Genomic DNA, 72089 nt, shown 5'->3' with positions numbered 1-72089 from the left:
AGAAAATTTTGAGAAACATAAACCTATTAGTATGCCCAAAGGGTTTTTTAAAAACACTATTGAGATTTCCCACCAACCCTCTTCCAACTTTTGTAATCTCTTATCAAATATATGGTGATATATGCTCTACATAGCATGCACTTATTTTTATGTATACATGGATTATACTTTTACATATTTTTTCCATGCATAGAGAAATATCACATTCTTGCTTAAATTTATTTGTTTTCACAACAATTGAAAGGAAGTCTAATGACATACAATATAATTGAAATTGATTCCCAAATTATTATTAAACATAATAAATATTATATATAGGCTATAAGATAAAGTTTTTTAAAAATATTTTAAGATGCACCGCGTATTGTGCGGGACATCAGCTAGTTGTTCATCAAATGGAGTATCAATTTCAGAGATGGTACCAAGGTGAAGGGACCTGAGTCTTTGAACCAATATTGCCGTAAAGCAAATTTTACCACAGAAAGCAACAGTAATATCCCATGTTAATGTTAACATGGTGGTTGTGTGTGTCACATTTTCATTCTGGGAGAATCATAGAATATATGTGTCTATGTATATGGCTCTATGCGCACTGTAGTTTAAAATTTATTTAATTATCTTCTTCCGAATGTTATTAATTTACACATGTTAGCATATGCTCTACAAAAAATGATCCTCACTAAGCAAAATAATCATACCTATAACCACTTCCACTACACCCTAAAACCATCAGATGTGAATCGTAATTCCAAATTTTCCTTCCACCGCAAAAATAGATCTTTTTGAGCACTACTGCTACATCTTTTATTATCTCTTTCTTGTTTATTTTTAAAGCTCCTGCCAGATTAATTTTATGAATATCAGTTAAATTAATCTTTTAGGTAAGGTTAGTGGTAGAGAACTTTACATGATCGATCAACATTTCTTCTCTTGGTCAGCTCCTGATGATATTTCCCTCAAAACAAGTGGAACCTAAAGATACAGGTTAATGAATGCGCAAATAAGGTTAGAAAAGTAGGAATATGAAAATGCTGAGATTTTGTAACAAAGATCCGAATTTGCTTTGACATAAGACCTAAGTGGGTCCACGTGTGGTGTCATAAACACATGGCAATCAATTCTGTAATCAAGTCAAAAAAGAAAGTTCAATAATCTGACAAAAAGGTGTTCAAAAAAAAAAAAACTCTGACCAAAAGAAGAAAAGGTCAAAAAAGCCAGCAGTTTGGCTGTAGTGATTGACAATCAACGAGTTAGACTACCTTCACGATCTCGTCTTAAAATTTTCCATCGATATGCATGGCTAGCAAAGGAAGGAAGCTTCTTGCTCAGTTTGATTTATTTTTTCTGATTAGACTCATTCATACTGAGACAGATGTATTGGTACAAGGCCAAAAGCTTAGACATAAGGAGAGCGTAGTCTTAGCCAATAGGACATTCAGGTTGGCTTTTAAGAAACTAGGAATGAGTATGGAAACTAGACAAACCACAGATATTTTTACACAACTTCGTGGATATAACTGTAAACAACCCAGCCAAAGGTACTAAGACTGGACCTTTGTTATGTATCCAATATTTTGTTAGTTGCTTAGAAGGAACCAAGCCTCCTAATTTGATGACTATGATATCAAAAGAGTTCAAATCTTCACTTCAAAAAAAAAAAAAAAAAAAAAAAAAAGAGTCCAAATCTCCAAATTAGACTAGCAAACAGTTTGTTACTCTGAAAATCATGATTAATCTTTGTTCACTATTAATATTCTAGGCACTTCCAATCAAATAAAAGATTATACCAACTTGCTATAATTTATCAATGAAACCAATCACAATTCACCAATCTAAGTAATCCTAATCCAGACTAATTTATTTGAATAAATAAAACATATCTTTATCATCATTTATCCCATAAAAATTTAAATTAGGCATAAATTCTGTTCTCTTAGCTGATTCTAGCTAGTTTAGCTCTGGTTTTTTTTTTTTTTTTTTTTTTTTGTTGTAACTCAAACGCTTCTGATGGGACTGACAAAGTAAAACACGGACGAGATCTCCTCCACAGACGAACCTGACCGATTATCCGCATCACTGAGGAGGATGTTAAGACCATTCAATGCTGCCAATAATGTCCCGGACGGTTATAATTAAGACCAGCTGGACGAACCGTTGGAAACGTATTGAATCCCATTACTCAGCTGGAGACGTTATCAAGAAAGACATTTACACCACAACGGCTAGAATCCAGAGGGATATATAAAGCCCTCATAACACCAATGCAAGGTACATACATGGTCACAAGATATACTGAGCTATTTTTGGTTTTTATTGTTATAAATCTTCTTCCACACCAACTTTGGCATCGGAGGCATTGTGGCAAGCACCACACCGGTGACCATTTGAGTGAGCTCTTGCTTCCGTCGTGACGTAGGAGTGTGACCGGCCCTATCTGGACGAACTCATAACGACTGACGAACTTTTGCTTCATCAGTTTGGCGCTATCTATGGGAACAACATTCTCGTACTACGGTTGGAAAATGCAGTTCCTACCAACTTCGATATCCAGATGGAATCCAACCAGGATTCAACGGCCTTAGCTCAGCAAGTTCAAGCTCTTATGGCCACTGTCGAAGAACTCACCAGACAGAATCAGGAGATGGGACAAATGCTTCAGCAGGAGGAGAACCGATCAAGAGCTGTCCAAGAGGATGGAGGGGACAGCCACGGGATAAGTGACCGACGAAGGACCATTACTCCAGAGGAACAACATTCTGATCTCCTCCAGGAAATGAGAAAGGAGATGAATGAATTGAGAAATGCCATCAAGGAGAAGACGGATCGGAGCCTAGATAGAATGGTCAGGGCAACGGATTCTCCCTTTACCATGGCAATCTTAGAATGACCAGTACCAGCAAAGTTTCGGTTGCCTTAACTTGAGCCTTTTGATGAGCTTAAGGATCCCCAAGATCACCTTAATACCTTCAAGACGACACTGGGCCTTCAACAGCCCCCTGATGAAATAATGTGTCGTTCCTTTCCTACTACACTGAAGGGAGCTAGAAGAGAGTGGTTCACGAGACTGCCCACTTCGTCCATTGACAGCTTCGAGCAATTAAGTAGCGCCTTTCTGCACCATTTCGTCGGAGGGCAACGTCCTAAAAGACTAGCAGATCACCTACTCACTATTAAGCAAGGGGAGAGGGAGACCTTGTGGTCATACGTGAAACGCTTCACTCGAGAGACCCTAGAAGTGGACGATGCAGACGACAAGGTATAGCTGATGACATTTAAAGCAGGGCTAAGGTCTAGAGAATTCGTTGTCTCGCTGGCAAAGAATCTACCTCAGACGATGGCAAAGATGCTCTTGAAGGCCTAAAAGTACATGAATGCCGAGGACGCACTGGCAGCCATTGTGGACGAGGAAAGGCCGAGAAAGGAGGGAAGGAAGGAAGACGAATATAGGGGCAAAAGAGGGAGCACCCAGGTTGTCGAGGAAGTGACGTAGACAAACGAAAGGACGAAAAAGCTCCACGAACGGTAAAATTCACTCTTCTAATTATGCCTGTTGACAAAATTTTGACACAGATTCAGGATCAACATTACCTTCAGTGGCCGAGACCTTTACATTCGTCCCCTAACGTGCGTGACAAGAACAAATACTGCCGATTCCACAAGGATCATGGCCATTACACAGAGGATTGCTTAGACCTGAAAGGACCGATAGAGGAGTTGATACAGAAAGAAAAACTGTAGAAGTATGTGAAGAAGGGGGAGTCCAGCAGGTTCAGAGACGGCAACAAGAGCCAGCGCGAATCCTTGTCCAAGAATTAGATCCGTCCATCCCAACCATCGCAGGAGGTGATCGGGGAGATAAGTATGATAGCAAGAGGGCTATTCACGGGGGGATCATACGAGTCCCTCAAGAAAACATGCTAGAGACAAGTAAATAGCGTCCATATGGAACCCCTATTGAAGCAAAGACGGACAAACCAGGACATATTTTTCAACGAAGAGGATGCTCAGGGAGTAAGGCGGCCACATAATGACCCCTAGTTATAACGCTCACAATCAAAGGGTTCAACACCAAGAGGATCCTTGTAGACAATGGTAGCTCCACAGACATCATGTACTTCCCGTCCTTCCAACAGTTGAAACTAGATCCTAGGAGATTACGCCCATTTGACTCCCCCTTCGTCAACTTCAACGGGGACAGGGTATACCCCAAGGGCATAGTGCGCTAAAAGTCATAATAGGGACCTACCCGAAGCAGCTGACCCGTCAGTTGGACTTCTTGGTGGTAGATTGCCTCTCCTTATATAATGTAATCATTGGGAGACCCATGCTTAACAGGTGGAAGGTGGCTACATCCACCTACTACCTAAAGATGAAATTCCCAATTGAGGACGGTGTCGGCGAGGTGAAAGGGGATCAGGTCTTGGCTAGGGAATACTACCAGGCTGTATTGGCTGCGAAGGAAAACCACACGTGGACAATTGAGGAGGAAAAAGAAGACAAAGTAAAAGCTTTGGAAGCAGTGGAACTCATCGAGGGGGAGACTGCCAAGGTGACGAGGATAGGAACAACCTTAAGCCCCGAGATAAGGACGAAACTTGTTCAATTCCTCAAGGAAAACCTGGATGTCTTTGCATGGAGTCACGAGGATATGCCCGGCATATCATGCTAGGTAATCCAGCACAAGTTGAACGTGGATCCTGGGAAAAAGCCCATCCAACAAAGACAACGAGTCTTTGCCCCCGAAAAAAGTCAAGCGATCACTGACGAAGTTAACAAGTTGTTACAAGCAGGCTTCATTTAGGAGGTTTATTATCCCGAGTGGCTGGCCAACGACATGCTGGTGAAAAAAGAAAATAGGAAATGGAGAATGTGCGTGGATTTCACGGACCTAAACAAGGCTTTCCCAAAGGACAGTTTCCCCCTGCCTTGGATAGACCAGCTGGTAGATTCTACGGCCGGGCATAAGCTACTGACGTTTATGGATGCTTTTTCAGGATACAACCAGATAAAGATGGCTGAGGAAGATCAAGAAAAAACCGCTTTCATCAGCCAAAGGCTCTACTACTATAAGGTGATGCCTTTTGGACTGAAGAACGCAGAGGCAACATATCAAAGATTAGTAAACAAGATGTTCAGTAAGCAAATTGGTAGAAACATGGAGATGTATGTGGACGATATGCTCGTCAAGAGCAAAAAGGAATTGACGCACCTGAACGATCTGGAAGAGACGTTTGATACCCTTAGAATATATCAGATGAAGCTGAATCCTAGTAAGTGTGTTTTCAGGGTAGCCTTAGGAAAATTCTTGGGGTTCATGGTGTCCCAAAGAGGGATGAAAGCAAAACCGAAGAAGGTACAAGCAATACTGAACATGACATCGCTGAAGACCATCAAAGAAGTCCATCAAAGAAGTCCAAAAGCTCACAGGGAGGATTGCTGCACTCAATAGGTTCGTCTCTAAAGCAACGGACAAATGCTTACCCTTTTTTAGGACATTGAAGCAAACTTTTGCCTGGACTGACGAATGTGAAGCAGTGTTTCAAAAGCTTAAACGTTACCTGAGCAATCCGCCCCTCCTAAGTCCATCGAAGGAAGGAGAAAACCTTTATCTATACTTGGCGGCATCAGCCACGGCCATCAGCGCGGCTCTAATTCGAGAGGAAGATAAGAAGCAGCTTTCAGCGTACTACATCAGTCAAGCCCTCCAGGGAGCAGAAGCCAAGTATCCCAAGATTAAGAAGATTGCATTTGCTTTAATAGTGGCTTCATGGAAGCTGCGACTGTACTTCGAAGCACATCTTATCCTGGTAATGACGGACCAACCAATCAGGAAATCCATGAACAAACCTAAGGTAGCAGGGAGAATGGTCCAGTGGGCAATCGAACTCAACCAGTTCGACATCGAGTACCATTCCAAAACAGCCATCAAGGCGCAAGCTCTAGCAGATTTCATTGTCGAGTTCACCCTTCTAGAAGATGACGACCGTGGTGATGAGGCGGAACAATGGACAATCCAACTGATGGCTCATCAGCCCAAATGAGGGGGGAGTAGGGGTTATCATAAACACCCCTGATGGAGAAAAACTCAGATATGGAGTCCAACTAAAATTCTCGACAACCAACAATGAGGCCGAGTACGAAGGGATACTGATGGGATTGAGACTCGGGAAAGCACTTGGGGCTAAGAACCTACTCATCCAGAGCGACTCGAAATAGGCGATAGGGTAAATCAGGGAAGAGTATGAGGCAAAAGATGAGAGAATGTAGAAGTATCTCGAGCTTACGAAACATCTAGCTCGGGAGTTCGATAAGTTGGACTTCGTTCGGATCCCAAGAGACTAGAATATGGCAGCAGATGAGATAGCGAAGATGGCCTCGTCAGAAGAAAAACTGACGAACGGGGAATTACTCATGGAGATTCAGAAACGCCCCAGCATCGAAAAAGTCCCAATATTTTCCATCCAGAGCATAAATAGCTGGATGGCACCGATCGTGTCGTTTCTCCAAGATAAGCACCTCCCCTACGATGCCCTAGAGGCTAAGAGGATCAAAACGAGAGCGGCTAGGTTTACGATTTTGAATGACACCTTATACAAAAGGGGCTTCTCCATGTCCTACTTGAAGTGTGTCAACGAAGAAAAAGCCAAGTACATCCTTCGAGAAGTCCACGAAGGAATTTGTGGAGACCATGCTAGGCCTAGATCTCTGGTAAGCAAAGTTATTTGAACAAGTTATTCGAACAAGAGGTTCAGGAATGTCCAAAGGCTGCTGGTAAAGAAACTGACGACGATAACCTCCCCGTGGCCATTCGCACAATGGGGGATTGATATCATCGGCCCATTGCCCCTAGGAAAAGGACAGGTAAGGTTCCTGCTCGTTGCTATTGATTACTTCACAAAATGGGTCGAAGTAGAGGCAATAGGAACTATCACAGAGGCACGGATCCGTAGCTTCGTATGGAAGAATATAATTTGCAGGTTCGGGATTCCAAGAACGATTATATCAGATAATGGGCGTTAGTTCGACAGCCAGGGATTCAAAGACTTTTGCTCGGGGCTAGGTATCAGGAACCAATTCTTGTCCCCAGGACACCCACAGGCGAACGGACAGACGGAAGTGACTAACCGGACACTGCTCAAAATTATCAAAGCACGACTGGACGAGGCGAAGGGCACCTGGTCGGAAGAATTGCCCAATGTCTTGTGGGCCTACAGAACAACGGCAAGAACCCCAACGGGAGAGACGCCTTTCAAGCTCACTTATGGCACTGAGGCAGTAATCCTAGTCGAAGTGGGGATGGCCAGCGTCAGGCGAGAAGTATTCTGCAAGAATGACAACGACGACCAACTTCAAATTAATCTGGATTACCTGGATGAAATAAGAGACAAGGCCTCTAGCAAGACGATCTAGTACCAGCGGAAGATGACCGAGTACTACAACAAAAGGGTCAAGTTCAGACGACTTGAAATTGGCGACCTCGTCTTGCGCAAGGTCACCACAGCAACCAAAAATTCCGCCCAAGGAAAGCTCGGCCTTACATGGGAAGGACCTTACAGAGTCATCCACTACTCCCGGCAAGGCAGCTATCATTTGGAAACCCTAAACGGGCAGAGGTTCCCGCAACCCTGGAACATTGAGCACTTGAAGAAATACCATCAACAGATGTAACACAGAAATGTACTCATTCCTGAAAATTAATGAAATAAAGATTCAAATAATGTCTTCATACAGGTCTCGTCAGTAGTAAATCCCGGAGACCCAATATGGCAAAGTAATAAGATTCCGCCTAGACGGATGTACATTGCCAACGAAGACAAGAGATTGTCTCGGAAACCCAATATGGCTAAGCAATAAGATTCCGCCTAGACAGATGTACATTGCCTACGAAGCCAAGAGATTGTCTCAGAAATCTCTAAGAAACAGCTTAAGTAATAAGATTCCGCCTAGACGGATGTGCATTATTGATGAAGGCGAAAAAGAAAAGGAAAAAGCCTAAGTAATAAGATTCCGCCTAGACGGATGTGCATTACTAACGAAGGCGAAAAAGAAAAGGAAAAAGCCTAAGTAATAAGATTCCGCCTAGACGGATGTACATTACTAACGAAGGCAAAAAAGAAAAGGAAAAAGCCTAAGTAATAAGATTTCGCCTAGACGGATGTACATTACTAACGAAGGCGAAAAAGAAAAGGAAAAAGCCTAAGTAATAAGATTTCGCCTAGACGGATGTACATTACTGACAAAGGCGAAAAAGATTAAAAAAGAAGAAGCTAAAGTAATGAGATTCCGCCTAGACAGATGTGTGTTGCTGATTGAGCCAAAAGATAAGATCCAACCCTGACAGATACAAGTTACTAACGGGTCAAAGAGGTTGACAGGTCTTGAAGCACATATAGGTACAACATATGTAAGTAAATACGATGTTAGAAAAGCCCAAAAACCAAGGGCAACTACCTTTGTTTTTACATCTAAAAGCCCATAAACACTAGGCTAAAAATATTCTTATCAAAAAGCAAATTAAAAGTGTTCTGGAATTTGAGCCTAAAACACGTCAAGCATCTAAAAAAAAAAAAGAGAGAGAGGAAATCTTGAACAAGTAACAAGTTCAAACGTCCAGGATAGCATCGTCGTCAGCAGGGACACCAAGGGCATGAGCTTTGACCACTGGGACATCAACGGCAGGAGTGTCTCCAGGAGCGTCAGCAGTCGTTGCCTGAGCAGCCTCGTCAGCAGAAATCTCCTTGTCCACTTCCTCCATGTCCAGCATCTCCAAATCTATTCCAGAAGGGTGCTTAATACAATATCTCCTCAAAAGCTCGAACCCTTTGAAATACCAGCTGAAGAGAACGGAGTTGTACTCCTCAGTCTACTGGAAACCCTCAATAGCCCTGGAAGCGACGACCTTGATCTTCTCCTTGGCGGCTGCAAGCTACTCGTCCTTCTCCAAAACCAGCTACTGCTCGACCTTAAGCTCGTAACTCAATTTCTTGACCTCCTCCCTGGCATGATGAACATCCTCCATCAAAGCTATCAAATCCTTCTTCAGTTTCGAGTTCTCCATCTCCAGGACCTTAATCCGAGAGAGCGAGGACTCAACCTTAGCACCCTGAGCAAGGTACTTCGAGGAAAGATGAATGGTCTCCCCCAACACCTAAAAAAAAAAAAACGAGAAGGAAAAACACGAAGGAATTTAACCTTAGTACACCTATATAAAATAAAAAAGATAACTTAGCACGAGCAGGTTACCTGGACGAGCTTATGGAGATGAGGACCCATCAGCTCATTTGAAGGCAAACCCGAGAACACCTTCAAGTCCTCCGCGGTCACGACCCCATGAGCCCTGTCCGTCGCCAACCTCTCATCATCCCAGACAGTGGATGAACAAGCAGCGTCCTTCCCCCTATTAGACGTGCGAGGCCTTTTTGAAGCAGGGGTCGGGATCTCTTCAACCGAGGTGGCAGGAGAAGCCGTCCTCGTTGTCTCGGCGCCAGAAATAACTGGAGTAGTCGAAGCAATTGGAGTGAAGAAGGAAACCTTCCTCTTGACATGGACCACTTTTTTTCCAATATTGGACAGCAGTTCATCTTTCTTAGACTGCATCTTCTCATACATAGCTTTGTTAAATTTCGTTGTCATTTCTGTAAAGAAGGAAACACTTATAAAAAAGCAAAGGAACCGAATACAGATATAGGGACCAAGACTGACGAACTCAATGCTTACTCTTCTTTTTGTAACTCAAACACTTCTGATGGGACTAACGAAGTAAAACACGGACGAGATTGCCTCCATAGACAAACCTGACCGATTATCCGCATCACTGACGAGGATGTTAAGACCATTCAATGCTGCCAATAATGTCCCGGACGGTTACAAGACCAGCTGGACGAACCGTTGGAAACGTATTGAATTCCATTACTCAGCTAGAGATGTTATCAAGAAAGACATTAACACCATAACAGCTAAAATCCAAAGGGATATATAAAGCCCTCACAACACCAATGCAAGGTGCATACATAGTCATAAGATATATTGAGCTATTTTTGGTTTTTATTGTTATAAATCTTCTTCCACACTAACTTTGGCATCAAAGGCATTGTGGCAGGCACCACACCGGTGACCATTTGAGTGAGCTCTTGCTTCCGTTGTGACGTAGGAGTTTGACCGGCCCTATCTGAACGAACTCATAACGATTGACGAACTTTTGCTTCATCAAGACCCAAAAGAACGTACTAAAATTTTTTTTTATTTGTTTTCAATCATTCTAAAGGCCGATGCCATTCTCATTACTCAATAATTTTTTGTCAATTGAACTGGTGACTCTAAGCAAAGGTATACGACAAAGTCATTTTGCAAACTATGTGCTACAATAATCTGAGCAACATCAGCCTACAAGTCGTTAAAAGAAACACGTGCTAATGAGCCTATTTAAATGGACAAGCCATCTGAAGTGGTTTCACTTCCGCCATTAAAAGCTCCTCTAGAGCTCAAATTGATAATCACTATAAACCCTCTTGCAGGTCCAAATGTACGGTCAGCTTCTCTATCACTTTTAGCAGTTGCACTCCCTACCGCCTAAAACGTTCTTCATTGCCTTAAAAAAAAGAGCTCGAACCATGACCAATTTTGAACCTAATTTTCATATTTCCCAATTGAATATGACTCTTAATCGCCAAATCCCACCAAACCAAATCTTAGGTATTCAAGAGAGAGCGTTTATTTGGGCAAAAGGTAGAGCTCTTGGTGATGGTGCTGTTGCTGATGATGATTAGGGGTTTCAGTACTTTAATGGTGGCTGTGAAAGTGAGCTGGTTGGGTAGGCATGGATTGGTAGTGAGTGGTTCTGAAGAAATATTTAGGCTGGCTGATATGCATAAAGGGTGCATCTACTTTTTGAGTGAGCTTATTTGTAAAATTGTGATTTAGAACTATGTTTTATGTTAGTTTTATTCAAGGACGAAAAGTATTGTAATTGTTTTAATTTTGTTCCATGTATTTTGTGGGATTTTATTGTATTGGATTTAGTATCAAGTTGGTGAAGAATCGAGCATGAATTGAACAACCAGTGGATTTCGCGAGAAGCTCGTGAGAAGCTAACTCACATAAGAGTCACGTGAGAAGCACATGTTGGAAGCTGAAAAGTCATGTTTGTATTTTGTGAGATTTTATTGTATTGGATTTAGTATTAAGTTGGTGAAGAATCAAGCATGAATTGAACAACCAGTGGATTTCGCGAGAAGCTCGTGAGAAGTTACCCCGCATAAGAGTCACGTAAGAAGCACATGTTGGAAGCTGAAGAGTCATGCTAGCCTAAAGGATTTCGCAAGTGTCTCGTAGATATGATTGTCAAAATTGGGATCCTACGGAGGATCTTTGAAGGTAGGTGAGATCGTAAATCGTAGGATCGGATCGTGAATCGTAAGATACTATATATTTTCAGATTTAAAGCCAAAAACACATTGATAGTTACTTTGTATATTGAATAATCACGTAAATTATAAATTCATCCATAAAAAAAATTAAGAATTGCATCATATGATGTAATTTGCATATCATACATTGCTAAGTCTGTACTAACGAAACAAATATATTTAAGTTTTGACTCAATGTATCTAAAAAGTTCAATAAATGATTAATTAGCAACCAAATACCAAAATATTTATCAAAGCATATGGAAAATATTTTCCAAGTTCTAAGTTTCAAGTTTGAAATCCAAAATAAGTTAGGAAATGAAAACTAGAAGCTAACTACAATATGAAATCCAAAAGCAAAATGAATATTAAGGTGAAGTGAACATTTAATTATTCTCATTCTAAGGTTCTTATAACCACCGTCCTAAATTCCTAATCATCATCATTCATTTCATCATCTATGTAAACATTATATATTTGTATATTAGAGCTACAAAAGACATCAAAATAAAATTTCACACTCAACTATTCAAACTATACCACCTAGTAACAATTAAAGAGCATGCTCAAAAAATCAATCAATCAACATATAAATACAAGCATAACTGATAAAATTATATATAAAAAAAATATTTTAGTAGTATTAGAACACAAATTAGTATATTGATGAAACAAATTTAACAACATTATAGCTTAAAAGGCAGCAAAGCCAACATCAAATTCTTCGTGTAGAAATGTTGAAGCATTCATTTATTTTGATTACAAGTGAACTAGAAACTAAAAAACATTTGTTTAGGTTAACATAATTTTATAAAAATAAAATAAAAAGTCATATCATCATAACATGAAAAAATAAAAACCCTTAAAACTTCATCAAAACAAAAAAATTTATCCCATAAAAAAAAAACAAAATTTTTTGTTTTTGGTAGAATCAATAGGATCTCATACGATCGTATGATCTTACACGATCCTACCATTTTTACGATTCTACCATTTTTACGATCCTAGTGCGATCTTAAACATTTTGGTGAGATCGGATCATAAAATCGTGCAATCCTTTTACGATTCAAATTGCGATTTTGACAACCATGCTCGTGGGTAAGGCATTCTTAAGAGATACCCACGAAACATACTGCTTGGAGGATTTTTAAGTGTGACTTTCTTACCCTTCACCCATACTATATATACCTTCATTACCCACAAATATAAAGGAGGTTATTCAAAGAAAAAAAAATCTAAATAGGTTTTCTACAACACACGTACACATCTTTTAGAGAGAGAACTACTCATCCTTAGTGAGAAATCATTGTAGCATTTTCTCCTTCCCTCTCCCATTGTCATTCCTTAAGAGGAGATTTGTACTCAAACACAACCCATACTTTTTCAGAATGCAGAGAGTATTTTGAAGCTTGGGAAGTTTTGGGGATTTGCCAAAAAAAGCAGGTAAGGCTTGGCAGATGTAATTGGGCGTATTGCGAGATCCAGAAAGTTAGACAAGACATGGTTCCGAGAAGCCTTTTTGGAGTAGGAGCTTGGAGGGCTTAGGTGCATTGGGTAGATTAGGCTTGAAAGGTCTCTTGCTATTCGTGTATCCCAACTTATTGTTTGGTGGATCGATTTATCGCTTGGAGGGCAGTAGAGAGGTTTTTCGCCGAATTCTTCAGTTTCCTCTTCGATAACACATCAGCGCATTATCTTGTGTTTGCATCTTTCTTCCCTTACTCTTGTGCTTTACTTTTATTGTTTGTTGTTATCGGTTTATTGTGCCTCATTTACTCTTATTCCGCACTTAGATAAGTTAGAGTAAAAGCAATTTAGCCGGAATCTTTTATTATGGGAGTCTAAACAAGCTTGTGTGTTTTAACATAAATCCGAACTTTCACTATCAATCGAAGATTGTGTTTTGGCAATGGCTTTAAAAAGCAGTTTTTTTTTACTATATAGTTTATTTTTGCTATTATTCATGAGTAGTATTGAACTTTTTAGTACTATTTATGGGGTCTTATTGTACTATTTTAGCTAAGTTTTAACTCTATCTACACATTTCTATGGTACTTTCAACCAAAAGTTTTTATTTTCAATTAAACAAGTTGTTCTAAACGGACGCAAAGAATAATGTCCAAAACTTATTATGCTCTCAAAATTTAAGATATCCCCAACGTTAGCATGGTTTTTTCTATAAAAAAAAAATTATTAAAGAAAGCACACAACATTAAAACACAGTTAATGCATCTTTTTTGATAACAACATCTAAACCGGACCTATCAAAAAAAAAAAAATCTAACTTTGATGCGACGGTATTCCAGTCTTTAAACTTGGCTAGTGATGAAGCCGAAAATATCGCCAGTGAGTTGCAAGCACCCCTCCGCCTAAAGCTATACCTACAAAAAGAAAATAATGGACCTAAAAGAGAGCACCGGTGTGGTGCCGGCCAAAAACCCTCCGAAGGTCAAGTTAGAATCTTGTTTCTTTAACCCTAGAATGCCAGAGTTAAGAATATTGTGCGTACCTTCATATCTAGGGTTTCTGGGGTATTTATATTGGATGGAATTGCTTTTCTTTTAGGATACAACTTCCTTCTCAAGTTTCTTTCCATATAGGAGTCTTCTCAAACGTGTGTCGCAAGAAGTCCAAATGTGTACGTTTGCGCGAGGATAAAGCAAAAGTTCATTTGAAACATATCAAATGACATGCAACTAGGAATCTACAATTAACTCATACCTGATGGATACTCAGCAAAATTTAACCGTCATAGTCGCGTCATCTATGGTGCCGATCCGTCTTCATGCTCTCTGTCCCTTCAAGTTTTATGGGAATATCCATCTTCTATTTTTTATCCCCTTCAGCTGCCCCCTTCAGTCTTTGGATCCGTCTTTTGAACCTGACGGATTCATGGAATGATTCAAAGCAATGTATTGAGATGGGACAGTCTTAGTGTACCATGACGGAAGACACATGGCCTGTACTTCTGACGAAGGACACGTGGTTGTTACAGATTGGCAGTTCCCCCAAAACGAGGCGACGCTTCGTATTCCGTGCCCATCGCTCTATAAAAACTTGCCATTTCTCCCTTCATTCTCTTTTCTTATCAAAAATTTGTGAGCAGAGCGCTACCGTCATTATTATTGTGCATTCCTGTCGTCCAGCTAATCTCATCCGTCGTCTCGCACCAGGAGTCATCTCAATCCGGTATGTACTCCAAATCCTTCTCCCGTCATTTTTATTTATTTTACTGTTTTTGTTATATATACATGCGCACTTTAGACCCGTCAGTGTCTTAGGTTATACCGTCATAAATGTAGGTCATGTCTAGTGCATCAAGTAATCAGTCGTTTGTCCGCGACGGGGCGGGCTACGATGAAAGATTACCGTCAGGTCCAAGAGATCCTGACGCTTCAAGTGAAGAAAGGAATCCGTCCAGTACCTTTTCTTCCCAAGACGAAGGTCTGGAGACAGATAGCTCAGAGTCATCGAGTAGTGATTTAGACGGTGTGGATCCCCCAGTTCAATCTACGATTGGACCGGACGGTCTGAGAGAGTTCGTCATGCTACCCCTTTGGACGGTAAATGACTTTAGGTCCATAATCACTGAATCCCACCTCAGAACACTTCGAACCAAGTACCAAATACCAGACAACATCCGTCTACGTCTTCCTCAACCGTCAGAAAAATGTTACTACAGGGGAGTCAACGGTGTTGGGATCTATGAGCAAGCCTTAAAGGCGGGGCTCAGATTTCCCTTAAGTTCTCTCCACCGTCGTCTTCTTCAGTACCTTGGCCTATCCGTCACCCAAATCTCCCCAAACGCCTGGAGGGTTTTCATTGGGGTAGAAATTTTATACAGAGCAATGTCTGACGGTGGAAAAAGGTTGACGGTGGAAGAATTCTTCCACTGCTATCGTCCAACAAAGATCGTCAAGTCAAACGGTATGTACAGTTTTGCTGCTAGAAGCAAATTGTTGAGGCTCGTCAGTGACACACCGGACTCAAATAGAGACTGGAAGAGTCGGTATTTCTTTTTAGAGGGGGACGAATGGATGTGTCGTCCAGGGGATAGAACACATATGCCCGTCGACACTACATGGGGCATAGTGCCTCTGTCGGGTATGTCATTTCTTTTGTTTCCGTCAACTTAATCTTTGAAAACTTTTTATGTTCTAAGGTGTAACCGTCTTTTTCACAACTCGAGACCGTCCACAAGTTAACCTAGAACAGTGGAGTTTTCTAGAAAAAATTTTCAACAAGACAAAACTGCAAGAGAGGACGTGGGCACAGCTCGTCACCCTTGATACGCTACACTGGTATTGTGACGAACCCGAACCTTCATCTTCCGCCCGTCGCTACGATAACAGAATTCGAAAACGTAAGTCTGTCGCCACCATCTCCGTCTTTTTGAAGTGTTTTTAACTTTGGCTTTCTCATCCGTCTTTGATTTACAGAGATGGACGCTGCCAAAAGAAGGGCCTTCATCAAACAACAAGCTGCGAAGAAAAAACAAGAGGGGGTCAAGCAAAGGAGACGGCCCCAACCGTTCCATCAAAGCGGAATCAACCAGAAAAAATTGACCGTCCTCCAAAGAAACAAAAGGCCACACCAGAGCCCGTCGTGGCATTGGGGGCCGAGAAAATACCCGTCAAGCATGGAAAAGGCAAAGGCTTGATGAAGGGTCTCGTCCCTACTGTGGAGAAACCACCCGTTCTCTTTCGGGAAGACTCCAGCTATGCCCTTGAAAAGATATCGTCCATGTGGACAGCTGACGATTACGCGGACCTCGACAACCACACAACGGAGGCGATGGGTGAGACGGGCCTTTTTACCCTTGCACAGGTAACTTTGAATCCGTCTACTAGTTTTGCTTAGTTCTTTTCCACCCGTCATTACCATAACGTTGTATTTTACTTTCAGGCCATGTTGATGATGAAAGGCTTATTTGGTCGTTGTCTCAATCATGAGACAACCATGGACCGTCTGAGAAAGAAGAACCAGACGGTGGAGGATGAGCTGCACGAACTGAAGACCTACAAGATCAATGTAGACAGAAAGCTCAAATACTCGGAGCAAGTCAGAGGGGAGGTGGAAAAGGAAAATGAACACTTGCGCGAGATTTTGAAGGACAAAGAGAAGGAGTTGACGGAGACAAAGTCTAAATTCAATAACGTGAAAGAGATAGCCGTCCAGGAGTATCGTGACTCCGACCTCCTTCTATCAGAGCTTGGGAGTTCTTTCGCTGACGGATTTGACGACGCCATCCGTCAGGTGAAGTCGTCGTATCTTGATTTGGACGTTTCCCGATTTGGACGTTTCCCATATTTCAATCGATGCTCAAGGGCAAACACTTGCACAATCCGTCAGGTCAGAGAGTACCGATGAAGTGTTGGCCGTCACGGCTCCAGTTGATGAAGGTCAAGCCCATCCTCCAAGTCAGCCAGACGACGGTCAAATTGATAACTCGCAAAAGAATGCGTAGTACTTGTAAAAAAAATTTAAAAAAATTCTTGCCGTTGTAAACAAACATGTTGAACCATCGCTTGTAATTGTTACATTTTAACTTATGGAATCCTTTATTGCTTGTTTGCTTTGATTATTATCCGTCGCATGTTTATCTGATTTTGGTAACCCGTCTCCAGTGAAAAGTTTTAGACGTCCGTCCTTTGTTTGGACTTTCAGATATACTTTTGCTACCCGTCCACTTTGTGAACTAGGTTTTCTAATCTTTTATATTGTCCGTCTACTTTATGGATTTGTAAAATTTTCATCCTTCAGATGATCCGTCCACCACGTGGATTAGTAGAATTTCATCCTTGGGATGATCCGTCCACTTTGTGGACTTAGGTTTTCATCTCTGGGATGATCCATCCACTTTGTGGACTTCTAGATTTTTCACCCTTTAGGTGATCCGTCCACTTTGTGGACTTAGGTTTTCATCTCTAGGATGATCCGTCCACTTTGTGGACTTCTAGATTTTTCACCCTTTGGGTGATCCGTCCACTTTGTGGACTTGTAGATTTTTCATCCTTTGGATGATCCGTCCACTTTGTGGACTTGTAGGGTTTTCATCCTTTGGATGAGCCGTCCACTTTGTGGACTTATAGGTTTTTCATCCTTCGGATTATCCGTCCACTTTGTGGACTCGTAGGGTTTTCATCCTTTGGATGAGCCGTCCACTTTGTGGACTTGTAGGTTTTTCATCCTTTGGATGATCCGTCCATTTTGTGGACTTGTAGGTTTTTCATCCTTTGGATGATCCGTCCATTTTGTGGACTTCGTAGACTCTTTACCTTTTGGGTGATCCGTCCACTCTATGGACTTGTAGATTTTCACCATTTTGGAATGATCCGCCCACTTTTGGACTTGTAGATTTTCATCAACATGCATTTCGTATTTTCTAAATTAAAATTCCCCTCATAAGTTCAACAAACCAAATTGTTAATGGAAAAGAAAACTTGAGTTCTAAAAAGTAAAAGCTATGACTGTCTAAAATTAAACTGAAAAATAAGGCAGTAGGTATCGTCTTGTGACTGCTGCACTACTGGTAGTACTTCTTCAGGTGCTCCGTGTTCCAGGGATGGCCCAACTTCCTTCCGTCTAATGTCTCCAAGTAGTACGTTCCTTTCCTGCGCCATGAGATGATTCTGTACGGGCCTTCCCAGTTAGGACCCAGCTTTCCCAAGGACGCATCCTTCGTAGCGCCAAGCACTTTTCGTAACACTAGATCTCCAACCTTGAAGTCCTGGTGCCGAACCTTGGAGTTGTAATGTTTTTCCATCATGTCTTGGTACCGCGCCAGTCTCTGGGCTGTTGTTGCCCTGACTTCATCTACAAGGTCAAGCCCTAGACGTAATGCTTCAACATTCTTGCTCTTGTCATAGCTTTCCACGCGGTAGCTCCTCAATCCTATTTCTGCCGGTATAAGGGCCTCAGCACCGAACGCCAATCGAAATGGTGTCTCTCCTGTTGGTGTTCTTGCCGTTGTTCTGTACGCCCATAGCACACTTGGTAGTTCGTCTGGCCATATGCCTTTTCCCCCCTCGAGCCGGGTCTTGATGATCTTTAACAAGGACCGGTTCGTAACTTCAACTTGTCCATTGGCCTGTGGATGAGCGGGCGACGAGTAGTGATTCTTGATTCCCAGCTGAGAACAAAAGTCTCGGAACGCATCGTTGTCAAATTGCTTCCCATTGTTCGAAACGAGCACTCTTGGGATCCCATATCGGCAAATAATACTTCTCCATACAAAGTTGCGAATGTTTTTCTCCGTGATAGTAGCAAAAGCTTCTGCTTCCACCCACTTGGTGAAGTAGTCGATACCAACTACCAAGAACTTCAATTGTCTTACCGCTATTGGAAATGGACCCATGATGTCTAACCCCCATTGTGCGAATGGCCACGGGGCCGTCATGAGTGTAAGTTCCTCCGTTGGCTGTCTTATAAGATTTCCAAACCGCTGACACTTATCACAGGCTCTAACGTACATGTGGGCATCCTTCTGCATTGTCGGCCAATAGTACCCTGCTCGGAGTAGCTTGTGCACCAGAGACCTTGATCCGGAGTGGTTTCCACAAATTCCTTCATGAACTTCCCTCATCACATAGTCTGCTTCGTCATGGCCAAGGCATCTCAGATATGGTCGGGAGAATCCTCTTTTGTAGAGAATGTCTTTTATCAGTGTGAATCGGGCAGCCCTAACCTTCAATTTCCTTGCGTCTTCCTTCCCGTCTGGCAGCTTGCCGTCCTTGAGGTACGCCACAATTGGAACCGTCCAATCGTCTTCAGTGCTTAATTCCTGCACTCGAACATTATCTAGCAGCGATGAGTGTTGGATGAAGGACAATACCTGCTCTGGGACGATCATAGGTTCGGCCAAAGCAGCCTTTGCGAGTCGATCCGCTTCTTGATTCTCTTCTCTCGGGATCTGAGCTATCGTGAATTGGAGGTCACTCGTTCGACCCTTCACTTCTCCGAGGTACCTTCTCATTCGTTCACTCCTACAATCATAGCTCCCATTAACTTAGCTAGCTACGATTTGGGAATCGGAGTAGACCACTACCTTCCTGGCCCCAGCCGCTATTACAAGCTCCAATCCCGCCATCAGGGCCTCATACTCCGCTTCATTATTCGTAGTAGGGAACTCCAGACGGATCATGCATTCAATCTTATCTCCTTCTGGGGTATGGAGTACAAGTCCTACTCCTCCCGCGTGCTTATTGGAGGATCCGTCTATGTGAATTTTCCATGTGGGCGTCTCTTCTGCCCCTACTCCTCAGGTGTAGTGAATTCCGCGATGAAGTCTGCCAATATTTGTCCTTTCACAGCTGGTATTGGATATCGTACTCACTCAGCTCGACAGCCCATAAAGCCATCCGTCCGGCAGTTTCAGGATTGTTCATTGCCCTCCGCAGGGGCTGATCCGTCAGGACTATTATGGTATGTGCTTGAAAATAGGGCTTCAGTTTTCGAGCTACAGTTACAAGAGCGAAGGCAAGTTTCTCCATCCGTAGGTATCTCCCCTCTGCGCCTCTTAGCGCTCGGCTAATAAAGTACACGGACTTTTGTATCTTCCCTTCCTCTTTGATGAGAGCTGCACTTACCGCTATTGATGAGACGGCAAGGTACAGGAGCAATTCCTCCCCCGGCGCGGATGGACTAAGCAATGGCGGGGCAGAGAGATATGCTTTTAACTCCTCAAATGCCCTTTGGCATTCGTCCGTCCACTCGAAAGATCTTCTTAGTGTTCTGAAGAAAGGTAGACACTTGTCCGTTGCTCTCGATACGAACCTGTTTAGGGCTGCTATCTTCCCTGTCAAGCTTTGTACTTCCTTCACCGTCCTCGGAGGAGATAGCTCCATAATTGCTTTCACTTTCTCGGGGTTGACCTCAATGCCCCGCTGGGACACCATGAATCCTAGGAATTTTCCAATAGTTACTCCGAATGCGCATTTGCTTGGATTCAGCTTCATTTTGTACGTTCGAAGAGTGTTGAAAGTCTCCTGGAGGTCCCTCAGATGATCCGACACCTTTACACTTTTCACCAACATGTCATCTACGTAGACCTGGACGTTCCGGCCAATTTGGTGCGCGAACATTTTGTTCATTAATCGTTGGTACGTGGCTCCTGCATTCTTGAGCCCGAATGGCATCACCTTGTAGCAAAAAAGCCCTTGGCTCGTCACAAATGATGTTTTCTCATGGTCTGTCTTCTCCAACTTAATCTGGTTATACCCCGAGAAGGCGTCCATGAAGCTCAACAACTCATGTCTTGCGGTGGAGTCCACTAAGGCGTCAATCCGTGGGAGCGGGTAACTGTCTTTAGGGCACGCTTTATTTAGATCCGTGAAGTCAACGCACATTCTCCACTTCCCATTTGACTTTTTGACCATTACCACATTTGCCAGCCAGTTTGGGTAGTACACCTCTCGTATGGAGTTCGCTTCTCGTAGCTTCTGCACTTCCTCTGCTGCGGCTCGATCCCGTTCAGGGGCAAACACGCGCTTCTTTTGTCGAACTGGGGGGAAGGAAGGTGATACGTTCAATTTATGAACTATGACTGCTGGATCTATTCCTGGCATGTCATCATGGCTCCATGCAAACACGTCTTGGTTCTCTTTGAGGAATAGTAAGAGCGTATGTCAAACCGTTTGGTTGACCGAGGTCCCTATTCTGGTGGTCCGATCGGGCTTCGAATCATCCAGTTGTACCTCTTCCAATTTCTCCACGGGTTCTGCTACTGCTCTCTGTTCTTCGATGTTCATTGCTTGTACATGGTCATCCATCTCCATCATGGCAACATAACATTCCTGCGCAGCCACCTGATTTCCGCGCAATTCTCCAACTCCATATTGGGTGGGAAACTTGATCATCAGATGGTAAGTAGAAGTGACGGCCTTCCATGCATTGAGGGTGGGTCGCCCGAGTATGGCGTTATACGCCGAGGAGCAATCGACCACGAGAAAGGAAACATCCTTGACTATTTGTTGTGGGTAGTCTCCTACTGTCACCGGCAACGTGACGGATCCTAAAGGATAGACCCGAGTTCCACCAAAGCCAATGAGGGGCGTGCATGTTGGAGTTAGGCGCTCTTTGGCAATCCCCATCTGCTGGAACGCGGGGTAGTAAAGGATATCTGCCGAGCTCCCGTTATCCACTAAGACTCGGTGGATGTTGAAGTCTCCTACCTGTATACTAACAACAAGCGCGTCGTCATGGGGGTGGTGAAGGCGTCGGGCCTCTTCTTCAGAAAACTCGATACGGGAGTTGTTCCGTCCTATTCTTTCTAGTGATGGGCCCGTCGACTGGACACTTTGAACCGTCCGCAAATAGGTCTTTCTGGCCTTTTTGGACAATCCCGTTGAAGTGCTGCCCCCTATTATCATCCGTATGTCTGCTACCGGTGGTCTGGGACGTTCGTTTTCCCGTCTAGGATTCGGCTCCTGGGGTTGATCCGTTCTCTCCTTCCGCACGAACCTCTGCAACCTTCCCTGCCTTATAAGGGCTTCGATCTGTTGTTTCAGGTCATAACAGTCCGTTGTATCATGGTCGTGGTCACGATGAAAATGGCAATATCTATCTCTTGGCCTCTTGTTCGGATCTCCCTTCAGCTTGCCCGGGAATGTCAAGCTTCCTTCATCTTTGATTTGCATTAACACTTGGTCAATTGGGGCTGTGAGGGGGGTGAAACTTGTAAACCTCCCCGAAGGTGGTTTGGATCTCTGGTCTTCTCGTCGATCCCTAGTTATTGCCATTTTTCGTCCATTATCTTGTTTCATATCTTCCTGTCTTTCCCTTTTTCTTGGCTTATAGTCGTCTCTGGCCAGCAAGGCATCCTCCGCGTTCATATACTTCGTCGCCCTGTAATATACATCGGACATAGTCTTTGGGTCATTCTTGCAGAGAGAAAACAAGAACTTACCCTCTCGTAACCCGTTCGTGAATGCTGCCTTGTGTATCTTGTCATATGCCTCGTCAATCGAGAGGGATTCCTTGTTGAAGCGGGCTATATAAGACCTCAATGTCTCACCTTCGCGTTGCTTAATACCCAGTATACGTGCAATAGACCTCTTGTGTCGATGACTTCCAATAAAGTGTGATACAAACTGTGCGCCTAGTTCCTTAAAAGTGCCGATGGAATTAGGCGTCAGCCTACTGTACCAATCCCTCGCAGGCCCTTTCAAGGTGGTGAGAAAAGCCCTGCACATGATTTCATCCGGTACACCCTGGAGATGCATTAGGGTTCTGAAAGACTCCAGGTGATCCAACGGGTCTTTGGATTCGTCGTAGTTTTCCATATGGGGCATGCAGAACTTTGGAGGAACGGGGCATGAATTCACCAACGCTGTGAATGGTGAATCCGTTCTATGGACGAGGTCGTCTAGGTTGCTGGATACCCTTCCTCTAAGGGCGTTCATCATCACATCCATGTGTTCCCTCATCTCCTGCATTTCGGCGGCTATGTGAGTCGGTACAGCGTCTAAGACCGGTGGTTGATTGTTTTCTTGTCGCTCAGGTCTGGTTAGAGCGTTACTGCCCTCAGGTCTTTCTGCGTTCCTTCCTTCCGGACTAGCGCCCTCCTGATCTTCCTGTGGTGCACTTGGGTGTGCGGTCCTTTGTCGCAACTGTTCTTCCAAATCATGATTCTGCTTGATGAGGCGCTCAACCGCCGCCGCAAGCGTTTGGACCTGCCTCTCTAGAGCGGTGGCGTGCGGTTCGTCGCCTTGATTGTTGTTCGTCGCCATCGATCGAGTGAGTGCCATGCAACTCTTTGTCTCAGGAATAGAGCGAGGCTAAAGTAATCGGAAGATTTTCTCTTTCCCATAGACAGCGCCAACTGATGAAGCCGAAAATATCGCCAGTGAGTTGCAAGCACCCCTCCGCCTAAAGCTATACCTGCAAAAAGAAAATAATGGACCTAAAAGAGAGCACCGGTGTGGTGCCGGCCAAAAACCCTCCGAAGGTCAAGTTAGAATCTTGTTTCTTTAACCCTAGAATGCCAGAGTTAAGAATATTGTGCGTACCTTCATATCTAGGGTTTCTGGGGTATTTATATTGGATGGAATTGCTTTTCTTTTAGGATACAACTTCCTTCTCAAGTTTCTTTCCATATAGGAGTCTTCTCAAACGTGTGTCGCAAGAAGTCCAAATGTGTACGTTTGCGCAAGGATAAAGCAAAAGTTCATTTGAAACATATCATATGACATGCAACCAGGAATCTACAATTAACTTATACCTGACGGATACTCAGCAAAATTTAACCGTCATAGTCGCGTCACCTATGGTGCCAATCCATCTTCATGCTCTCCGTCCCTTCAAGTTTTATGGGAATATCCATCTTCTATTTTTTATCCCCTTCAGCTAGGTTAGGTGTTATAGTGCGTGACAATTGTGGTGCAGCTATTGGAGCGCTCTTCATGTCCACTTCTCTTGGTTGGTCTGTGGCTAAGTTGGAAGCTTTAGGCTGTCAACGGGCTGTCTAGTTTGCTTTAGAGCTTGGTCTTTCTCGTGTGGTTATTGAAGGGGATTCCGCCATAGTCATTGATGCTCTTCAGCATGGGACGAGCGAGCTCACTAGCTACGGGAACATTCTAGATGATATTCATGTTCAAGCCTCTACTTTTCAGTGTATTGCTTTTAATTATGTTAGTCGTGTGTGTAATTCTGTAGATTATGCGTTAGCAAAGAAAGCTAGTTCTAGTGTGGGGCTTCAGATGTGGTTTGAAGACCTACCTGCTGACATTGCTCCCTTTGTTTTTTGTGATATTCATTGATTTAGTTTTTGAATAAATTCCCAGACCAGTGGTCTGGTTTCTCAAAAAAGAACAAAAAAAAAAAAAAACAAAAACAAAAACATTTTGCAAATACCACTTTCCTAAAATATGGACTGCCATATTTGCCTCTCTAGGCACTCAATGACCCAATTATTCATCAATGTTTGCATGTTTAAGCCACACCAGCAAGATCAGAGGCAGTGCCAGGGGGGTTGAGGTAGGGGGGGCAGTTGCCCCCTTGGCTCCTTAAAAAAAAAAAAAAAAAAAAATCCTTGAAATAGGTATATTATGAACTATTCTTTGGTACTTTACCCAAAAAAAAAAAAAAAGACTTACTTTTATATATGTACAGACCCTTAACACCAAGAAAGTAGGAAAAAAAAAAAAAATCTTCTCCCACATATCAAATCATATAACTTTTTCACAAAATTTACTATTCTTATTAGTTTTATCTCACCACAACATCTTCACCCATTTCATTGTTCCTTTTTTTCTCAACTATTATTTTCAGTTAACTATTCACAACACTTTTCTTGTGAAGTAATGCTATGAATACTACAAATTTTACAAATTGACATATTATCAATCATTAAAAAATTCATTCAAACATTAATTTATTATATTGTTTTAGCACTATACATTCTTGTCACATCAGTTTGTGAGCTTTTTACAGTAGAATGTATAATTGTTTTAACTTTAAGAAATTCTATGTCCACAAAAATTTAACAACACTTTACAACAAATCTTAAATAACAGGTTGTTACTGATTGTTATTGGTGAGCAAAAAATTAATTTCAATGGTAGGTTAAAATTTGAACCAGTTTCAACTTACCACTTATGATTTGTTGTGAAAGTATTGTGAAAATCTTGTTTATCACTTTTTTTTTCATGGCAATTCAATTAGTGGTCCTCATAAGTAACGCATAATTATTAGGAGAAAAAACTTAATGTCCTTTTAATACTATTTTAATCTTGCCCCCCTCAACTAAAATCCTGACTCCGCCGCTGAACTAGATCCATTATTTCAAGCACAAAAAGGGGAGTACACGATAATGGACATGTGTGATATAGATCATTTGTTACTGACTTGGGCAGTATGCATGCTTACATGCGTGCATTTGTATATTTTTGAGGTCAGACTCATCACGATTAAGACCTTAGCAGTTAGTAGTATGAGGAGTCTAATTATTATAGTTTAAATTTTTATGAGTAAATATTAACGAAAACAATATAATCTTAATAAAATCTTTTTGTTCATAAATGGAAATCCAATTTTGATAAAATAAATCACAAATCACCTTATTCACATGAAAAAAAAGCCCTTAATAGATAAATAAATGTAATATGGCACTTTTTGTGGACTTTTTACTTTAAAATATTACTTAATAATTAGCATTCAAATCAACATACATACATACATACATACATATATATATATATATATATATATATATATATATATATATTCTCTCAAGTATTGTATATAGATGTACTTAAATGTGTATATGAGTGTATCATACATATTAATTTTTCCCCTCTCAAGTCAAATCATGACTCTGCCAATACCTTTAGTATTAGGCCATGATCTTCCGCTCCAAGTTCTTATAAGGTATGATATGAGCTCCATATGAAAGGCCCACTATAATTCAAAGATACTACTTGACAATTTGTTCTTATCAAAACTCTTTCTATATTAAGTTTTGTAAGGTCAAGTTTTGTGTCCTAAGCCCAAGAAGTAACTGAACTAGGGCCCAAAGAGCCCAATACAATGAATTTGTAGAGAGTGTGCAAAACTAGGCTCCAATAGATTAAGCAACGCGCACAATGGATTCAAGGTAGTAAGAAAGCAAAGAAAATTAAGCTATGTACAAAGAAAATCCCTCCTCAGCAAAGTCCGAAGAGAGTAGTTCTTCAGACTTGGTTATAATTTCAGTTCTTGGTTGTTACAGTTTTTTCTTCCACCATTTCCAGATGATCTCCTCCTTGGAGAATCTCTTACATTATATAACCTCTTTCAATTGATCTTGGCCTTTCACCTTTTGATCATGTATGACGCTTTTCGAGTGCTTGTCCCATCAGATGCCTTTTGAGTGCTTATTCCATCAAACGCCCTTCCCAGATTTTTTGTGAGTTACGGCAACCAAAACAGCACTGTACAGGGGTCTTCTCTACATAAATGCGGCCAGAGAGTTTGGTGAAGTGCATTAAATGTTGTGGCAACTATCATCCCTCCAGTTATGTTAGGGCTAACCCCTATCTCTGAAGTTTTTCCTCTACGATGAGGCCTCCTCTGGTGATGTGCCATCAACGTGGCCATGACTCGCCTCCCTGGCCTTGCCGTCCGAGGATATGGCCTTCTTGGAGCCGCGCCGGCCTCCTCGGCATCAGGTATGACACATGACACTATTACTATATTAAATTTTTGTATCCCACAAGTCTAAATTTGGTAAGGACGGAGTGTAAAATTCATATTTTACACCATCTAATAAGAGATTGACACATTAGTGTTTTACTTAAAACTCAATACATTTTACCATACATAATAATATCTTAATAAACTCACAGTTGACTTGGATTTTCAAATTGGTAATAGAATTAATTAGGTGTGTTTGTGTCTATTCTTAAATATTTAATATGATGGTCTAGCATGTTAAGATTGCAACTTGGGTTTTACATCATATCCTTATAGAATTTAATCTGTTTTGTTTTTAAGGAGCCTAGCTAATCAATTATTTTTTGAGGACGGTTAGCTTTTCTTTTTTAGGATACCAAGTCTTCCTTTGAGTGCCTACTATTTAAAAATGTTGTAATACTATATATATATATATATATATATATATATATATATATATATATATATATGTATGTATGTATGTATATAATGAAAAATATTTTAAAATTTTCTAAAGCATGGAATTGTCTAGTTCGTATCGGCAGAAAACTACCATGTATTCGATACATTTATCAACCCTCTTACTTGAGAATAAGTCCCACAAGTAGGAGAGTAGAATAGTTGATACATATACCAGGTACATTTAATATCTCACCTCCTGTCCCAAAAGCTTCATCCCAGTATGAGATACCCTAATCCATTCCACCTTACATTACTTGTGGGAATTTTATTAGTGGAAGTCTAATCATTGAAAATTGAGTGTGACAAGACTAGTGTGGATTAAAGACAGACTTTTTTGAATTTTTCTCACCAAAGATTTTTCTATGAACACACACCACGGGTTGCTGATTGAATATCGTTTATTACTGAAAACTGAAAACTGAAAATACTGTAACAAAATAATTTTTAAATATGTGAATAGTATTATGAGACCCAATTTTAATGAAAATTTTACTAAATTTTGTACCTGTGAGTACTGTATATAGTGCTCAGAACCCCTTGTTTAAAGGCCAGACGTAGACGCTAGCAATCCAAACTCACACTGCATACACAAAATTTATATTTATTAATATATTTTTTTTGCTAAATTTATATTTATTAATATATGATTAGATTTCATTACTTACCACTAATTATTATGAAAAAAAAAACATAAAAATTAATTAGAGTACAACATGAGGTTAAGATGAAGGGTGTGCATGGGTTAGGTTAGGTTGAGTTGAAGGGATTTTTTTACCCAACTCACCATGGTAGGTCAAAAAAATTCAACCTAACCTAACCCATCACATAAGTCTAACCCAACCCACATGGGTTGAGTTGGGTCGGGTTGAACCCATGGATTGGACAAATTTTTATTATTATTATTAATAAATTGAGTAGAAAAAAAAAATTATAAAAAACTCTAAAATTAGTATCAATGTAACTCCTTAAATGCAAACAACACTAATGTCTAAACAACAATAATAATTTACTAAGTTTGTATGAATTAATTGACTTTTATACAAAATATAAATAAATGATTATTTTAAAAAATTTATTAATTATATAATATATTTTAAATATGTATATATATTAAGTATATGAATAGGTCGAGTCTGGCAGCTTTGAAAACTTTTTTGCCACAACGACTGTGATACTGTCCAAGTTGGGGGCAGCAGCGTGAGTGCCTGACAGCTTTTCACAATCGTTTACCCACTGTGCACTTATTTTACCTCTCTCCTCTATCCATCTTTTATCTTCACATCAGCCTAACAAATCATAATTGTATTCCAAATTCATTTGTTAATAGCAATCGGAATATGAAGAAATATAATTTATATTACATTTGCTCCGTTTTATTGTTGGTCTCGTTGCTGAAACAACATCCATCAAAAGCCCAACAAGCTTATTACTTGAATAACACTTGCGACGAAGACCTAGACATCGCGAATGGGTATAGATGCAACAGCGAAACCAGTTGCGAATCCTACCTCACGTTCCGATCCAATGCTTCTTACTATTCTGCAGCGACCATCGGCTCCTTATTGGGCGTCGATGCCTCCGTCATCGCCGAAATCAACAACATCACAAAATTCCAGCCCATCCCCACCGAGCCCACAAACAGAGCCCCGATCATCATCCCTGTCAACTGTTCATGCTCGGGTCAGTACTACCAGCAAATCAGCTACTACAGGGTGCAGAGCGAATCCGAAACCTATTTCACTATTGCCAACAATTACCAGGGTCTCACCACTTGCCAGGCCATTATGCATCAGAATCCTTATAAAGATAAGACGCTGAGAATGGGCGTGGATGTAATTATCCCACTCACTTGCGCTTGTCCCACGCCCAACCAGACGGCAAGTGGCTTCAAGCACTTGCTCACATATGTGGTTGTCGACGGGGATAATCTCTCTGCAATTGCTGGTTCATTCGGTGCGGACATGCAGAGCATAATTGATGCAAACAGTAATTATTATTATATGTCCGAGGATGCCATACAGTCATTCACAACCATTCTCGTCCCACTAAAGAGCAGGCCGATCAGTAATGTTAGCGTGAATTTAGGTAACTATTCTTGCCAAACCCAACCCCCCATTCTCCTATAAATATCCTATGAAGATTTTATTAATCTAATATATATTTTTTTTCATCTGTATATTTAATTTAAATATGAAATTAAATAATCATGATAATTATTATGGCAAATTACAACTTACTCCCATATAGTTTGGTTGAAATTTAAATTAGTTACATGTGGTTTAAGATTTGGTACTTTACTCACTTACGGTTTGACCGAAATTTAAGTTGTCGAAATTTTATGATGCAATTGTCCATTTGAATTCTTTTTTATCTTGTATTTTTATGTTTTTTTTTTTTTTTTTGGAGAAGAGAAACGTAAAAGCAAAGCAAAATCACATATTTTTAACAATGTGTGTTAAGTAAATTTAACTGAACTAACCTCAGATAAAGTGTTGAATTTCAAACCACAAGTAGACAATTTAAATTTCAACCAAACCACGTACAAATAAATTGAAATTTCTCCTTATTATTGTTAGATATTTATTATAATTATGATTATATATTTTATCATTAGATATTTATGGAGTATGCTTTTTTTTATTAGACTATATTTTTAATTATTTAAACAAATAGGACTTGCTGAGTAAAATTATAAGGTCTCAAAAACTTATAATTAGATGGTATAATATTATGCGATAAACAAAAATTACTTAAGTTTGATATATATTACTGTAAGTTATTCAAAACGTACTTGGTCAACTTTCACCGGTTGGTCCTCGAGTTACACTTGCTCTGGCATACTAAAAATTCTTGCTGCAATTTCTTCATTCTTGAATCACCCACCTAAAAAGTATCTACATAAGAGTTATGTGTTGTTTAAATTGTGGATAAAGAGTCCTTAAAAAAATTATAAAACAAAGAGAAAAATCTTAAAAGATTTGAAGCCCCCTATATGTGAAGGAAGAGAAAGTGAGTTTTATCAATCTTATTATTTTGTTGTCTAAAGCACAAGTAGTCCCGGCATCTTAAAGCATAGTAAATGATAAGAAAATGCTATTACTAGTAGAACATTAAAAAATTGGTTGTCCAGATCAGGGGCAGAGCTAGGGGGGGTCGAGGGGGGGGGGGGGGCACTTGCCCCCTGACCCCACCCAAAAAATCTGTTAATATTTACTTACTAGCTAGTCTAGATGCATTTTAGGTAAAAATATAAAATTGTTATTAATGATGAAAAGCTATAAAACTGTATACATAATATGAGCAACTGCTTTCATGGGAGGATTGAGAACGTAGCCTACTTATACGTAATAGAAATTTTTGTAAGTTGTACTTTATGTCTATCTAACAACTAAAAACCTTTCCATTTCATAAGTAGAGTTATAACATTTTTTATAATTACAATTTCAAAATGATTTTTTATGTAAATAAACCCCTAATAGATAAATATAATATAATGAATATGTTATTTTCTTTTGAATTTTCTTGCATTCAAATATTGCTTAAGCATACACATGAATGAATTGTCATTTTGCAAATTGATCTCAAACACTATATCAATATGTATATGTTCGTTTGCACGTGTGTAAATGTGATGTCAAATGCAATTTTTGCCCCCTCTCAAGTTAGATCCTAGCTCCGCCACTGGTCCAGATGCAGATAATTCAAAAAACAGGTGGGCAAACAGGTGGTGGATATGGCTCATCATCGTGACAGTTGGGGGAATTATTATTGCCTTGTTGTGCTTCTTTTACCATTCAAAATGGAAAAAACAAAAAGCTGAAGGTAATCGATGCTCCTGCTACATATTTTATTTTATGTACTTAGCAACATATTTTTAAGTTACATTTTTCTTTCATGTTAATTAGGGGAGAGAAAAAAGAAACAAAATATTCTCGTAATGGAACTTGGAGGTAATGCAACAACTTGCAATGTACATGACAAAGTGAAGAAACAAGGCAAAGATGGGCAAGATGGATTGCAAACATTCAGCTTCAAAAGCATTTATGATGCTACAAGTAATTTCTCAACTGAAAATAAATTAGGAGAGGGCGGTTTTGGACAAGTTTATAAGGTTAGTTCTTCGCTATATATATATATATATATATATATATATATATATATATATATATATATTTTTTTTTTTTTTTTTTATAGAGTTTTAACCTATAGCGTTGCTAAAGGTCTTAAGAAATTGGGAACTAGACTCATTATAGCAAAAACTTGAGAAGAAAGTGAAGAAAGTTTCCCCTTTTTGCTGCTGGACCCGTATGTATAGATGGGGAGAGAGCTTGAGCTTTTTAGCTCTTTCTAGTTGTATGTGAGAAATGAGAGCAAAAGGAGGTAGGAATTTTGGTTTGTTTGGCCAGCTAGGGAAGTTTCTAACTTGAATTTGTGGCTTGCTTCATTTCTGACTTGCATGGTAAGGAGAGCAAGTGTCCTCTCAAAGATTGGGCAAAGTGTCTTAAGCTTATTCGTTCATGTGTCTAAGAAGTTACTAAAATACCCTTCCCTTAAGTAGCTAATTACAAGACTAACAATATACATGGTAACTTAACCACTTAATATAGTGGCATATATTGCTTTGTACATACATAGTATATAATCATAATACAATTAGCCATTCACTTTTATATATGTATATAAAAGTATCAAACTTAGTTGAATGATCCGTAGTAATTAAGATTTAACCCTCCATTACAAACCATTAAAGGTTCCTAGTTTAACTTAAGTTCCTAATTGGTGCAGGGCACCACACATACAATATATACAACTAAAAATAAAATGTTAAAATTTTATGTAAATAAAAAATCGATAATAAAAAAGAAGATGTGTGCAGAAATTACAAAAAAAAAAAGGTCAATGTATTGAAAATGAGTCAATAAAAAACTTAAGTTTAAAAGCTTATGATAAGGTAATGATGAAACGGTCAGGTTAGTTTGGGTAGTAGTCGATCAGAAACTAATCAGACTCAAATGGGTTACAATTTCTAATATTTTCTATTACACTTTACAACTACGCTATTTTTTCGTTCATGTTTGGATGGGTTATTGAATCCTGGTCGAATTTAATTTGTCAGATCTATCCACAACCTTAAATTAACCTATTCCATCTCTTTATTTTTTGTTAGGTTCAACATTTAAACTTAAGACCTAATCAAGACTAGCTAATACAATTTGACCAATTAATTTGCACTTGAGCCGCATCGATCCCAAGTGCTAGATAGAATTTTGATAGAAAATTAAATAATGCAAGTGGAGATTGATTTAAGGTAATGTGAGTTAAATATGACTAACACAATATATTTTCAGGGTAAATTACCTGATGGGAAAGAAATAGCAATTAAGAGACTCTCGAGAAGTTCTAGACAAGGATTGCTAGAGTTCAAGAATGAAGCTATTCTCATTGCCAAACTCCAACACATTAATCTTGTCCGACTTTTAGGATTTTGTATTCAAGAAGAAGAAAATATACTAATATATGAGTACATGCCCAACAAGAGTTTAGATTTCTTCCTCTTCGGTAGGACATATGTTCATTCCTATGAAAATTTGCTCATATGTTGATATTTTTGTTTTCTTTTATTCCAAGTCAATTAATATACTTATCATTTTCTTGCTATTATTTTCTACTATGAGTCAGATTCTACTAAAAAGTATTTATTAAATTGGAAAAAACGCTTCCACATCATTGAAGGCATAGCTCAAGGACTTGTTTATCTCCACAAATATTCAAGGCTAACAATAATTCACCGGGATTTAAAAGCAAGCAACATTTTGCTTGATAAGGAGATGAATCCGAAAATATCTGATTTTGGCTTGGCAAAAATAGTTGGGTTGAAAGGATCAGAAGAAAACACAAATAGGGTTGTTGGAACATAGTAAGTATGCATTTCCTTTAAAGCATGCATAATTGAATTCTATTTTTGTGTGTGTGAGAGTGAATATATGTGCTTGTTCATACACTAAGTTTTATTGTCAATTATTGCTTCAGTGGTTATATGTTCCCAGAGTACGCAATGAATGGTGTTGTTTCAATAAAAATTGATGTATTCAGCTTTGGAGTTCTACTATTAGAAATAATCAGTGGCAAGAAAAACAATGGTCGATATCACTCTGAGTATCCACTCAACCTTATAGGATATGTAAGTTTTCCTCTTGACCCTTCTTATCATGTGCATGGAATATTGAACTTAATAGCTAACATTAATGAATAATTGGGCTTGTATCAGGCATGGCAATTATGGAATGAAGGTAAAGGTTTAGAGCTTACAGACCTAGCAATACTAGATGAGTCATGCATTCCATCTGAAGTATTGAGATGCATTCATGTTGGTCTCTTATGCGTACAAGATCAGGCAACAGATAGACCCACTATGGTAGATGTTGTTTCTTTTCTTGCAAACGAAACTATTCAACTATCTACTCCGAAACAACCCGCATTTTTTATCAACACAATCACGAAAGAGTTAGACGTTTTAGAAAATAAGTCAAAAAATTATTCAATAAATAATGTCACAATTTCAAAATTGGATGCCAGATAAATACTAAAATACTAGAGTTATGTATGAAAATCTAGCATGAATATACATGCCTTTGTGATAGGGGCTATACTTGATTATGACTTTACTAGCTTGTATGGATTGTTGGTTTAATGATTTATTACAAATTTTAATTAGGGTTATGTACTTATCTACCTATATCTGATTACGTTTATCTTTAATTCTTATTGCTAAAAGTAATGAAAATAATTAATAATGCTTGTGTGAGTTAACTAGATTAAATTGATTACGATGTACATCACTACTGTATCTTATTTTGTAGTAATAATTGTTGAGCCCAAAGGCTTTTTCTCTTCCACAAGGGGAATTTGGACAGGGTGACCCACAGAGGAATAACAACAAGAAAAGGGAACCTTGTTTAACCTTCTTTTTTATTTTAGATTATGACCTCTTATTTTATCAGGCTAATATGAAAAAATAACAGCAAACTTTGCAAGGTGCCATAGATACATGAAGAGGTCTCAGGTCAATAGCTTAATAGGGAGAAAACTACAATTTTCTTCGCTAAGAATACTAAGGTTAATAAGAAGAGCAATATAAAATCCTTTTAAGGGTCCCCAAGTTAAAGGTCATGATAAATAATAGAGGTTGCCTTCTTTTGTTGGGAGGTCCAAACAAGATGCTTTTAGGACAATTGAAGACCGTTTCTTATTAAAGCAGTCAGAATCCATCCCAATGAGCTGATCAAGAATTCCCATTGCACTTTGTAATGATTTAATTATCAAAAATGATTAGCAATTTTTGGTACAGGTGCGAAAATAATGAATAAAGGCATCATTGGATTTATTGAGGTTCATTATGGACAACCTCAAAAATAATGAATATCAGTTTTATGCAAGATGGTCCTCACTCTCAAGACATTGAAACAAGCTATTCCGGATTGTTGGACTGGTATTCTATGGGCTCAGCCCATTACACTAGATAACTTCAGGAATGTGGAACGAATGAATGATAGTGGCCTATTACTCCTAACTCACATTTTTTTTAGGAAGAAAGCTTTCAAGGTTAATTGAACAAGTACACCAAATACAAACTATGTTCTTTTTTTCTTTTTCTTTTTGGGTAGGAATACAAACTATATTCTTTAAAAGTCTAACATATTCACCTAAATATCTTCTTCTTTTTTAATTTTATTTTCATGTAGAATATTATTTTCTATTTTCTTATTTGTGAATCTCAAGATACATAAAATATATATTTTAAAAAAAACTGCAAAGTTATTTATACTACTATTTAAGAAATTTCTCTTGTTTAGAATAGACTATATTCAAGCTTTGAAGGTTTTTTTTTTTTTGAGGAAGAAAGCTTTCAAGGTTAATTGAACAAGTACTCCAAATACAAACTATATTCTTTAAAAGTCTAACATATTCACCTAAATATCTTTATCTTTTTTCCTTATTTTCATGTGGAATATTATTTTCTATTTTCTTATTTGTAAATCTCAAAGAAGATATATAAAATATATGTTAAAAAAACTACAAAGTTATCTATACTACTATTTAAGAAGTTTCTCCAATTTGAAATAGACAATTATGTGGTTAAAAAATAATCCAACACCCTAAGTTAAAGCAAGGACAAAACTTGAGGACAATTAGGTAAAAACTTCAACTTTTAACTCAAAGACCATTTTACACTTTAATTTTATAATGGCTTGATATGATGAAGATTTTGATGTTAGATCAATCATGGAATTTTTCACCCTTGTAAAATGACTATTTTACACTTTTGAGAGTTGTGTGGCTTAAAATAAATGGTTTTGATTGTTTGCAAAATTGGGTGTCTGCATATGCCCCAGTGGTAGATTTTATGAAATTGAACACCAATGCTACAAGAAAACACCATATTTCATGACCAAATCAAACTCATTATTCATAGAGATATGATGTGGAAATCTTCACATAGGAAAGCTTGGAACTCCATTTCGGGCTTGACTGATGCGAATGGTGTTTGGTAGGAAGATCCACGGATTATTGAGAGTTGGCTACTGATTATTTTACCACATTGTTCACAACCTCAAATCCTTCAAACTGTGAAGAGTTAAATGCAGCTATTGAATCAGTTATTTCTGAATCAATGAATTATTTGTTGACAAGGGAATTTCAACCTTCGGAAGTGGCCCAATCTTTGAAACAAATGCACCCAACGACGTCTCGTGACCCTGATGGTATGCCTCCGCTCTTTTATCAAACCTTTTGGCCTTTAGTTGGTGATTGTGTTACTAAATTAGTGCTGGATTTTCTTAACTTGGGTATTGCCCCTCCTAATTTCAATGAGACACATATTATTCTCATTCCAAATACTAAAAACCCAAGCCATATGACTGATTATAGACTCATTAGTCTATGTAATGTGGTGTATAAACTAGCTTCTAAAACTTTGACCAATCGTATGAAGTCTGTGTTATCTAGCATTGTCAGTGAGAATCAAAGTGTCTTTACCAATGGTCGTTTTGTTACACATAATGTGTTGGTAGCCTTTGAAACTATGCACCATATTAGTCAGAAGCGGAGTAGAAAGGTGGGTGACAAGGCTCAAAAGCTTAACATGAGTAAAGCTTATGATAGGGTTGAATGGGCATGTTTGGAAAACTTTTTTTTTTTTGAGGAGTTTGGAAAACATTATGATACAGTTGGGTTTTCATAGGAAGCTAGTGGATACTATTTTGTCATGTGTATCATCTGTTGTTTATAGGGGTGTGCAACCAACCTGCCAAACCGACCCGATCCAACCCAACCCGCCAAGTTGGATTGGTTTTTAGGGTTTGGTGGGTTGGGTTGGGTTGGGTTACAAAATTTTTTTTGATAGTGGGTTGGGTTGGGTTGGGTTTGGGTCATAAAATTCCAAACCTACCAAACCCAACTCGATCCACCCATATATTTAATATATATATATATATATATATATTTAAAATATATTTTATAATTAATAAATTTTTTAAAATAACTAGCTCTTCCTATCCTATATAAAAGCCAATCAGTTCACACAAATCCTAATCAATTACTATTGTTGTTTAGTCATTAGCGTTGTTTGCCTTTAAAGAGTTACATCGATACTAATGTTTGGTTTTTTTTTTAATATATTTATATTTATATTTATATTTTTTTCTACTCCATTTAATAATAATAATAATAATAATAATAAATTTGTCCAACTCATGGACCCAACCCAACCCATGTGGGTTTTGTTGGACTTATGTAATAGGTTGGATTGGGTTGAATATTTTTTTGACCCACTATGGTGGGTTGGGTCAAAAAATTCCCTTAACCCGATCCATGCACACCCCTAACTGTTTATTCTGTTTGCATTAACAAGCAACCTTGTGGCCGTATTATCCCATCTTGGGATCAACGCCAAGGGATCCTCTATCTCCCTCTTTGTTTTTGTTTTGTGCATTGGGGCTTTCAGCTTTGCTTCATCGTGCTTCAAAAAGGGGTTCAATTACCGGTATTTCAGTTAGTCGCCATGCCCTTCGGATTACTCACTTATTCTTTGCGAATGATAGCCTGATTTTCTATCAAGCAACTTTGGAGGAATGTACAAAGTTAGAGCGCATTTTTTCCTTGTACGAATCTATCTCTAGCCAACAATTGAAAAGGAATAAAACAACGCTTTTCTTCAACAAAAATACTCCTCAAGCCATTTAGAAGGAAATCAAATGTCGCTTTGGTGCACAAGTCATTCGCCAACATGAGAAATATCTAGGCCTACCCTCCCTTGCAAGGTTGAACAAACGAAACACTTTCATCCAACTCGAGGAAAAATTGGGTAATAAGCTCTCAAGGTGGAAGGAAAAACTTTTATCCAATGCGGGGAAAGAGGTTCTCATTAAATCAGTTCCCCAAGCCATCTCGGCTTATTTTATGAGTTGTTTTAAAATTCCAGACTCGATTTCTGATGACTTAGCAGGCATGGTGAGAAGTTTTTGGTGGGAAAAAAACAATGGGGGGAACAAGATTGCTCGGCTGAGTTGGGAGAAAATGTGTCACCCAAAGGTGGAAGGGGGAATGGGTTTTTGGGATTTGAAGGCTTTTAACATTGCTCTATTAGCCAAGTAGGGGTGGCATCTTCAAACTTGCCCAAATTCTCTGTTTCACCGTGCTTTTAAGGCTAAGTATTTTCCCAACCATGATTTTATCGATGCTAGTTTGAGGGTGTTCCATCCTTTGCATGAAGGAGTATTATGTCTTCTCAACCAGTGGTAAAGGCTGGATGCCAATGGCTTATTGGCAATGAAGAGAATGCTAGTGTTTGGGGTGACAAGTGGCTTCCTACCCCTTCTACCTTTCAAGTATCAACTCCAATTCGAGTTTTACACCCTCAGTCTCCTGTTTCGGAGTTGATTGATCATTAGAATGGGGCATGGAACTCGGTGTTGGTTCGGCAGGTTTTCTTTAAGCATGAAGCTGAACAATCCTAGAAATTCCTCTCAGCCCGTCCCTTCCTCCTGATACTCGGTTTTGGGCATTTACTTCATGAGGGCGTTTCTCTGTTGCTAGTGCGTATTGGGTAGCACTCAATGCTAAGGTAAAGGCACAAAATAATGGGAGTAGTGGAGAGAATTCAGATCCTCGGCAGATGCACTCTTTGTGGAAATTCGTTTGGAAGCTTAAGGTTCCAAATAAAATCCGCTCCTTTATATGGCGAGCTTGCAAAGATATTTTACCGATGAAGTCCAATTTGATGCATCGATATATTATCAAGGAGAACATTTGCGAAGCTTGGGCTGGAGGTGGAAGATTCCGGGCACTGATTTTGGTGCTGTCTAAAAGCTCAGGAAGTCTGGAAGTTTTGGGTCTATTTGGGGATGTGTTAAGGTGGGACGAATCGGATCTTTCATGGATCTATTTTGGTTGCTGAAGTTTTCTCAAAACCTGGATGCAGAGAAGTTGGCACTTTTTGCCACGCTAGCTTGGTGTCTTTAGACTTCTCGAAATCTAGTGAAGGTGGGGGGTTTTCGCAAGTCAGCCGTGCATATTTTTCAGTGGGCTCAATCTTATTTGGAGGAGTTTCAGCTAGCAAACTATTCTCCTACCCAGCTATGGATTTTAACATAAGTGTATTGGTCGCCTCCTAAACCTCCTTGGTACAAGGTTAATATGGATGGCACTGTCTTCTCGACTTTCAAATCTGTTGGTTTGGGTATTGTGGTTCGAGACCAGTGGGGCAATGTGGTAGCAACAATGAGTAAGCTTGTGGCAACTTCGTTGGGTCCACTAGAGATGGAGGTGAAGGCTATGGAAGAGGCAATCCTGTTTGCCAGAGACACGGGATTTCCTTAAGTCCTCTCTAAGACTGATTCACTCACGGTTATTCATTCCCTAAATGGTGTTATTGCCCTGCCTGCCAGTATAGTTAACATTATTTCTGGTTTTCTTCATCTCCTTGGCTCTTTTAGACAGGTGCAATTTGCTTATGTCCCTTGTTCAGGTAATAAGGCAGCTCATGGTCTAGCACAGTATGCTAGGGACATTTCTAATTTTGTTTCTTGGATAGAGGAACCTCCATGTATTTTTGAACGCGTTCTAGCACTTGATGTACTGTTTTTATCCTCTTCTGAATAAAGTTTCTAGTCTTTATATCAAAAAAAAAAAAAAAAATGTTGACTCATGGTGAATGACTACCGCTCAATGGGCTCAGAGTGAACTATTAGTACCTAAGGCATCAATTTGGGGTCAACTATAACCACTTAAAGTGCCAATTTGGGTTGAGCAATAATCACTTAAGCCATTGGTTCGGAATGTCATGCTAGGAAATTGTTTAATGCATTTTTCAAAAACCTAGTTTTATTGATCTAGTTTCATGCTAGAAAAGGATTTTAGGTGTTTGATAATAACTTAGTCTTACAAAAATAAGATCTTATGCGAGGATATGGTTTTAACGTTTTTTTTTTTTTTTTTTTTTAATTTCTTATTCCAGCAATTGTACGTCTTTGGAATATATTATGAATGGTATTGTCTGAACAAAAGTTGATGTATTTAGTTATGAAGAACTACTCTTAGACATTTTGAGAGGAAAGAAGAAAACCAATCTCTATCATTCAAATCACCCACTCAATCTTATAGGACATGTAAGTAATCCAAACTAATAAACCTTTGTAAATTGCATATGAAATCTAACCTTGACTCCTTGACGGTTAGCATTAATTGCGTCTAACTAAATTTCTATCAAGCATGGCAAATATGGAATGAAGGTAGAGGATTATAGATAACTGACACAATATTGAATAAAACATATATGCCTTCCAAATGAAGCATTAATTTGCTTTCGTGTTGGTCTCTTGTGCATACAAGAAAATGCAACAGACAGACTCACCATGTAAGATGTTATTTACTTATTTATATGTTTTTAACTAAACCATCTAACTACCTATCCCAAAAAAACTAGCGTTTTTCATGAAAACAATTGCAGAAACTTTTCCACCAATAATGTAACAATTTCAGGGATGGATCCTAGATAAATGCACTATTCATTTCCAAATGTGTATGTTAGGTTCTAAAACTTTAGAAACTAATATATTAGAACTTCAATTTGTATTATGTTGGCAAACCATGATCAAAACATAGAGTCTAGGTTTAGGCTTGCTCAAAGTGTGGTTTATTGTAAAATTGGAATCAAGTGATTGTAGGATTATTGGTCAAAATCTGCAAGGCTCAATCGATCGAAAATTAGGCTCGATCGATCGAAAATTAGGCTCGATCGATCGAAAATTAGACTCGATCGATTAAAAGTTGTGCAGATATAATTTTCTGCAAAATTTCCAATTTAGCCCAAGCCCGCATGACGTGTAGGGTTTTGTGTTTCACTCCAAGTATAAAAGGAAAAACCCTAACTACATTTTAAAGGTCTTTGTTGAGTTGATGTTGAATCTTTTGTGAGATCTGAGAAGTGTTTACCTTCATACACACATATAGAGTTATCAAGATCAAGATTCATGTCAAGAACTTGATGATTGCTTCAGTTGCTGCATAAAGAACTTTAAAGAAGATCTGAAACCTTTGAGAGGTGTCTCAAAGTCACAAGTAGGAGAGCTTGTGGTTGCTACAGATTAAAGAAAGAAAAATCTGTGGATTTGGAGTTATCATGTGGTCATGGTAGTAAGTTTTCTTCTTGAGATAGCAATAGGATGTTAGTGGTCTAAGTCTTATTGTACAAACTTCAATTCTTTCATAGTGGATCTGTTTTTACCTTGAGGATAGCTAGGTTAAATCCTCCCTATGTGTTTTACCGGTTAGGTTTTCCTAGGTCATTAGATCTGTGTGTTCTTTATTTTCCGCTTTATATCTGTTTTACACATATCGGTTTAACCTAGATCTAATTAACTAACTTGTCAATCAACTTGGCTTAATATTATGTTAAATATATTGTGTTAAGGGGTCTAAAAACTAACAGTATATATGTTTAATTAGGAATAGACATGGAAGTATTTCCAAATGTAATTAGTCTTCTTGTTGTTCTTGCTTATAAAAAAAAAAATAATAATAATAATTCGATAAAATTGTCCAAGTTGTCTAAGAACAGATATAGAGATTGTAAACTATTGGAATTGTCTCAAATTTTTATTTGGATTTGGTACCCATTTGGCTTTTCTTCGTATAGAAAGAAAGTTCACTTGATTTTTTTTTTTTTAGGGTTTTCTTCATATGAAATTGTCTGCTTGTAAAAAAAAAAAAAAAAAAAGTAAATTATACTTTGTCAATGATATTATTGGTCTTTCTTGTCATCCAAGAAATAGGATTATAAGGTTTATATATAGTTAATAAATAAAGGTTTTGATGTCCTTGACCCAAGGGTCCTCTAATATTGGGTGGAAATAATATTTCGAAACAAGAGTTTTCTTAAAAGTGAAGAAACTCCTAAAAAAAGAGTTCTTTTAATGAAGGAGAAAAGTCTTAGAAGAAGAGTAGTCTCTTGATAAAGTAGAAGACACCTAGAAGACGAGTAGTTTGATACATCTTTTAAAGTTAAAAAGGTACCCATGATGAAAGTTATGTAAGAGAGGTCAAGCGATCTAATCCTTATTGAGTATACTGGGTTTGCCAAACCATGTAAATTATTGCATTTTTAAGGTTTATGCTTGTTGATTCATGCATTTACTGTTATTAGTTCTTGTTCAAATATGTTAGTGCTATTTGCACAAGTGAATAAGAAATTCCACCATCACACAAGAAGCAGCATTAGAGCCCAAGGTTTATACTAGTATAGTTCAAGAAAAAAATATTGTAAGAGTTTGCAATTGATCAATACAAGTACAAGTGATGAGTTTTGTTTTGCAAACAATGATCATATTACTCAAGAAAAAGACTGCTTGGATTAAGGTGGAGCTATCACGACAAAGAAGAAAAATTGTTTGATGGGACTTGAATCAAGGTGAATATTTGTTGGAAACATTCTCAAATTTCTATTTGGACTATTTTACTTATTCAATTATTTGGATTGTCTTGGTGTGGAAGAAATGTTGACTTGATTACTTTTCTAGGGTTTGCATTATATAGAAGGAAAGTTTATTCTTTGTTCAAGAAGTAATCGGCCTTTCTTGTCCATCAAAGGAGAAGGATTTGAAGGCTTATATATAGGTATTATAGTAAAGGGTTTGGTAGTCTTGGCCCAAAGATTCTCCCATATTGGAAGAAGATAATAATTTTTGAAAAAGAATTTTCTTAAAAAAAAAAAAAAAAAAATCCCTCTTAGAGGAAGGGGTATCTTTAGAAGACAAATACCGACTTGGAGAAGTTCACTAGTTCAATTCACTTGCTTTTCTTGAGTTGCTAAGCATTGGCTCATCACTTTATGTTCTTTGTTTTGAAAAGCCACCATGAGAGAGAGAGAGAGAGAGAGAGAGATTTTTTAATTTTCTTATTAGATAAATAATGATAATTATTTTATTTTGGGAAGTATTGAAAGTTATAGCTTATTAGAATTTTTAACTTATTTTTGCTACTATTCATAGGTCTTATTATATTTTTTAGTACCATTTTCATGGGTTCCACTGTACTATTCGGCTAATTTCTAGCCTTTTTCTACCATACTTTCAACAAAAAGTTTTCAGTTTCAGCTAAATAAGTTATTCACAAACAGAACCTTAATTGGACAAGTTATAAAGATTGCAAGCTTTATAAACAGAAAGATTCAAATCAAACATTGGGGTCAAAATCTAAATTTTAAATATGAATGAACAAAATCAAAATGACCATAAACTTGAAAGAGTGTAATTTGTAATTTAAACTTGTTTTGTTTCCTAACCCAATTGTCCACAACTTAAAGCCTTTGAGTATCCCATTTTAATTATAGCCGTCATGCTTGATGGTTATTAATTTGCCGTCAATTGTTTTTAGGTAGATAGTAGACCGATGGTGTGCTTTGAAGTACAAACATTAGATAATTGGTAACACTAAAGATGCTATTATTATTATTATGAGTTTTACTAATGTATGTCCTTAGGGCATATTTTAGTAAACTATTTTAAGAAAATTGTTATGAAAAAATAAAAAAAATATTAACTTTTTTAACAGTTTTTTGAATTCTATTTTAAAAAATGAATGGATCCTATTACAAGTATTATTATTAGAAATAAGGGATTCTAAGCACAACTAAACGACACAAATTTTACATGCTACAAGCGTACGACAATGTGGCCTACAAGAAGTCGTCAGTAGCGTTTCAATTCGCCATTAAAGCTATTTCGGAGCTGAAACTGCCAATCACAAAACATTCTCTCTCTCTCTCTCTCGGATAACGATAATCACACATATATACTCTCTTGTGGACGGTGGCCCAAGGCCAAATGTACAATCAGCTTTCGCCGTCACCTTCACCAACACCACTCTTTATTGCCTTCAAAAGCAGCACAGCCCTGGGGCAACGACCAATTTTGAACCAAATTTTCCCATTTTTGCTATCGAATATGACTCTTACTGCCAAATCTTGGGTGTTCAAGAGAAAACGTTTATTTGGGCCAGAGGTTGAGTTTTGGAGAATGGTGATGATGATGATGGTGAAGAACCAAGGCGAGGCCAAGAGGGTTTCAGTACTTTACTGGTGGCTGTGAAAGTGAGCTGGTTGGGTAGACGTGGATGAGTAGTGAGTGGTTGACTTATGAAGCATGGAAGTTGAAGGCATTGATGGAAAGGTAAGAGCTCTATATGAAAGCTCTTATTATACTTGTAGTTTTGACTTTTAACCCATACGCTACTTTAAAACCTGAAGCCTGTGCCTGTCATTTTATTATGTATGGAAAGAATGTGTCATCTGAGCTATAGCTACATCATTTGCACCTATGGAAGCAGTTGGATATCTTTTTTAAATGACGGAAAATTCATAAACCCATCAAAGTCTATGTACCTTAGTCAATTGTAAACAAAGCCGGCGGTTTTTATTTTTTGGTTGCCCATTGTTTCAAGTGAGCAAGATCCTTACTTACCACTAGACTTCAAAGCATTTGATTGATTTTTTTTATAGTGAGCGATTGATTTACATTGAAATTGACTTTGGGAGCCAGCTGCATTTCATAGCTAAGTCTTAAGTATTTCCTAGCACAATTTATTTTCAAGTAACATGCTCACAATTTGAACCACAGCGCTCCAGCTGACTTAATCAAGTTTTATTTTTATCTTTTTTTCTTCCTCTTATGAAAGAATCAAAATTCAGCACAATTTATCTGCTCCTCTAGGAACAACCAAGAAAAGGATTGTAAGGTTACAAGCTTGATGGAACTCCTTTTCCTCTGATATGTGTTTTGATACAACATCGCTAGCGTAGGAAGAAATATTCTTTTTATTTACTGCCTATTAAAAGTTCATTGAGCCTGACTATTAAGAAGGATGGTGAAAGTGGTAATACTGATGTACTGGTTTATCCAACCAACTTATTTAATAGAAAAAAAGCCTTAAGCTTAAGCACCACCATTAAGAAGGATAGTGAAAGTGGTAATAGTAATACTGATGTACTGGTTTACCCAACCAATTTATTCAGGAGAAAAACCAAAAATTTTAGAACATCACCTGGACGCTCCATTCCATTTTATCAAATGCTTTCTTCATATTAATTTTGAAAGCAATCTAGCCCCCTAATCCTTTTTTGTTTCATTGAGTGAATGAGTTCTTGAACAATAGTGCTATTTTCTTGTATACTCGTGCCATAAACAAATCCTGCTTGTTATGGGGAAATAAGTTTAGGATGAATTTGTCTCAGCCAATTAGCTATAATTTTTTTAAACTTGTTATCCACTTTGTACAGGCTAAGTCGGTAATGATAATTTTTAAGCTGCATTTGACTTAGGGATCAAAACCAGAATTGTATGATTCATTTATTTAAGCATATGACCATTTGGAAAAATAAATTGAAGTTGCTATATTAATCACAGAAGATTCAATGATAAACCAATGACTTTTATAAAATATTTCATGATAGTCCAATAGTGTTTATAAAATAGTGCAGGGCCTGCAGGCATACATGAAGATGCGTATCAGTTGGAAAGTTAAACTTTAAGAATTGAGGTGGTAGAATATCTGTAATTTTAGGAACACTACACACATCAATTCTACAACGTAACTAAATTTTTATATATAAATTGTGTTCATATGCTAAATTCCAATGAGGACACTGACCTACCAGTCTCAAAGTTTGTAGTCAATGAATACACAGACCTACCCATTTCTTAGTTGCTGGGCTAATCATATATCACAAATTAGTTAGGCAGCACTTCTCCCGATGCCTACGCCAATTGAGCATGAAATGTACCGTTCTTAAATTCTATCAAAAACTGTTTGATAATGGCTAGCAGAGCATGAATTGTTTTCCTCATTTTTTCCTATTTTCTACTTTTCCCATGGCCATCTTATTCTCAGCCAGCTGAAAATTTTGTCCAAGAGCTAAAAGATGGAGATGAACTAGCTTCAACTAATGAAAATTTTAGATTGGGATTCTTCAAACTCTCAGGTAAAGCTTACTTAGGGATATGGTACAACAGAAACAACGAGAAGCCATCATCAGATGCCAATCAAAGAACCCAGCTGACAAATCTAGAGTTCTTACTATTGATGATTATGGGAACTTGAAAATTTCATTCAGTGGGGATCAGTCTATGGTACTATGTTCGATTCAAGGAGCAAGTAATTCTAGTGTTATTCTACTGGATACTGGCAATTTCAGGCTGCACCAAATTATGAATTCAGATGGATCTACAAAGTGGAATATGAGGCAAAGCTTTGACAACACCACTGACACACACCAGGATTGAAACTTGGGGTAAACAATAGAACTGGACGTTCTTGGCCTCTTAACATCAAGCAGAAGCCATGATGTGCCTGACGTAGGATCCTTCACCCTTAACATGGACCCTAACAATACAAACCAATCGGTCATCTTGTGGTGAGGTAACATCCACTCCAGTACTGGGCCTTTGTACAATGGCCATTCCAGCTTGATATCGTATGGCTTGTTGAACCAAAAGCTTTTAAATTTGGGATTCATTTCAAATGAGAATGAGACATACTTCAGTTATTCTGTAAATAAGGATTTCAGCACGGTTCCAAGGTTTTCAATAGATTATGGGGGTGCACTTTTGGGTTTCAGATATTCCACAGCATATTCAGAAGTTTTATGTATTTCTTCTGACCCTTCTTTGAGTGTTGGGCTTGGGTGTGTGAAGCGGAAACTTCCTGGATGCAGGAGCCCTTATGATGCAGTCAAGGGCAATTATGGTTCCATGTTGTCATGTCTCAAGATCACGTGGAGCCAAATGGAAATCACGTGCAGTCAAGTGGTGAAATTGCAGAAAGTGGCTAGAGATAAGAATGATAAGAAGATAAGGATAATGCCTCAAGATTAGTTGTTATTTGCAGTAGATTAGTATCAATTGAATTAGGATTGTTATTTGAATAAGGAGCTATCTTGCGATAGGACTCTCTTAGATAGGATTTGGTTATCTCTTGTATTTGAATTCCAATCCATCTTGTATTTAAGAGTATTAAGTGAAATAAGAGGCAGGCAGAATTTTAATCCCAAATATATCTCTCTCTCTCTCCCTATAATTTCTAGGAGGGTAGTCGCCTCGAATACGACTAAGTTATCCATCAAATTGCAGTTCACTGCACATGTCCATAGATGGATTCAAGTCCAACAACAATGATAACCTGAATTTCTATCATTGTCAGGCTGAATGCTTGAACCATTATTCCTTTGATCACTTTTCTACTGCATTTAACAATGGCAGTGGCGAGATTCAGAGCACAGGACAAGTTTTAGAACGAATCCAGAAAGAAACTCACAAGAGATATTGCATCCATATATCCAAAGGTAAGTCTATTTGTTAAACAGATGTACCTAACTGATGCATTACATGCTTATATGAAGATAACAGGATATGATGCGTGGCTTTGATGTCTAGGATTGATAACCTCTCTTTTTTTTTTTTTTTGAGTGCGTAACCTATCTGCTTGCTAAAGATACATGTCTAGGTCAAAGCTAAAACAATTAAGACAATTAGTTTTGTGATAAGAAAAAGGAAAAGGGAATAGAAAAACCAGCACTGGTATAAAAGATATTGTCAATGCAGCAGACAAATGGTGGATATGGCTAATCGTTGCAGAAGTGGAACAGTGTAAAAGGTAAAGGTGTAAAAGGTAAAGGCTCTCTCTCTAAATAAAACTGTCTTTTATTGAAAGAGTACTGAGCAATACAACCACTTAACTGAATAAAATACAATTGCCTAGTTATTTATATACAGGAGCTATCTAATAAAAAAAAAACGTAGAAAAACTAATTCCCACTTTTGAAGGAAAAGTGGTTACAAAGCTTATACTACAACTACCTATGATTAAAAAGAATTTATATCACAGCCTTATCTCCCCAAGCCACGTGGCGGCAAAATTCCTCATAACTGTGTATAAACAAGTCATGGTAAGGTATGGCTTCTATTGTCTCCATTAAGTAGCCCATGTCCATTACCTCATGCTCTGCCCTTGTGATTGTGGTCTTGCCTTTCACTGTACTGGTATCAATTCTGGACCTATCTTCCATAGCACTAGCATTAGTCCTAGCATCACCAGCATTGAGATTGATCTCATCAAGTTTGACAAACAGTCATCTCCCAGTTGTGCATCTTTAAAATATGGAAAATATACAAAGGAAAAGGTAATTTCTTACCATGTATTTGAAGGAGTGTTAATCACTAATGCTCAATCCGTTAAAATGTTTCAAGCTCTACTTTCCGTGTATTTGAATTAGGGGAGAAAAGGATGAAACAAAATATCCTGGTACAAGAATTCGAAGGTCATGCAATGCCTTGCACTGATATGCAAATCTTTAGCTTTGAAAGCATTACAGCTGCTACAAACAATTTCTCAACTGAAAATAAATTAGGAGAGGGTGGTTTTGGACCAGTTTATAAGGTAAAATCATGAACCTTCTTTCTCGTTCTTTCCTTTTTGTTCTTTTTCTTTGGGATAATTTGAACACAAGATCTATCTACTCCAAAGCCTGCTCACTATTTAGCCTATGAGTTGAACCCCACAAGTGCTTGGTAAGATTTTGATAGATAAATTGAAATCACATTAGTTTATGACTAATGAGAAACACTTTCAGGGAAAATTGGTCGATGGGCAAGAAATAGCCGTAAAAAGACTTTCAAGACATTCTAGACAAGGACTAATGGAGTTCAAAAATGAAGTTATACTCATTGCCAAACTTCAGCACACTATTCTCGTGAGGCTTTTAGGATTTTGCATTGAAGAAGAGGAAAATGTATTAATTTATAAATACATGGCCAACAAAAGCTCAGATTTCTTCCTTTTTGGTATGCTCCAGGCTTTGCATAAGTGATTATTGCTATTATCATTTTTATAAGGTCATTGATTATCGATTGCTTGTTATTACTTATTACCTTATCCTTTTGATACAGATTCTAACAGGGACGGACCCAGGGGGCCATTTTTTTTTTTTGTAAGTTATAATATTTTTCACTTTTTTTTGTTAGGCCCCTTCCAAAATCTTAGGCCCCCTTTCTCCACAATAAGCCTAACTAGCCTCACCCAAATAACAACTATCCAACCAAAAAATTGAACAAAAACAATATAAATATTCACAATGGTCATTGTATTTTAGCCACACACACACACACACACACAAAAAAAAAACTATTTTACCACCAAAGAACCAAAAAATCATGTGTTATTGGAGAAACTAAAGCTAAATTTTTTGTAACTAAAGTAAACATTTATAAATACCAGTTGACTTTAGTAAGTTGTTAAAAATAAAATACAATATTTTATTAAGATTGTATCTATTCCTTCAATTAAAAAACTCAAATTCTTTCGCTTCCTTTATTATTTTAATGAAATGTTTATATTATTTTAAATGAAGTTATAAAAAAAAATAAAACATTTGATATTGGGTGTATTATAAAATGAGGTGGTAAAATAGCTCAAGTAACTTTTTGTGGTGTTAAAAATTTTAGCTTTTAGCACCTCAAAAAGCTAAAATTTTTAGCACCACCAATGTGAATGTTCTAACTTCAAAAAAAAAAAAAATTAAATAAATAATCTTAGCCAGCCTAGTATTAAAAAAAGACATTATTTTGTTTTTGTTTGTCTTTATTGATAAATGATTGTATCTTAATGTATTTAGAAACATTGATTTTGAGTATTTATAATTTTTTTTAATATTGTATAGATGCCTAGTTGGAGGTTTTTTATTTTATTTTTTATACTCTGGCCTCTGCTAGCTTAAAATCCTAAATCCATCCCTAGATTCTACTCAAAGGAGTTTTTTAAATTGGAAGAAACATATGGGCATCATTGAAGGCATTTCTAAGGGCCTTGTTTATCTCCATAAATATTCAAGATTTAAAGAAATTCATCGGGACTTAAAAGCAAGCAATGTTTTACTTGATGTTGAGATGAACCGAAAAATATCTAGTTTTGGCTTGACTAGATTATTTGGCTTAAAAGAATCAGAACAAAGGACAAATAGGCTTGTTGGAACACGGTAAGTATTCATTTCAACCTTATGCTATTAAGTTTAGCTGCAGATGAGTTTAAATATTTTTTTAAACACTAAACCCTTCTTTGATTTGATAATTTATCAGCTATATGCCTCAAGAATATGCTATGCATGGTATTGTCTCGACAAAAGTTGATGTATTCAATTTTGGAGTCTTACTATTAGAAATTTTGAGCGGAAAGAAGAATAACAGCCTATATCATTCAAATCACCCACTCAACCTTATGGGATATGTAAGCAATCTAAATTAATAAACTTTTGTAAATTTTATTTGAAATCTAACCTTGCTACTTAATTATTGTGTCTAACTGAACTACTATCAGACATGGAAAATGTGGAATGAAGGGAGAGGTTTAAAGCTAATTGACACAACATTAAATGAATCATGGCCTCCAAGTGAAGCATTGAGATGCCTTCGTGTTGGTCTCTTGTGTGTACAAGCCCATGCAACAGACAGACCCACCATGCAAAATGTTATTTCCATGCTTTTAAATGAAATCATCCAACTACCTGCTCCAAAACAATGAGCATATTTCCTGAAAACAGTTGTAGAAGAGCCAAAGGTACCCAAAAGGAAGATGGATAACTTTTCCATCAATAATGTAACAATTTCAGGGTTGGATCCTAGATAAATGCACTAGTCTTTATAAATGTATGTTCATTAAGGGATAAATATGGTAGTATGTTTATCCATTATATATTAGCAAATTTAGAGTCTATATGTAATTAATTTCTCTTTCTTCTGGCTCAAAAGAAGAATTATTTGAGAAACTTGTCCAAGTTGTCCTAAGGAAGGTGATGGAGAATGCAAACTATAGGAAACTATTCAAATTCTTATTTAAAGTTGATTACCTATTTGGTTTTTCTTCTTGTAGAATAAAATTTGACTCGATTCCTTTTTTGGGTTCTCTTAGTTAAAAAAAGAAAAAAGAAAAGTAATGTAATCCTTGTCAAATAAGTAATTGGTATTTCTTGTCCTACATGAAATAGAATTTGAAAATGTTAGAAAACCTTGAAAATCTGGGTGGGTGGTGTGGGGGACCCTAAGTTAGGGTGAGTGCCAATCGGCGACCTCCAAGGTGACCAATCAACACTTCCCTACTCTCAAAAGTGCCAATCAGCACTCCTTTCTCAAATTGATCCAACTTTCACGTGGCAGCATCAGCCTTGAGATGACAACCAAGAGCTCAAATGGACAAGTTTAAGTCAGATTAGGATAGTTTTAGTTTGTAGTTACAAATAGATAAGCTAGAGTTAGTTAGCCAGAACCAAGCACACTAATCACATGTACAATTCCTATAAAAACTTGTTGAATTAATTGTAGCACATGGGAGAATTCAGTAAACCAATGTTTGGAGCCTTGAGAGCCAATTAGATTAAGGTTATTATATTATAAATAAGGACTAGTAACTCTCATTGATCTATGTAAGAATCCCATTTTTTTTAAACTAAACCTAGGGTCTTGAAGTCCTCAGAGAGTGTGTTGTGTATGTATGTGTATGGAGTTGCCACTAATTTTATTTTATGCAAAGGAGGTGTCGTCTGAGCTATAGGCTACAGCTAGGTCATTTGCACCTATAAAAGCAGTTGGATATCTTTTTTAAAGTGGGAACATTCATAAACCTAGCAGAGTTTATGTGCCTAAGTCAATTGTAAACGAAGCTGGCGGATTTTTTTCCCCCTTATCTCAAGTGATAAAGATATTACTTAACACTAGACTTCAAAGCAGTTAATCGATTTTGATTGCGAGCGATTGATTGTATAGATTGAGTCTGGCCATTTTCAGGTTTCCACTGATAAACAACAAAGATGTTTTTCTTTTTACTTTATTTGAAAGTTTCAAAAAAAAAACTCTTTATTCCAAGGGAGTACATTGACTGACTTTGACTTTGGGAGCCAGATGGTTTCACTCCACACTCTTGCATAGATAAATTTTCCTATAGCTCCATGTAAACACAATTTATTTTCAAGTGATATGCCAAAAATTGAAACCGCAACCATCTGACTTTAATCAAGTGTAATTTTTTTTTTCCTTTTTGGAAAGAATCAAAATTCAACACTATATCAAGCTTGACAACATCCACAGCCAGCTGACTGAAGAATCAAAATTCAGCACAATTTATCTGCTCCTCCAGGAACAACCAAGCAAAGGATTGTAAGGTTGCAAGGATGGAACTCCTTTTCCTTTGATATGTGTTTGATACAACATAGCTTCCTCTGCCCTGTACTCCAATGCCTAGCATAGGAAGAAATATTCTCTTTATATACTGCTTCATATGGTTCATCGAGCCTGTCTATTAAGAAGGATAGTAAGAGTGGTGGTACTGATGTACTGGTTTATCCAACCTACTTATTTAGCAGAAAAAAAGCCTTAAGCACCACCATTAAGAAGGATAGTGAAAGTGGTAATAGTAATACTGATGTACTGGTTTATCCAACCAATTTATTTAGCAGAAAAACCTAAATATTTTAGAACACCTGGAAAGCTCCATTCCTTTTATCAAATGCCCTCTTCTTATCAATTTAGTGAGCAATGTAAGCCCCCGTAAATTTCTTTTTCTTTTTCATTTTCCATTGAATGAATTCGTTCATGTTCAACTAATTCTGCTTTCTTGTATAAGCCTGCCATGAACAAATCCTGCTTGTCATGGGAAAATAATTTTAGGATGCATTTTTTTCAGCCTATTAGCAATAAAATTTTAAATGATTTTCTATTTAACATTGTACAATCTAAGTTAGTAATGATGAATTGTAGAAGCTGCATTTGAACTAGGGATCAAAACCAGAATTGTATGATTCATTTATTTAAGCAAATAGCCCTCAGGAAAAATAAAACGAAGTCGCTATATTAATCACATCAGATTCAATGATAGACCAACAATTTAGATATAATTTTTCATGACAGATGCAGGCATACAATAATGTATACTACAGACACCAATTCTGCAACACATCTAAATTTTAATATAGAAATTGTGTTCATATGCTAAATTCCATTGAGGACACAGACCTACCAGTCTCAAAGTTTGTAGTCTCTGGACACAGCCCTACCAGTCGTCTGATAGTCACTGAGCTAATCAATAATCACATATAGGTTAGGCAGCACCCCTCCCAGTGCCTATACCAATTGAGCAAGAGCAAGTTACTATGAAATTACTTGAATATAAAATGTACCATTCTGAAGTCCTGATGTCTTCCTTACCAGATCAAAGATTGTTTGATAATGGCAAGCAGAGCACATTTTTTTCCCCCCCTCAGTTTTTCCTATTTTCAACTTTTGCCGGGGCCATCTTATTTTCAGCCAGCTGACATATTGGTCCAAGGAAAAGAGCTCAAAGATGGGGATTTAGTAACTTAAGCAAATATAAAACTTTAGCCTAGGATTCTTCAAACTTTCAGGTAAAGCTTACTTGGGGATATGGTACAACAGAAACAATGAAAAGCCATCATGGTCTGCCAATCAAACCTCCTCAATAGCTGACAAATCTAGAGTTCATACTATTGATGATTATGGGAACTTGAAATTTCATACAGTAGGGATCTGTCTATGGTACTATGTTCGGTTCAAGGTAATACTAGTGCTATTCTCCTGGATATTAAACCGAAAGCATTTTAATTTTGGCTTCATTTCAAATGAGAATGAGACATGCTTCAGTTATTCTGTAAATAAGGATTTCATCACGGTTCCAAGGCTTACAATAGATTACCAGGAGCACTTGGGTTTCAGATATTCCACTGCATATTCATATGTTTTATGTATTTCCTCTGACCGTTCTTTGAGTGTTGGACTTGGATGTTTGAAGCCGAAACTTCCTGGGTGCAGAAGCCCCCATGATGCATTCAAGGGTAATTATGGTTCCATGTCCACTAATGGATTTAAGTTCAACAGTAACCTGACTCTCTGTGATTATAAATCTGAATGCATGAACAATTGTTCCTGTGTTTCCTATGCTTCTACATATGACAATGGCACTGGCTGTGAGATTTGGAGCAGAGGAACAAGGGTTAGAAGAAATCATTCAGATTGTTCATGAGAGATATAAATACTAGAATCCAAAATAAGTCTACTTGTTAAATAAACTTATCTAGCTGATGCATTACGTGCTTATATAAAGATAACAACATATGATGCGTGATTATGATGCCAACTTCTTAGTCAATTATTCTTATAAAAAGAAAAAGGAAATGGGAATGAAAAACTAGCACTAGCCACTAATAGAATTGTATAAAATTTATTTGTTAATGCAGCAAGCAAATGGTGGATATGGCAGATTGTTGCAGTAGGTGGAACAGTTATCGCCATGTTGTGCTTCTTTATATTATGGAAAATGAATGTTCAAAAAGTGTGAAAAACACCTTAGAATGTTTAGACCCCCAATTTAAAAATTACCAACACAAGCTTATTATCAAATAATGTATGTGCGGAATATGAAAATAAGCTAAATCAGAATTGGTAAAACAATCTAAACCAAAATTAATCACAACCACATCAGCAATTAAAAGGTAAAGATTAAGGAAAGAGAGATGCAAACACAAAGACAACACAGCAATGTGTTATCGAAAAGGAAACCGAAGTACTTGACATAAAACCTCTTCGCCACCCTCCAAGCGGTCAATAATCCACTAGAGAATGAAGTTGGAATACATGAACAGCAGAATACCCTCCAAGCCTAATCTACCCAGTGTACCTAAGCCCTCTAAGCATCTTGCTCCAATGAGGTTACGCCGAACTTTTGTCTTCTCTAGCTTACCGGATTCTACTATAGCCCATAGCATCAACTAATATCAATTGGTCCCTTCCTAATTGCTTCCCAAGCACCAAATAACCTTCTCACAGATATGGGTATGGTGAGAAAATGATTTGGCTATAATGTACCTCTCAAGGATTTAACAATAGAGAGTGTGAGAGTAAAGGAATTTGGAGAATCAAAGGATAAAGATTGTGGATGAGTTAATCTTGTTTTTCTCTAGGGTTTCTCTCTCAAAATTCTCTAGAAGCTCTCTACAAAACATGGGTATAAGGGGTATTTATACTGGTGTGTGTTTGGAATGCGAAAGGTCATTTTTAGCTAAATAGGGCATTCTGGCGACTCGAGCTCACGACTGGAACGAGTCGCGAGTTTGAGTCGCAAGCTAACTGCCTGGCCAGCTGGAGGTTTTGTCCTGTAGTGCGACAGCTGGCGTGACTCTTTAGCTCTCCCTGCATGATTCACACGTGTGCCTTTTTGGCGACTTGCCAGTTGCGAGCTAGTCGCGAGCCCCTACTTGAGTGCACACTCTTGAGCTTTTCTTCACACTCTCTCACACACTACCCTTACATAATTTCCACCTAAATACAAGGGTTTCTAAATGCTGAATTACAAGCGAATTGGCACAGAATAAAGCCAAAAAATGATTGAATAAATTCAATCTTACAATCTCCCCCTTTGGCTATTCCGTGACAAAACCCTAAAACAAACTCTAGACTTAACATGTAAGTGGGGAACAGTTGAACAAAACTCACTCACACCTAACTCTAGAATCTGTGAAGCTCTTGAACCATTCGAACAAGTATATCCTGAAAACAACAACACAATACGATCATTATAAGCAGAAAACTTGAAATGCATATGGAGCAGGCATAATGTGAACAAGCAGTAATAAATAATCAACAGTAAAACATGGCTTGACCAAAATGAACACTCACTATAAATAGTGACTACAATGATCATTCACACAAGGAATGAACATCCGAACATGCAAGCTTATAAGCTCAATGCAAAGAATCTTTTGCATGTCTAACACTCAACCGATACAATAACACAAGGTAATTGAATCAAGGATATGAAATCCAACAAATGCACAAGAGTGATGTATTTAAAGAAATGCATAACATTAACAGCAAGTACTAAGCCACAAAGCATAGGTACAAAATAAAATACTAAATATCATCTTATATATATATGAACCAAAATGCCTCATAAACGTTAACCAAAGTATTAAAACCATATCCATGAGTTTTAAACCAAGTAATTAACCAAGGTATTTAGCATAGTACTTAGCAAACCCATAATGAAAAATATCCAAAACATAACACCCAAAAACCATAGATAACATGAAGTAAAATGCTTAAAAAGAAGTTTTTGGCTTGCTCCCCCTCAAGAGCTACCCCTTCTTCTTCTTCAAAATCCTCCCCCTTTTTGATCGGAATGGCCAAAGGACTACTGTGGGGTGGTAAAACTGTCAAACTTTGTTGAAAGTAGGTTCGTCTGCTCTTGGATAGCAGCCAACATGTCAGATTGCTCATTCTGGACATTTCAGAGTCCATCAATCCTTTCAAGGATGATCTGGAGTGCATCTGGAGGTACTGCAGAGGATGATGAAGCTTTGCTTCTTTTACCATGGCCTCTTGAACTTGATGGTTGTCCTTCAGCTTCTGTCTTAGTCACCATTGGTTCTCCTTCTTCCTGAGCACCCTCTTCTTCATCACCTGGAAGACGAACTTTGATCCGTGTAATGGTTAAAGTATTTAAAGCTGGAGGACTAGACATGAGACTGATTTCTCGAGGAATCTCCACCCTCTTTGCTCGAAAGAGTCGCATGAGTAGACTAGGGAAAATTAGCTTTGCCCTTGAAGTGGTTCTTGTCTCATCAGCAATAATGTTGAAGATATGAGCACTGATATCAATGCAAGTGTTCTCCATGAGCTCTATGAGGAAAATGCCTCTAGCATTATTAATGGTGGTCATCTTCTTTACTGGGTACAAGTTGAACATCATGATCACTGTAAGACATCTCATGTCAGCTGGAAAAGCAGTAGTGTTGAGACATCTCCCCTCTCTAACTCCACCAATATGAGATTAGATAGTTTCTATGGAGAGCATCTTGTCCTTGTAGTGTGTGAAATTATGGTCCAGCTCCTCAAACCCAGTACCTCATCAATATCATCAATATCATCCAGATCTATGTTTAATTCATGTCCTCATATCCAATAGTTGATCTCATCCTCTCTTACCACAGCATTAGCATAGAATTCTCTAATCAGAGATTCACATACCCTAGGCAGATCACTCAGTAGCTTATCCCAACCTCTGTCTTGGAAACAACTGGGAATGAAAGTGTCCTTCAAATCAACCAAATCCACAAATCTTTCTTAGATGATGGGTGCCTTCAAGTAGAATTGAGTGTATCTCTCAAAGTGTTTTGTAGACCTGAACTTTGAATTGACCATTTTCATCCTCTTGTCACCCTTCTTTGTAGTGGTCTTCTTCTTTGTAGGAGTCATCTGCAAGACCATACCAGCAAAGACCACAAAAGTAGAGCACACATATGATAACACGACAATTAGTACCAAGTTAGCAGCACCAAAAAGAATTAAACCAAAGATTCAGTCTACAACACAATTCAGAACCAATTGGACAATAAAAAATAAATAAAGAACAGAACACGACTCTGTGCATGTGAGTACAAAACATTTATGGATGGCCTAGGGCAAAATGGAAACTACATAGGCAGATATGCAATAGGCAATCGGTGTATATCAAAGACAATTCACAATCATTCCAACTCACACAAACCCTAAAAACTCAAGAACATGTCTACAAGACATTTTCCAATGAGTATGATATGCATAACAAAGCTCTAAACAATAAACATACTCAAGAAGCATATTATCAAAACCATCAAAACCCATTCAAGCAGATTCAACAGAAATTATACCCAAACTATATTTGAATCATCATACGTATCAAAACTTAACAATAACCCAAAATCCAAGAAATCAAGTCTCTAAACATGAAATATTTAGAGAGAGTTAGAAAACCCATACCTTTTCTTGAAGTTTGAAGTTGAGATGATGAAGAAAAATGGAGGTTTTGATGGAGAAACGCGGTGATTTTGTGAGAGAGAAGACAATGAACAGTCAAAAAATGTTCGAGGGAAAACTAAAAAGTTTTAAAACCTGTCCTTAAAGTGCAAATCACGCATTTTTCGTGACTGGATTGAGTCGCAAACAAGTCGCCAAGATAAGTTGCCAAAAACCCTTGAGAAAAAATTTTGAAAATTTTGGTAAGTGTTTTTCACAACTGGAACTTCCACCCGCGAGTAAGTAGCGACAAGAGTCGCCAAACTTTTTGAGTAAACTCGTGACTGAAGCATCCACTCGCGAACAAGTCGCCAAATTGAGTCGCGGGAAATTCAAAAACTCAGATTTTCGAAAAAATTTCTAAGTCTTTTTCATGACTGAGACTTTGACCTGCCAGGGAGTTGCAAAAACCTTCTGAGTAAGCTCACGACTGAGGCATGTGACTAACTTGATCCGCGAGGCAAGTCGCCAAAACAGGATTTTTGAAATTTTTCAAAACAAAAATACTTTCCAAAAACAAATAAAATACTAGAAAAATTTCTTGTGTTTGATCAACATATTCTTGAGCATGTACAACATGTTTAATCATGTACAATCACACAAATGAATAAGACATTTATTGAATATAGACATGTGTGATGTGTGTGGGTACCAAAGATGAGATAGTCTTTAATCTAATGTGAAGTTTCAATGATCAATTCAACTAAGGCATACACAATTAGCATGAGGAGAAGTGATCCATCTCAATTATAGAAATGTGCATATATGACCTCCAACAAAATTTGATAACATTAGTTTGAAACTTTTCATTTGGCTCCATTTACATCATAACATTTGATCTTTTTGAATCAATACATCTCATTTTGAGATCGATGCTTGAAATTTTGATATTTCAATTTGATGAGCAAGCCTTTGGCTTTTTGGGCATCATACAATTTTTCACAAAAGTCGTTTTCCCTTTTTCCTAGTCTAATAATAGTATGTGCAAAGGCTTTTGCAGCTCAATATCTCTTTTCATTTTGAGAATTACATTTGTTGAACTATATAAAAAAAATAAAAGAGTGGGAAGATATATAGGCACAAGTCTATGCAAGTTTCAAGATCAACAAAACCATTGACTAATCATTCATGACAAGTTTGAAGATCTATTTACAACAATCACACAGATTTCAAGATATATCCCACAATGATACAAGTGTATAAAGAACAAACTACGTTCGACAATGCACAAAGCCATTAGTACAAAGGTACAAGGTAAAATATGCTTGTGACAAAACACAATAATGCTGATCAAACTTTTTGAATTTTTTACTTTTTATGTGTTTTTGGATTTTTGACATAAAAGCAAGAAAAGATTGATCAAAACACAAGAATTTAAAGCCATTCAAAGCAAAAAGAAGCAAACAAAAAAAAAATTTCAACACATGTTGGAATGATAACAAAAAGCACACAACCAAACAAAGTCACAAAACATAGGAAGTATTAATGCATGGTCATGTTATAATGCTTATGCATGAGTACCCTTCTTCACCCACACAACACTTGCGTTTGGGGTGACATCCTCAGAGGATTGGATTCCATTGTTCTGAATTTTGAACCTTTTGGTGAAGCTTGTTAAGCAGGTGGTGAAAGCATCAATCATCTTCATCACATCCCTCATTTGTAGATTACTTTCTTGACCTTTAGGTTGCTCAGCAGTCTAATTTCCTTTGCCATGTCTTGGTCCTCTCGACCTTTGACTACTTGAATTCTTTAATGCTTGGAGCTTATGACGATTTGGTCTAGTGTGTCTTGAAATTCCACAGTGATGACAAAAATGTTGAGTTCTAGGACCTCTTTGTGACTTTGGGAGAGATTTCCCTTTGCCCTTAGGTACGACCACTGATTGGTTAGGTGGCTTAGTCAAAAACCTTTGGTCAGTCACGTTCCGCTTCTTTTCTAGCTTCACCTTCTCAACAACAGAAGTTTCTACCACTTGTTCCTTAGCTTTCACAAATTTCATTTACTTGGAGATATTAGCAACCGAACTACTCTCTCTAGAGTATCCCAATCCACTTTTGTTAGAAAAAGGTTTTTGGTGAGCAAGCATTTCATCAAGCTTCTTGGAGGAGACTCGCTTTATTTTAGCATTAGCTTGAACCACCTCAAGCTCAAGAAATTTTATCTTTGAGTAGGCTTCGGTCAGCTCTCCATTCAATGTCTCAACTTCACACTTAGTCTCCTTGTATCGAACTAAAAGACTTTTGTAGTCTTGCTCTGCTCTCTTCATTTTCTTAATGGCGCATTAGCCACTTTTGCATATTCACCGGTCTTCTCAAGGAGAAAGTTATTGGTCTCTTGCAGTCCCTCATCTCTTTCATTTTCCTCATCATCGGATTCTTCTGTTATCCCCACCGACTCCAATTCAATGTACTCACCAAGCTTTTTCACCAACACACTTAAATCATCTGAAGATTCCACATGAGCAATGGTCATGAATGCAAAGAAGTTTCTCTGTCCATCACAGCTTTCATCTAAATCTGAATAAGAGGAGTTGGAATCACTAAGAGTGGTGGCATACACCTTGCCTTTCCTTCTCAAATAATTGGGACACTCTTTCTTGATATGTCCATATCCATTGCATTCGAAGCATGTGATTCCTTGAGAGGATTGAAACTCCTTTCCATCTTTCTTCTTAAATTCCTTTTTATCTTTTTCGAAACTTGGGAATTTTCCCTTCTCAGCAAATTTTCCATTCTTCTTGAATTTCAAGAACTTTCGAAAATTCTTTACAAGATATGCTACATCTTTCTTGACCTTATCCTCATCCGATGAGTCGTGAGTTTCCACCCTCTCATTGATTGTCTTTAGAGCAAGTGATTTGCTCTTCTTTTGTGATGGCAATGACAACTCATAAGTTTGAAGTGAGCCAACTAATTCTTGAACTTTGATATCATCAAGGTCCTTGCTCTCTTCAATAGCTGTAACATTCGCACGAAAGCTCTCCGGCAATGATCGAAGAATTTTCCTCACTATCTTTGAGTCCTCCATCTTTTCACCCAAGTTGAACTTGCCGATAATTACCTCATTTAACCTGCCATAGAATGACTCAAATGACTCGTCGTCACTCATTTTCAACTCTTCAAATCGAGTGGTTAGCATCTGCAATTTAGTGTCCTTGACTTTCTTTGTTCCTTTATAGGTGGTCTCCAATATTTGCCATGCCTCCTTGGCAATTGTTACGTGAGAGATCCTGTGAAACTCATCTGGAGAAACACCACAAAAAATAGCATTCAGTGCCTTGCTATTTGCATTGGCTACCGCAAGTGCTGCCTTATCCCATGTGGATTTAGTGGCTTCTGGACTAGTCCATCCAACATCTACAGCATCCCAAACAATCTCATCAATTGAACACAAGAATGCCCTCATGCGAACTTTCCAAAAAGCATAGTTGCTTCCACCAAAATATGGTGGAGCATTGAGGGATTGAGATCGATCCATCTCAAACGGGGTCAAGGATCGCATTTAGGTAATTAAACCACAGCAAGTGCACCCGCTTTAATACCAATTGAATGTTCAAAAAGTGTGAAAAACACCTTAGAACGTTTAGACCCCTAATTTACAAATTACCAACACAAGCTTATTATCTAACAATGTATGTGCAGAATATGAAAATAAGCAAAATTAGAATTGGTAAAACAATCTAAACCAAAATTAATCACAACCACAGCAGCAAGTAAAAGGTAAAGATTAAGGGAAGAGAGATGCAAACACAAAGACAACATAGCAATGTGTTATCGAAGAGGAAACCGAAGTCCTCGGCGTAAAACCTCACCACCGCCCTCCAAGCGGTCAAGAATCCACTAGAGAATGAAGTTGGGATACATGAACAACAGAAGACCCTCCAAGCCCTATCTACCCAGTATACCTAAGCCCTCCAAGCTTCTTGCTCCAACAAGGTTACGCCGAACCTTTGTCTTCTCTAGCTTACCAGATTCTGCTATAGCCCATAGCATCAACCAATATCGATTGGTCCCTTCCTAACTACTTCTCAAGCACCAAATAACCTTCTCACAAATATGGGTATGATGAGAAAATGATTTGGCTAAAATGTACCTTTCAAGGATTTAAAAATGGAGAGGGTGAAAGTAAAGGAATTTGGAGAATCAAAGGATAAAGATTATGGATGAGTAAATCTTGTTATTCTCTAGGGTTTCTATCTCAAAATTCTCTCTGGGAGCTCTCTACAAAACATAGGTATAAGGGGTATTTATATTGGTGTGTCTTTGGAATGCGAAAGGTCATTTTTAGCCAAACAGGGCATTCTGGCGACTCGAGCTCGCGACTAGAACGAGTCGCGAGCTAACTGCCTGGCCAGTTGGAGGTTTTGTCCTGTATTGCGACAACTGGCATGACCCTTCAGCTCCCCCTGCATGCTTCACACGTGTACCTTTTTGGCGGCTTGCTAGTCGCGAACCAGTCGTGAGGTCCAGTCACGAGCCACTACTTGAGTACACACTCTTAAGCTTTTCTTCACACTCTCTCACACACTACCCTTACATAATTCCCACCTAAATACAAGAGTATCTAAATGCTGAATTACAAGCAAATTGGCACGGAATAAAACCAACAAAATGATTAAATAAATTCAATCTTACAGAAAATTACAAAGCAAAGGTAATCTCCTACTACATATTTTATTGGTATGTAACTTATGTTAATTAGAAATGATCCATTAGTAAGAAAATTTCACAATCTTCTTTTTTGTGTATGTTAATTAGGGAAGATAAAAATGAAACAAAAGATGCTAGTACAAGAATTTGGGGGTAATGCATTGCCTTCCACTGATTTGCAAATCTTCAGCTTTGAAAGCATTACTAGTGCTACAAACAAGTTCTCAACTGAAAATAACTTAGGAGTGGGTGGTTTTGGACCAGTTTATAAGTGAAAGCTCAGGTTTGTGTTAACAACACAAGAGCTGTTCAGACCCTAAATTAAAAGATTATGACTCGATTGATTTTACTTTATCTTAAACTAAGTGCGGGAGTAAATGCAAGCAAACAATAAAACTACTCTAAGCCATATTCAACAAATACTAGCAGTAAAATAAAAGCTAAAAGAGCAGGGAAGAGAAATGCAAACACAAGATAATATGCCGATGTGTTATAGAAGAGGAAACCGAAGAACTCGGCGAAAAACCTCTCTCTCACCTTCCAAGCGGTAAATCGATCCACTAGACAATAAGTTAAGATACATGAATAGCAAGAGACCCTCCAAGTATAATCTACCTAGTGCACCTAAGCCCTCCAGGCTCTTACTCCAACAAGGCTTCTCGGAACCGTGTCTTGTCTAGCATTTTAGATCCCGCAATGCGCCCGATTACATCCTCCAAAGCTTAGCTTCTTCCAATGTTTCCCAACAACACCAAAACCTCACTTGACACTCAGATTGGGTGTGGTAAGTGTTCGGGCTATCAACCTCTCAAGGATATGGATATAGAGAGGTAGGAGTATGAAGCAAACCAAAGGATTGTGTAGATGATTGTGGGTATAAGAATCTATAACTATCAAGTGTGTTTTTTAGAGTTTTCTCTCTGAAAAGTACTCCTTAAAATATGTGGGTAATGTGGGTATATATAGTGTGGGTGAAGACATGGTGGAGTAGATAAGCCAAAATAGCAAAACAAAATGTTTTGCGGGAAGACCTTACCTGCGACATAGTCGCGAAAACCAGCTATCACCAGATTGTCATGACTCTTCGCATTCCAGTCATGTGCTCTTCATGTGGCTTACTTCGCGGGAAATTACTCGCGAGATAGTTGTGAAAACCACTCCTTCAATGCAAGCTTGAATCTTCACACTCTCTCTCATGCACAACCCATACAATGAAATCCCACATAAAATACAGGGTAAACATGATTGAGCAAAATTACAATCAAATTTGATACGGAATTAAAGCCAACACAAAATAGTTGTAAATAACAACTTTACAATCTCCCCCTTTGGCTATTTCGTGACAAAACCCCTAAGACAGACTCTAAACTTAAACATGAGTTTAGGAACAATGGTAAAACTCACTCACACCTAATTTAGAAGCTGTGAAGTACTTGCACGTATACACCTATATCCTGAAACACTCGCACACAAACAAAACTTTCATTAAGCTTATGACAAGTTGAATACAAAGTATGTATAGGAACAAGTAAAATGCAATCAAGGTAATAAGCAAGATATAAACTATGAAGCATAACTTGATCATACAAGAATAGTCATTAAAGAATGACTACAATGAACATTTAAATAGTAAATGATCATCCAGACACGTAATTCAATTAAGAGCAATGCAAAAATCAATTGCATGTCCAAACACATAACCAATGCAAAACACCAAAGTATTTGCATTAAGGATACATGCAGGGACGGACCCAAGATTTCAAGTTGGGGGGGGGGGGGCGAAGATAAGCGAAATTTTATTTTCAAATACGCATCCATATAGTATTAATAAACTATCAATCAAGACAAATACCCAAAAATCATTGTTTCTTAATATATTAAGATACAATCATCTACCAACAAAAACAAAAGACACGAACACTATTGCTTCTTAATACAGTCATCTATGAAAAGGGAGCTCGACGCTCTTTCAAATCTTCAAAATCATCTACGATTGAATCCAAACTAAATCATCTACGGTTGTTGTTACTAATTTAAAATAAGAATCATATATATTTTTCACTTCTTTTCAATTCATAAATTTATCTAATTTAGCATTATGAGTTAACAATGTGCGCAAGCGAATCACTGCTATTTTCTTAAATTTGTGTGACAATTTTCTATATTAAATTTATATGATATATTTTTTTTCTTTTGTCTTTGGCCTTTGCCTTTATTTATTTCTTTTTCTTTGTCTTTTCTCCATATTTTAGAGTCGCAGACACTGACCCAATCCCACCATTGACACTATAAATTTATTCTACACTACTAACAACAACTTTTCTTAACTTTACCTTCTTTTCTTTTCTTTTTTTCCTATCACTTTTCCTTGTTATTACCCAACAACCAGTCAACAAAGAATAAACAAACAAAATACTACACTGAAATATTCTCTAATCAGACCACTCTCTACAAACTCTACTCTCTCTCTCTATCTCTCTTATCTATATAATATAAGAGAGAGAGTCACACACACAGAGTCACAAAGCCTAACACCACAAACACAGAGTCACAGAGAGTCATAGACTCACAAAGCCAAAAACCACAAACACAGAGTCACAGATTCAATTCACAATCACGGAATCACCTACATCAGTTCATCACTCATTAGTAAAAACACAAACACCACAAGTCCACAAGCATAGTTTTTTAGATTCTAAGATTCACAAACATTATATTAGGTTTTGAAGCAAAGGATAGATTAAATACCTATGATTTATGAACTGTGAAGGCTGGAGCAGTGGAGCAACAAAGCTGAGCTGGGCAGATCGAGAAATCGGCGGTAGTGGCAAGATGGGTCTCGCGTGGCGTGGTGACGGCGTTGGTGTGGCCATTTCTAGTTTGGGTATGCGACAGCTGACGGCAGTGTGGGTACTAGGTAGCGGCGTCACGGCGTGGGCGGCGGTGTCACACGGTCATGGCATAGTAGGTCTCTTACCTCTCCCTTTCTTTCTTGTTCTTTTTTCTTTTTTTCCTTTGCGTGGCTGTATATTTTCGTTTGGTTTTGGAGTGACTGAGCTGTTGGGTTTTTTTTTTTTTTTTTCTTTTTTACATTTTTTTTAAGGTTTTCATGGGCTCTTGCCTTTGGGCTGGAAACCTAGGATAGAAATGGATAAGGTGAGGGGGGCCTGAATAAAAATCAAGGGGCTAAGCCCCTTTTTATTTTATTTTTTTTTGAAAATTTTACATACAACAAAATTTTTTTTTTGGGCTCAGGGGGGGCCCGGGCCCCCTTAGGCCCCCACCTGGGTCTGTCCCTAGATACAAGATCCAACAAGGGCACAAGTGTGTTGTACTAAAGATAATGTATGCATTAATCTAAAAGTAGTTTAAAAAGCTACACAAGCAAAGATACATAAAACAAAGTACTAAATATAAACTGAAGTTTTAAACTAGAGTACTTTAAAGCTTTAAAAGAAAGCAATGTAAATATCCAAATAACAAAATATTGTGCTTTTTATCTTGATCTCCAAAGCTCTCCCTTCAATCTAGCTCTTTCTTCCCCTATCATTACATTCCCCCTATCATGGACCATCTCCCCCTTTTTGTCATGGAATAGCTAGTCTTCATCTTCCTCTAGCTTCCTTTGAATTTGGTCCAATTGGGTTTGGAGAGATGTGAACTTCGTGTCGAAAAAAATGTGTTGGGAGTGCATGATAGATGCAAGTCCAAATAACTTAGTATTGATGTCTTGGATAGACGAGATAATGTTGTCTAACTTCTTATCATAGTAATGATAGCTAGAGCTTGAATTAACATGAGCAGCATGATTCTCTTGCTTGGTCCCCTTTCGGGTGTGACTAATGCTAGCATTGAGAGTGCGAATGTTGATTAGATTTGGCTGTGGGTATGGGCTTTCATCGTCCAACGGATGAACGCTTTTGAGCTTCAGAATTTTTAAGATAAGGCAGCTGAAGGGAAGACAATTCCTTGAGGCAGTTCTCTCAGCTGTTTTGCTCAAGATGTGGAAGATATAAGAGCAAATATCAATCTCTTCATCATTGACCAATTCATGAAGAAATAAGGCCCGACTGAGATTCATGTACCCGGTGCTTGAGAGAGGATAGAGATTGTGGAACATGATTGTTGTGAGCAGCCTCAATTCGGGTGATAGTAATGCAACACTCACCGATTTTCCATTGGAAGAGAATTCCAAGTTTTCTCCTAGAGTTTCCCTAAGTAAATCCTACACGGGATCCAAGTCATCATACATTGGTGGCTTTGGAAACATGGGCTGGTTGATGCGCAATATGTCAGCAAGATAAGTGGGTGTCATTGTGAAGCTCTTTCCTCTAACCCAACATTTTAGCTCATCTCCCTTGAGAATAGCATTTGCATAGAATTCCTTCACCATATTCTCATACGGTTCATCAAAGCTTGATAGAAGAAAATTCCAATCATTGGTGGCAAACCATTTTGGAATGCTCATATCGAGAAGAGTTGCTTGCTCAACTACCCTTTCAACCAACAAGGGGGCATCTTTGAAATATTTCTCATAGTCTTGAAATGGTGTATGATCTAAACTTGTCAACATCATAGAACCCTGTTGATGATCGAGTCCTTTTTGATTTCGAGGTAAAGCTATCAAGATCAATCACAGGTTCTTTCCCTTTGCTACTACCCCCTTTCATAGCTGATTTCTTGAAGGGGGACATTTGCAAAAACATTAACAAAATACAAAGAAACAAGTGCAAAAACACAAACACAAGAACACAAACTTAATTAGTAACAAGTTAGTCCATAAAATGACTACAAAGTCCTAGAAAGAATATAAACAAAGTCACAATATCATGTTAAGAGTGCTAAAAATGTAGTAACAATTATCTAGCATGGGTGATATGCAAAACATGACAAGTGAACAAAAGTGTGCAATAACTGTGCATGTGGTGTGCATATGTGATGCATGATCAAGGCATGACAAAAAAATATGGGTCAAAGTGTGTAAAATACACAACCAATGATCAAAACATGATAAACATGCATAATCATGGTAATCCTCAAAGGTTGGTACTCATCGGAGTCCAAAACAAGACCAAAATGTCATTTGGGCATTTTATCAAACACTTGGTATGCACCCACACAACTAACATGTAAACAATGCATGAACATGTGTGAATCTTGCCTAAATACAAGTTAAAATGCCATAAGGGGCCAACACAAACACAAATAAAACAAATGAGACAGAGTCCAATCAAGAAATTAAAAAAAAATTCACAAGAAAGAAGATTCCCAACCCTTTTTCGAAAATATCCCAACTCATGAATAATCTCTAATCTAAGGCATAGTCTGATGGAAAATAACATGTTTGTATCATATACAAAACATACGCAGCAGAAAAATAATGGATCTACTTTATTCATAAATGTTAACATGTACTATATAAGTTTCAAAATATAAGAACAAGAGAGTGTACCTTGGAGCGGTGAATTTCAAAACCGAAGATCAGAAGAGCTTGGGAACACTTTCAATCTTCACTCCAATTCCACTAATACCCAAGATGTGTGGTCTCTCAATCAAATTTCAAAGGGAGAATGTCAAAGTGTCTAACACTCTTTCATACCTTTTCACAATGGTGTTTTTTCTTTTTCACACACACAAAAATTATGTATGTTTCTCCCTTTGTATCTAACTGATTATCTAATTGGGCAGACCTTTTGGGCTTGTGTGTGGGTTGGAGTGGGACCAAAATGGACCAATAAAACACTAGCTCCAATGGGCCTTGGACTTTTCTGTCAACTCTTGACAAGTCTAAAGTTACCATTAACTATATTTAATACCACTATATAAATATAGTTGCACTCTAGGCCTTATTTATAAATTATATTTCAAGACTTTATTGTACATGCAACCCCTTTATAAAATATTCGTAGTCATACAAAGTCATTAACGTAGACTGCCACTTTGTTAATTACTACATCTTAATCCTTAAGTACCCTATTTAATCCTTTAAAGTTATTCATCATATATTTATGAAATCCATTAAACTCCTTACTAAAGTGGTTAGGCCTAACTCTCTGAATAACAAAACCCATTAAACTTATCTCAAGAGAATATTTTATATCTCCATTAAGAGACTATGAATTCTATCTTGAGAATATATGTTCTATCAACACTAAATGTGGTTACCCAACATACTGAGGTTTTGATCGTAACTTTAGATCTCACTCATGATATATTAAAGTAACCTACACTTTATGATCAGGTCCATTATCCTCTCAGGATTAAGAGTTCATGTAAATATAAGTCTTGAGTTTATTATTTATTTGACAGTCGTTAAAAAAATAATAAATCTTACATCGGTCCGGTTCAATATGTCTTAACTCTTAAAACATATCAACATACCAACTAGAAATCTCCATTTCCATGATCAAGACAAAGCATCTTAGTTGATATGTTATAGTCTTTGCAGATGAAATGCCCAATTTCATCACCGACTACGAACTAAAATTCTGAGTTTACAAAGACCTTGTAATTTATATCTTCTGTGATTAAATCACATACTATTTCATGGATTATATGATAATGTCCCAATATTCATGTTACCATTATTTTTAGATAATAATAAAACAACTTTATTAAACACAACATTAAGTCATACATAATGTCACACATAGCATCATACAATAGGATTTAAGGGCATATTTCCTTGCATAATCTTATGAAATAGAGAGAAAAGATTGAATGAACATACCTTAGAGACAATTTGGAGATGATTTCTTTTGAGATTTAGTGCCTGTTTGTTTCAACTTTTTCAACCCAAAAAAGCTTGTTTTGAAAAAAGCAAATACAAAAGTCCATTTGGTTAGGTATAAAACGCAACGTTTTGGAAAAATTTGCGTTTTCAGTTTGTGAAGAGAACGCGCAAGAGTTGCGTTTTGGTAAAAGGAGCTTAAAGCTCATTTTTGGAAAAAGCCTGTGCGCATTGAATCAACTATCCGTTGGACTTTGAGCAATTACTAAATTACCCTTCAATAAATCAGATCATTTCCTCAGTTCTCACGCCACCTCATTCCTCTCATCTCATGAATTTGCTCTGCCCTTTGCCCTGAAGCTCGCTCACGCCTCTCATCTCTTCTCTCTGCTTTGCCCTCTCTGTGCTGCTACAAGCCTCTCCGTGGTAAAAGTCTCTCTTGCCTTTTGTCATCCGTTAAAGTATGATAAAGCAAGCACAGTAGAATGGTAAGAAAAAAGAGAGAATCACGTAGCAAAGATCAAGCACAGGCAACAGTAGTATCATGCAGCAAAGATCAAGCACAGTAGAACGTGCAAACGAAGTGGTAAGAGAAAGGAAGAAGAAAAAAGAAAAAAGAAAAAGAGAAAAAGAAAGAGCTCTGCGGAATGAAAGAATTTTTTGGAGGAAGTGGTAGGGAAAATGGGGAAAGAATGACAAAAAAGAAAAGACAAGGGTATGTGTGTGGAGGGGAAAAAAAGAGGAAAAAAATAAAGAAAAAGAAAAAAGAAAAAAGAGAAAGCTACATGTGTGGAGGAGAAAAAAAAAGGGAAAAAAAAGGAAAAAAAGAAAGAAATACTATCACTATATTTTCACAATACTTTCATAATAAATCTTAAGTAGTAGGTTATTATTAGCTAATATTGGTGCAAAAAAATAATTTAGAAAGAGAAAAAAATAATTTTAATAGTACGTTCAAATTAAAATCAATATCAATTATCACAATATTTTCACAATAAATCTTAAGTGGTAGGTTATTATTAGCTAATATTGGTGAGAAAAAAATAATTTTTTTAGAAAGAGAAAAATTGATTTAAGTATGATGAAGTAGTTGATTTAAGTATGAAACAAACTCCTTTATATTTACATTGTCCTTTTTGTTAATTTACCACTCAAACCACCACTTTTATAAGTGCTAGCCAAACACTCAGTTTTTTCAAAAATCACTTTTTAACAGCTTTTACCAAGCACTCAGATTTTTCAAAAAACACTTTTTCATACTGCACTTTTTGAAACCCCACTTTTTCAAAAAACCTAGTTTTAAAAAGCTAAACCAAACTCACCCTTAGTTGGGTTTTTGGGGAAAAATTGGTTTTGCGTTGAGAAGGGCTCAAGGGAGGCAAAGAGGGTTATGTTTGAAAAACTGTCAAGATCAACCCTTAAAAACTGAAAACACGCATTTTTCGCGGGATAGCTTCTCGCGAAGTTACTTGCAAAAAATGCCACTGAAGCACAAAACTTTTCACGGGATAGACTTACTCGCAAGACAGTCGCGAAAGTTTCTGTCTAAATTTCAAGTGTTTTCATTTTTTGCCTATCTCATTTTTGCAGGAAGAGCTTAGTTGCAAGCTTCTCGTGAAAATGCCTCTGAAGGAGTTTTTGTTGAAAACATAAAAATGCAATATGAACAAAAACACAAAAACACAAAAGCATAAAAGCACTTTCAAAAACATATAAAATACTCAAAATCTTTTTGGGTTTAATCGACAAGAAATTGAGTATACACATCACATTTAAACATATACAATCACACAAATTAAATAAGCATTCATTGAACAATGGACTTGTGTGTTGTGTGTGTGTATCAAATGTGGAATAGTCCTTAGTTTAGAGTGAAATTTCAATGATCAATTCAATCAAGTCATATACAACTAATGCTAAGTCAAGTGGCCTATCTCAATTATAGAAATGAACATATATGACCTCCCACAAGAAAATGATCACAAAACTTTGAAGCTTTTCTTTTTTGGCTTCTTACAACTTATAAATTTTGATCATATAAAAACATTACATCTCATTTTGAGATCGATGCTTGAAATTTTTGATATTTCATAATAGAGAGTAAGCCTTTGGCTTTTTGAGGCACCATACATTTCAATACAAGTCGCTTTCTCTTTTTCCTAGTCAAATACTAGTATGTGTGACGACTTTTGCAGCTCATTACTTGTTTTCGAGATTTGACATTTGTTAAGCTATAGAAAAAAAATATAAAAACGTGGGAAGATATATAGACACAAGTCTATGCATGTATTAAAACCATCAAGGCTATTGACTAATCATTCATGACAAGCTTGAAGATCGATTTACAACAATCACACATAAATGTCAAGATTTTTCCCACAAAGATAGATGTGCATACATAACAAGCTAAACTCCTAAATGCACTATGCCATTAGTACAAAGGTACTAGGCCAAACTCACATGTGATAAACACAATACAAGCGATTAACCTTTTTAGAGATTTTTTTAATTTTTATGATTTTTAAAATTTTTCAACACACTAAAAAACAGAACATGTAAAGTAAGATCAACAAAAGCAACAAGTACAAAACAAAAACTTGTAAAAGAAACATGCTAAACATCAGAAGTATGACACCAGAAGCAATGACACAAGAGGATTATGTATGTCATGATGCATGAACTAATGACCCTAAACATCAGAAGTATTAATGCATGGGCATAGAGAGTGATCATGCATGTGTACCCTTCTTCACCCACACTGTACGAGTGTTTTGGGTGATACCCTTAGATGGAGGGGTACGACCAACATAACTTTCCAATCTCGGAGTGAAGCTAGCAGGGCATTGTGAGATGTTCTTCAACATTTTCATAATGTCTCCAATGAGATGTCCCTCACTTTCTCCCTTAGCTTGTGCTCCCTTTGGTCTTTTCTTTGAATTTTCTTGGCCACACATAGAGTCAGCCTTCTTGAGTGCATGAAGCTTGAAACAATTTGGCCTTACGTGCCCTTGAACACCACAATGATGACACACATGCTTCACTTGAGGTCCCCTTTGATTTTTGGGTAATGACTTCCTTTTATCCTTTGGTTTTGCACCAATGGTTCTCTTTGAAGCAGCATGGGTCTCAATCTCAGCCTTCACTTCTTCGAGTTTCTCAACATTCTTGGTTGTTATGAACCTCACTTCCTTCTTGGGTTCGCTGCTGGAGCTTCCTTCTCCGGTATAACCCAAACCGGTCTTATCATGTGAAG

The 72089-nt window shown here is 37.7% G+C and overlaps 2 protein-coding genes and 1 pseudogene across 2 annotated transcripts; all 3 read left to right on the top strand.

Annotated features, from left to right (window-relative positions):
- The first annotated feature begins 6345 nt into the window (after nt 1–6345).
- Nucleotides 6346–7854, top strand: LOC142634872 (uncharacterized). Its single transcript, XM_075809120.1, has 2 exons — nt 6346–6708; nt 7732–7854. Exons 1-2 carry the CDS (start codon nt 6346–6348, stop codon nt 7852–7854), a joined length of 486 nt encoding a protein of 161 aa, XP_075665235.1.
- A 20446-nt stretch (nt 7855–28300) lies between these two features.
- Nucleotides 28301–33816, top strand: LOC142636847 (G-type lectin S-receptor-like serine/threonine-protein kinase CES101). The gene is made up of 7 exons (XM_075811141.1): nt 28301–29102; nt 30684–30839; nt 30923–31128; nt 32366–32576; nt 32697–32934; nt 33048–33198; nt 33286–33816. The coding sequence occupies exons 1-7, from the start codon at nt 28355–28357 to the stop codon at nt 33595–33597; spliced, it is 2022 nt and encodes a 673-aa protein (XP_075667256.1). The 5' UTR covers nt 28301–28354; the 3' UTR covers nt 33598–33816.
- Nucleotides 33817–43331: 9515 nt separating this feature from the next.
- LOC142634871 (G-type lectin S-receptor-like serine/threonine-protein kinase CES101) lies at nt 43332–50243 on the top strand (annotated as a pseudogene).
- Nucleotides 50244–72089: the final 21846 nt, after the last annotated feature.

Source organism: Castanea sativa, chromosome 5, assembly GCF_040712315.1.
Source record: "Castanea sativa cultivar Marrone di Chiusa Pesio chromosome 5, ASM4071231v1".
NCBI classification, from domain to species: Eukaryota; Viridiplantae; Streptophyta; class Magnoliopsida; order Fagales; family Fagaceae; genus Castanea; species Castanea sativa.
This window is presented reverse-complemented; position numbering and strand designations above follow the sequence as displayed.

Excerpts from the sequence above, each read along its gene's own strand:
- LOC142636847 (XM_075811141.1), top strand. The coding sequence starts at position 28,355 with ATGAAGAAATATAATTTATATTACATTTGCTCCGTTTTATTGTTGGTC. Across the intron at positions 31,129-32,365 it reads GTTTTGGACAAGTTTATAAG|GGTAAATTACCTGATGGGAA; the intron begins GTTAGTTCTTCG and ends ATATATTTTCAG. Across the intron at positions 32,577-32,696 it reads TTTAGATTTCTTCCTCTTCG|ATTCTACTAAAAAGTATTTA; the intron begins GTAGGACATATG and ends ACTATGAGTCAG.
- LOC142634872 (XM_075809120.1), top strand. The coding sequence starts at position 6,346 with ATGGCAGCAGATGAGATAGCGAAGATGGCCTCGTCAGAAGAAAAACTG. Across the intron at positions 6,709-7,731 it reads ATGCTAGGCCTAGATCTCTG|GTCTCGTCAGTAGTAAATCC; the intron begins GTAAGCAAAGTT and ends GTCTTCATACAG.